Raw genomic sequence first — 72,089 nt, forward strand, 5'->3', positions numbered from 1 at the left:
CACTAACATTGATGTATACTGCAGTTGACCGTGCACTCCAACCTAGCTAGCTAGCTAGTATATCAAAGAAAATAACCTAAGCTAACACAACCAACATTCGTCATTCGTTACAACTACCATAGAGAAAGACAAAAAAATTAATAAACTAATTTGCTTTCTTGGAATAAATTTGGAGATTCCTAATTGGGGAAAAAAAAGAGTGAGATAAATAAAAATGGGAGATGGTGATGTGAGAGAGAGATCGTAATGGCATGGTAATGTGCATGTTTATGCACTTTCATCATTTTTATTTTTCTTTTTCGTTCTTGTTTAGAGAAAATATCAACGGGGCGAAAAAGCCCCTTGATGCGAAGTATTGTTTAAGATGTGGGAGATTCACACTCGACGGATAAATTGTTAAATTTAAATGTGAATGGGGTGGTTTAGTCTTAAATCAATTATAAATGAGTCAAATGTTTGCATATGTAAGATATCTGACTCATGTAGCTAATGTGTTAAAGTTTTGGGTTTATATGTGATGTGTCTCTTAATCTTGATCTCGTGATCCTGGAGAATTGGTATGTTATTAATCCCGACTTTTCTCCGATACTTGATCCAAGCACCAATATTACACACCCGCTCTCTCACCAAGTCGAATCATGGCTCTGATACCTAGGAAGTGTTGGGATTAACAACAAATCAATGTTTCATGACCACAAGAAAGAGAGAAACGAGCTGAGCCACATATTTATAAATCTAACAATGTTTCTGTACTCCATCTAGATCACTTTAGGCCTCTTAATTAACAATTTTCTCTATATGAAATTAGACCCTTAAACAAAAATACTTAAGTAAATGGCGTACATATAAAATCACCTACTACTCTAGTTTAAATTACAAGAGAATTTTTTTTTAGATTCATTTAATAAATGGTGTATTTGGTCTATATTAGAAACTAGATACATTATTTGTTGAATGAACTTAAAAAATGAATTTTCTCTTATAATGAAGATCGGAGGGAGTAAGCTGTCATGGAACATAGTTGATAAAGATTTCTCTCTGTAGCTTGGAGACATAGACAAATTTGAATATATACGTAAGACTTGATACTGACGAGGACAAGGAGTGATCGTCAATACATAAAAAACGTACAAAGAGCAGCTACTAAAAGCTTATAAACAAAGAGACACATGAATGAACTAAATTCACACAAAAATACAAGAGACCCTAAGACTATACAGGTATGATGAGTCTTCAAAGCTGTATGAGATACTACAATATATCTGTTACGTAATTTATCGTTTTGTTTTCACCCCCAACTCAACTAAAATAGAAGAATACTTTGTGAAAATATAAAAACAGCACTGAAAAAGTCCTACAACAGATTTGGAGATTGGTTTTAACGTTAGTTACATTTATTTCCAAAAATTAAAATGACTTACTATACCTAAAACACATCAACATATAGTAACAAGTCCCATAAATTTATGTTACGTTCACTAAAATAAGCCTCACATAAAAACAAATTGTCAAGAAAACCCGAGTTCAGTTTCTATGCAAAACAAATTATTAACAATTTATTTACCTCTCAACAAAATTCCGTGTCACTAAAACTCCTTTTTTCTAAAAACTGAAAGATTAACACCATCAAACATTACTCCCACTTCCTTCTCAAAAAAGTACTCTCTATGTTATTTAATATTTGTCAAATTTATCAAAAATATATTATACTTTAAATTATATAAAATTATATATTATACAAGATTATATTGGTTACACCATCCGACCATCGGTGTAACTTATAACTGTAAAATGTTATGGTCAAATACATCTAAAGGTCCTTTAAGTTTTTCGTTTTTTCCAAAGTGGTCCTTTAAGTTTCAAAAGTCTCAAAGTGGTCGTTTTAATTTTTGAATCGTTTTAGAATCATACTTTCCCTCTGAAAGCTAGGCAACAATGGTCTACGAATAAACTCTTCTCCATTACCTTCTTCACTTTGTTCAGTTGGTTGAACTTTGATCTGCACTGTGCTACGAGGATTTGATTTAATCAACTCATGACCATAATCATAAAGCCTTCTAAATTGCTCATTAAATGACAAAAAGTATGATTCTGAAACGATTCAAAAACTAAAAGGACCACTTTGGGACTTTTGAAACTTAAAGGACCGTTTTGAGAAAAACAAAAAACTTAAAGAACCTTTAAATGCATTTGACTAAATGTTATACATCGTAAGCAAACCACACATCACTTTTCATATGATTCTTTGAATAAGTACACACTCATATATATTAATAAAAGTCATATAATTTTTATTAATTTAATGTGACTAACTAATAGTGCAAAATAAATTACACTGTAAGTACATAGAAATTGAACTCATTATATAATTATTTTGGCTTTTATTAAGAAAATACGTTTTATAATTTATTTCATTTAAAAATTTATCATAAATTTGTTCCATCCTGATTTAATAACTTTTTCTATTCGTCCCTAATTAGGGGCGGAGGGTAGCTATGCATTGGGGTGACTTGGCTACCCCATTTTTAATTTTTTTATAAGTTTGTATACTTTTTACGTTTAGTTACTCGAATAATACAGATTTAGCTATCCAAAGGGTTTATTCGTGAAAATTATTAGTATAAATATGAAGGACAAGAAATTCTCACTTGTTAGAAAAATTTACTTTTCTATTTTGACACTTTTGGTCTATATAATAACTACATAAAAAGCTTTGTCGACGACGAAAATTATCAAAATAATTAAGATTTATAAAAATATATTTAGTTTCTTTTATGTATTTAGCCCCTCGTAAATTTTCGGCTAGCTTCGCTACTGTCCCTAATGTAGACCAACTCTAAAACTATTATTTTTAATTTATATTAAGTATAATAAAATTACGTCGATAATTAATAGAGATAATTTAGTAAAGTTTTTTTTACATCTAATGATGATTTGTTGTCAAGTTAGTTAATAAGTATGATAAGTCAAGTGTTTATATATTCATTATCAATTCTTTCATTTTTATTTTTATAATAATATACTAAATTTTAGGTAAATTGAGCCAACATGATTCTCAAGTCTTAACAAAAGATTAATCACAAAGCTCTCATATTGACAAGAGGAGTTAGACACATGATTTTTTTTGTGGTTGGTGTTTAAATTCAAAATTTTACATATTTTAAGTATTGTTCATAACAACTGAATTAAACTCACAATAATAAACAAATAATTTATCAAGCGAGTCAACTCTTTCATTAATTAATACTATATTTTAGTTAGTGTGAAATATTTAAATGTAACCGTTAAGGGTAAGGAGTAAACCTCTCCTGAAGGTAGTTTTCGCACTGTCAAACACCTGGCAACAGTCATGTTCACTGTCACATATAGAACCCACAGAACCTTGACGGTTGGCCCTGAACTGTGAGCCACGTGGCCTGATTCCAAGATACATTGTAATGAAAATTCCAAAAATAATATTGGATCTCAGAATTTGGATGAGAAACAGCTCCCTCACACACACCAACCTTACTGTCCAGTGTCCACTGTGGCACAAAACATTGCACCACTCTGCAGTGTCAAAACTAATCTTCCTTATCACCTTTATTTTATTAATCAATTATCAAGCAACAATATAATAACACTTTTCTCTTCTAGTCAAATAATTAACTATACCACAGACCAAAATGTGCCACTGTTTTTTATATATATAATTTAAGCATTGAGACTTTATAATGAAAAATATATGATAACTTGAGAAGTATTATAGCTGACACAAACCGACAAATCACTATGGCGGTTGTGGGAGATTCTAATAAGTTGGTTTGATTCCTTTGAAAAAAAATAATCAGTTGGTTTGATGAAACTAATAATCATATTATCCTAAGCCTAAGCAACATTTTTTATATTATTGAAAGAAGAGAGAGAATTGTATGAACGTAAAATAAGGACTAATATTTGATTTAGGATATGAGACAGTTCAGAATTAGCTAAACAGTTGAGATTCTAAGGAGCCGACCAATTTCGGTTTGAGGAATTACAGCCCACAAATACAGAATGTAAATACATTATGATTTATGCATGATTCTTAATTTAATGTCCTATGAAAATTATATAAATATTATATTATAAAAATATACTTTAATTATATCTTTCATTTTCTGAAAGAATGAAATTTAAATAAGTAAGGAATAGGTAGTTAGTTAAGCTTCCGTAAAAAAAGTAGTTAATCTATTCATGAACTAATTTGAACCCGCACTACAAAAAAAATTCGAGTGGCTAAAATCATTAGAACATGTTGTGTAGTAAATATGAGGAAAGAAGTCTTACATCGTTTAATAAGATGAAAGTTGAGCACTTTATAAATGAAATGATCTACAAATTCATTACTTTAAGGTTTTTGATACAAATGTGGTATATGTCTTATTTTTGTGGTTGGTTCTTGCCAAACATGGATATAGAAAATAAAAATTCTAAAGTCCCATATTAGATGTCCTATATTGGATAGTAGAATATACCTGGTGATTGAAATTTGAAAAACACTAAGTCTCTCTTTCTGTTCGATAAATTTTTGAGCCACTTCCTTTTTCTTTTTGTCCATTCTGTAATTTTGTCCCTTTTGATGAAATATTGTCTCTTTATGAAAACTAGATCTCTTTGAAGAAAATACCATTTTAGAGCGGCTACGGTACAATTGTCCCTTCGATTTAAGTGTGATCTTGGTAGCATATTAGAGTAGTCCTAATACCTTATTAAATTGGACGTTGTACCATACTAGTGTAGTTTTTAAGATGTTTCCTTCAGTCATATGTACCAAAAAAGTTATTGGGTATGATTATGTTGTTCCTGACTACAACATGGATAAAAAAGGCTACAAAAATACTCAATAAGAATGAACACGATGATATTCTCGATGAAATTTTCATAAATTCAAAGCTGACTGACAAATATTTAAAGAATCAGAACCACAATATGAATAAGAATTCCAACTGCAACAAGAATGGGAACTCTTAAAAGGCCCATAATGACATCATTAAACACAATCAATTAAGAAATGACAATATATAGTTCACAATTTATCTTGCTACAATTGTGAGAAATCAGGTCATATAGCACATAAATTTAGAAACAAGTAAAATGTTGCTCCACTAGCTAACTTGGTTGAAGAGAAATTCTTGTTATGATTACATAGATCAATCTTGTTGGTGGATCAACAATGGTGTCTCGGGTCGTATATTCTATGATCATGCCATGTTGAAAATATACACCTCTGCTAAAGTTGTCGGCATAGGAGATGTGAAGTTGTACTTCACATCCAGAAAAAAATTGTTTCTCGAGGACGTGATGCATGCTCCAAAGATAAGAAGAAAAAAATATGGTTCACATTCCTATTGAATATTACTAGATTCACTCAAACTTTAGGGGGGAGATTTGTATACCATTACTAAAAATTATATTTTTGTTGGGAAATGATAAGCCATTGATGCAAATAAAATTTCTCAGTTCGATTACATGTTGGGTAATTTTATTATTTGGCATGCTAGACTTTATCACGTGAACAAAATATGATTTCCACATTTTTAATAAGTTTTATAACAAGTATGAAATTATTCATGAAACAACTGCCCTATTCTCTTAAAATGAACAATAAAGTTAGAAGAAAGAATAATATCTTTACCAAGTTAGTTGTTGCAATCATGCTTAATTCCAACGCTGCATATCATTGATGGTGAAAAATTTTATTCATTGTTTTCTTTGTGCTAAATAGAGTTTTCAAGTCTTGGAACAAAATTTCTCCTTATTGAATTTTGAAGAAATTAAAATACAACCCATTTTGTGTTATTTAAACCAGCTTGCATATCTTATGATCTAAATCAAAGTGCAAGACTATCCGAATATATAAACACCATTGGCAACCTCAGGTTTGCCACTAATGACACTATAATTAAGAAACAAACAATATTGACCGAGTCTATTATAGTGAATGAGATGATAACACTAATAACGGTTACTAAATTGGCGCAGATGCTTGATAGTAGAGATTCTCTTCAGGAAAAAAAAAAAAAAATCAATACAAAGATATATTTATTTTAGTAGTTATTAAATTTAATTGAGCTTTTTTAATCGAGATAAAAAATGTGCATAATTGCAAATACATACATACATATCTTTATTTATTAATTTTGTTACGTTGCAACAATTTAACCTAATTTTTCCCGTTCTTTTGCTTTATTAGGTTTGCAATTATTTAACCTAACCAATTCCATCTAAAAAAAATGCATCGCACCAATTTCATTTATATCCTCTTGCCTTTTTTTTTTTTTGAAGAAAATATTTTCTACACTTATCCTTATCCTTATTTATTAATTTTGTTACGTCTAAAAAAATGCATCGCACCAATTTTATTCCTATCCTCTTGCGTTTTTTTTGAAGAAAATATTTTCTACATTTATCCTTATTTATTAATTTTGTTACGTCTGCAGCAATTTAACCTATTTTTTCCCGCTCATTTGCTTTATTAGGTTTGCAATTATTTAACCTAACAAATTTTATCTAAAAAAATGCATCGCACCAATTTCATTCCTATTCTCTGTCTTTTTTTTTTTTGAAGAAAATATTTTCTACACCTATTTGATGTTGTACGTTTGTTCTAGAGACTATGAGCATATCAATGATCACATTTGATGCCTTCTATTTTACTTTTTTTCGGCTACCCTAATTTCCATGTAAACTTGGTTATAAATACCGGAATTATTGATAGGATTACCGAATTTTCTTTTATAATATTGTCAGATTTCATACATTTTATGAAGTGTTTTATTTTATCTACTATAGATTATCACGTGTTATTTTTTCACCGTTACCTATTATATATATATATATATATATATATATATATATATATATATATATATATATATATATAAACTCGGTTACGAGTGATTTTTTTTCTTCTTCCAGATACACAATGACAATAATCACTAGAAACTCATAATAAATGAAAGAATTGGAGTTCACAACGTCCAACCAAATCTTTTTTGACATTTTTGTCAATTTTTTGTTTTTTTCTATAAATTCGTTCAAATAAATGGGTTAAGTCCAACGTTTCTATTTTTTTCATAAGTCCAACTCAAACTAATTAACTCGACCTAATTACTCTATATAAAGATGGAGTAATTTGTTTTTCTTTTACAGTGAGAAGTAATTTGAATTAAAAAGGATAAAATTACATTTTTAATCCATTAACTTAATTTAAAGTAACAATTTAGTCTTTTATCTTCTTTTTTTTTAATTTCAATTTTCTCGTTTTAGTCCATTTTCATATGGATTTTCAAGTTTCAAATTGAAGGCCATAAGAAAATAAAATCATGAATTTGAAGCTTGAAAATTCATATGCAAATTGACCAAAAGGTCAAAATTAAAATTTTAAAAAAAAATAAAAGACCAAATTGTTACCGAAAATTAAGTTAATGGACTTAAAAATACAATACACTAATAATATCTTTGTGACGCAGAACAGAAGCAAGGATTAACAAACACTAAACCTAAAAGATAAACAGACAAGTTGCAAACGACAAACCTGTCAAATAAGGGTTTCAGGATTCCACCAGAATTAAGAAAAGTTCTCGATAATTTTATTGAATGAAAACGGCCTCTTAGACTACCAAAGTTCTGTTTAAATACTAAGGGAAATAAAAAACCCTAATAGGCCGAAAAATAACAAACTTAAACAAAACAGAAAAATAAATAATTTACTGAAATAATAAAAATGCGGTTTTAAGTCTTCATATGACTTCGAATGGATAAATTCACCCCTAGATTATGGCGAAGTGATGGGTTATGCTCGTGAGCTCTTCAACTTTTCGAAAAGGTATAATTCGAATCAACCCAACAACGGATGTCAAATCTACACTATTCCAAATGAACATTTCTTGTACGTCACTTCATCTTCGATACGTGTCACCGGTTTGACTACATCACTTTTGTGAACCGATAATATTGTTAACTTGCTTACCCATGCGGAATCCAATCAAATTGTCATCTTGCACAATATTATTAATTTGTATTCTTGTCTCACTAGCTCTATATCTCTTAATAATAAAATGGTCTTATGATTGGTATTAAAAAATATATTGTAGGGACTAATTTCAATTCTTACGTGCTCAACGCTATCAAATGTTTATTGTATATATTTTAAATTAACATCTTGTGTGATATAAATTTTAGTTTTTGTCAAATGTTGAAGCTTCAAAGAAACACCAATTGCATGGCTATTGTAAAGACATAAAGAACATGTGCGTGTGTGTGAACACTACATTTAAATCATTACTAATACTTTATTTTAAATATGTGTTGTCATAATCAAAATTCATAAAACTAATATTTTTTGTGGTCAAGAGGATTAACAAAAACAATTTGGCCAAGAAAAAGACCTGGATTGAAGTGATATTTTGGAAAGGGTAAATTAAAAAAAGAGTCTCAATAAAAGACAAATCAGATCAGATTTTGGATTGTGTCCTTCAAGGAAGACCACCCACCAGAGGGATTTTGATACTCCTGAGATTTTAAGGAAAAATCTTGAGGATCCTTAATAATATCTCCAAAATTTGCATCACATCTTTTGTTATTAGATAGATTTAGGATTCTTGTTTTGCTATTTACATAACATATCTAAGTCAAGTACTACAACTTCTTTTTTGACGGAAAGTCAAGTACTACTACTTGGTTTCCCCTTTTTCTGCATTTAATTTTCAGATTTCCCTTGAGAGCCTAAACAATATCTCTGTGTTGAATGTTCATTCAGCCTTCTTGTACTATTCATATACTATCCACGGTAAGACAATACCACGTGTATCTGCTTTTACAATCAATATATAGCTAAGGCTAATTGTTATAACTATTTTCTTTTTCTTCACAAAACTTTTATTCGTCGGTAAACAAAGTTGTAAAGACCAGCGAAACTCACACACATCGTAAAGTCTTGGGTCTGAACTCAAGTGAAGACGTTTAACTTAACAATTTCGGCATCGACAGTTGAGCTAAGTTTTACGGACCATAAAACTTGTTTTTAGATGATACCAAACTTACAAATATTTTGTAGGCAAACTTTATGGTACACCCAAAAATTTAAGTGTACTGGTACACCAAATCTTTAAATTAATAATTAAATGAGTTTTTTTTTGAAGAAAAATAATTATTTTTTATCATTGACAATTATAATAATTAAATCTTATTTACCAAAAGCTTCTACGAAATAAAATTTACTTTTTTTGAATTTTTATTACTCATAATAAAGAATAATGATTATTTTTCACGAGAAAATGTTAAAAATTTAATATGATGCTTTTTCTAAAACATAAATATTAATAAATAGCTTTTTATTTTTCAAAATGATCGTTAATTTATAAATTTATGAAGCAAGAGTACCAATACACCTTAATTTATGAGGTGTAACGTAGAAGTTCCCTATGTTGTATATGTATCGATAAATTACATAGTTAGTTTTGTTTTTAACAAAAAAAATCATATAATTAGTTAAATCACTTTTTTTATACCAAGACCCAATATTTCTTCCGAAATTTTATCTTCAAAAAGACCAATTTTGTACCAAGAAAAAGGTAACATATATTTCATTGTGATGAACCTCTCTCATCTCACTCAAAAATCTTACTTGTGAGATCCATTGTTTGCTAGTACCATATTATGCCGCGCTTCATCAACTCCAACCATTGTTTTTGGTCCATCTCGGACCACTACTCTCTCTTATACATGTTTTTTTACTCTACATAGTAAAATAATTATTGGTCATTAAGAGAAGGGTTGAAATAGATTATACTCATCACTCATATTTAACATGTGACAAATTCTTTACCTAATTATTTAAACCTTGTGTCTCTAAATCTAAATAAAACAGGAAAAACTAATTTATCAACTCCTACTTTGTCTCTTCTAAAATAATTTCAATCCCACTTCACAGGTAAACAAAGAACAACCGCCAAATAATTCACTTAACTACCAGTTGATTGATTGAAACATTAAATATTAAATATAACCTCCAAAATGAAGGAAATAAATAAAATAAAATAATGCAAGCAGCATAGTCAGCATAATGAATGAAATTAAAATGCATGCATCTGGACGCCGTCCACCCTTATAAATACTAGACACTCCCACCTTCTTTTCTCATCCCACCTCACTCTACACTTGCCAATTCAAGACACAACAACACCAAGAGTGTTGAATTACAAAAGAGAGAGGGACAAAAACCAAAACCAAAACCAAATTCAAAACAAAAAATCACTTTTGCAATTAAACCCAAAAAAAACCAAACAATGCCTTCTTCATCTCCAACCTTGGTCTCAAAATGTACCATAACCCCAGACCAAAAATCCAACATAGCAAACCTTAAACTCTCTGTTTCAGACCTACCTATGTTGTCTTGTCACTACATCCAAAAAGGTTGTCTCTTCACAAAACCTTCAAACATTCCTTTCCATATTTTAATCCCTCTCCTAAAAAACTCTCTCTCCCGCACTCTCTCCCTCTTTCCACCTCTCGCCGGTCGTTTAACCACCGACTCTGAGGGCTATGTTTACCTGACTTGCAACGACGCCGGCGTCGATTTCATCACTGCAACTTCCACCTCACTTTACATCACTGACCTCTTATCAACAACCGATGTTCATGAATCATTCAAAGAGTTTTTCACTTTTGACCGGAAAGTCAGTTACACCGGTCATTTCTCTCCGATCATGGCCGTTCAAGTAACTGAACTCGCTGACGGAATTTTTATCGGCATCGCCGTTAACCACGCCGTCACTGACGGTACTTCCTTCTGGAATTTCTTCAATACATTCGCTCAAATCTGCAGAGGAGCAAACAAATGTATACGAAATTCACCAAGCTTCCGGAGAAATTCTGTTTTAATCTCCGACGCTGTTCTCCGGTTACCGGCAGAAGGTCCTGCTGTGACATTCAACGCTAATGCCCCGATTCGAGAAAGAATTTTCAGCTTCAGTCGCGAAGCAATTCAGAAACTGAAAGCAAGAGCTAACAACAAACCGTGTCCGGCAAAGTACAACACTATTGAATTGATGCAGAAACACATGAACGATCACTACAACAACAACAACAAAGAAAATGGGAAAGTGACGACGTTAATTGAGAACTGGTTTAAGAATAATGCTAAACCAGTTAACGGGACAGAAGTTGCTGAAACAGATACAGAAACGGTTGAGATTTCATCGTTTCAATCTCTATCCGCGTTGTTATGGCGTGCAATCACGCGCGCTAGGAAATTTCATCCATCCAAAACGACGACGTTTAGAATGGCGGTTAATTGTAGACACCGTATAGAACCGAAGCTAGAAGCGTTTTATTTTGGAAACGCGATTCAGAGTGTTCCAACTTATGCTTCTGCGGGAGATGTAATGTCTAGGGATATACGGTGGTGTGCGATGCAGCTGAATAAAAACGTGAAGGCACATGATAATGGTATGGTGAGGAGGTTTGTAGAGGATTGGGAGAATAATCCTAGGTGTTTTCCTTTGGGGAATAGTGATGGTGGTTCTATAACTATGGGTAGTTCTCCTAGGTTTCCGATGTATGACAATGATTTTGGTTGGGGGAAACCCTTGGTGGTTAGGAGTGGGAAAGCGAATAAATTTGACGGTAAGATTTCGGCGTTTCCAGGGAGAGATGGAAGTGGGACGGTTGATTTGGAGGTTGTATTGGCGCCAGAAACTATGGCGGCTCTTGAATTAGATACCGAGTTTATGACTTATGCGACGAGGCAGTTATAACACGTGTTGTGTTTTGGTGGGTACAACTTAACTACTGATGGTGTCATTGTGGTCTTGGTTGGTTCTAATGTGTGTTGAGTTCTTGAGACTGTGGGGTCTATTGTGACATATTGTTAATTAATTTTAGTGTTTTGATGTGCTTTTGATTTTAATTGAGTTGTTGTAAGTTGTTGTTGTTAATGTATCAACTTGACAGTTAATATCCTCTTTTCTTTTGTTTCAACTTGCAGTATCACATTCACAATCTTTGTTTCAACTTGTGCATTTTGAAATGGCTTTTTTTCTTTTTAGTTTTCTTCATTTCGATGGAAATGGATCTTTCTTATTGGGAATTCTCATAATTTTACTTTTACACTGTCTATAAAGAAAATAAAAGATTTTAAACGGACTTTTCATTATTCTAATTATAATTTTAAACCGTTTTTTTCTATAACATAACAGTTGTTGGAGTCATCGAAAAAGATAAACAAATTGAATATGCTACTAAAAGTGAGGTTTATTTTAGGAGGACTTGCAAATATGCTACCAAAAGTGAGGTTTTTATTTCGGAGGACTTGCAAAGATTGCTTCCCTTCAAGGTTCTAATTGTAACACGAAGGTATTACTTGCCTCGCTACTTATGTAAAGAGAAATGATATTTGTACAACTATTTTTTGATAACCTTTCGAAACAACCCTCTCCCTCTTATACTCACATGTTTTTATATTCTATCTCTTTCTTTTTCACTCACTATTGTTTTTGTTCAATAAAAATAAAGAAAAAATGGGTGTCACAAAGGTTGTATAAAATTGGTTGTACAAATATCACTCCTCTTATGTAAATTCTGAGAGTGAAATGAAAAACATTTGGTGTCATTTTAATATGGGTTTACTTAATAAAATTATGGCTAAAATATGGTTTTAGTCCCTGCAAAATTTTTTGCAGGGACCAAAAACTACAAAATTGGTTCAGTTATAATGTGCCACGTATGCAAATCATCACAAAAGTGGGGTCAGGGACTATTTTCAAAAACAAAAAATTTTGCAGGGACCAAAAATAATTTTTTTTTACCAGGGACTAAAACCAAAACGAGACATTTTTGCAGGGACTAAAACCATATTATAGCCTAAAATTATTTGTTAAAGAATACATTAGTATATTTCTAAGAGATGCAACATCAAATAGAGTAAATATTAACATAAATAAATTATAAATTTACCAAAAAAAATACATAATTAAATTATAATTTAGTGATATAAATTAAAGGCTTAATAGCAGTTTTAGCCTTTAACTTTTCCAAAATTGCGATTTTGACCCCCTAAGAAAAAAACTACAAAATCGCCCCCTAAGTTTTGCACATGTGGCGGTTTTGGCCTTCAATGTCAATTTTGACTCGGTCTACGCTGACATGACACCCTAAGTGAGGTGCCACATGTTATTATTATTTATTTTTTTGCCTTTGGGGGCCAAAACTGCTACAGCTGCAAAACTTAGGGGGTGATTTTGTAGTTTTTTTCTTAGGGGACCAAAATCGCAACTTCGTGAAAGTTAGGGGGGCGAAAACTGCTATTAAGCCTAACTTATAAACGAGTAGGCATGGCAATAAGGAGGGGTGAGGACGAGTTTTACATTCTCCATCTCTGACTATCATATACTTACATGTTACCTTACTTATACCTAACAAGGATGATAGATTAAATCACATCCCCGTCCCCGATGATTTGGGTATCACCGTCTTATCTCTGTCATCGCAGTTAATCAATTTTTTTTAATAGAAAAAGAAGTTTTTTTTAGCCTCAGTAACAATGTTTTAATACATTATCCAGCAATATGTTCTTTTTACCATTTCCTTAACCGAGTGATTTGGTTATTCATTTAAGGCTAAAATATGGTTTTAGTCCCTGCAAATATGCCTTGTTTTGGTTTTAGGTCCCTGCAAAATATTTTGCAGGGACCAAAAACTACAAAATTGGTTCAGTTATAATGTGCCACGTATGCAAATCATCACAAAAGTGGGGTCAGAGACTATTTTCAAAAACAAAAATTTTTGCAAGGACCAAAAACAAATTTTTTTTTTGCAGGGACTAAAACCAAAACGAGGCATATTTGCAGGGACTAAAACCATATTTTAGCCTTCATTTAAATATCCATAGCAAATTTTATAACATGGCAAAATATCAATCGGTGATAAAGTAATTGTCTACATTCAAGATGTGTTTGGGTATGGGTTTGAGGTGCGCACATATATCCCCACTACCTGTCTTGTCCCCGTGTTTTGAAATCATAGAAAACCGAAATTCATATTCAAACCCAATCAAAACAGGGAAAACCTTCCTAATTGAGGTTGGTGTGGGTGGATAACTCTTAGAAGTCGTGGTTGGGCCTAACACAACCCCACAAATTCGGTTTGTGAGATGGGGATTGCCCCAACTTATAAACACATTGTCAGGTCATCTCTTATCCAACGTGAGACTCATTAACACACCACATCACGCCTAGGACTGGACATCTGGAGCGTGGATATAATGGTGGGTGGCTCAATAACATAAACATGATAGCATGTAGTCTAACAGATCTTGGAGGAGACTCTGATATCATCTTAGAAATCGTGGTTGACTCTAACACATCTCTAAAAAAATGCTTTGTGAAATGAGGATTGCTTCCACTTGTGAACACATTATGAGGCTATCTTTTATCCAACGTGAGACTCATTAATAATAACTCTGCTGTCATACCTATAATCGAGTGAGATGTATTTTTTTTATGGGATCCAAGTGATACGTGTTGGGTCATTAGGAGGAGTTAGGGGGACAGTCCACATCGATGCTAGAACAACCACACTAGTGTGAGAGACATCACACTCTTACCAAAAACATCAAGGCAATAGATTTATGGGTCATCCTACTTATAAGGTGTTCAACCTTTACTCTTTTATCTGATGTGAGATACATAACTCATACTTGTACACAACAACAATACATATACGAGATACCCATTTAAGTTTTCAAATTAGGCTTCATTGTGGATTTACCCTTGCATATATGTCCTTCCTAGTCTTTTGACATTAACGCATGAGTCGAAAAAAAAGATGTTATTATCCTTTCAAAGACTCGTGTTGAATTGTGTACTTTTCCATACACTTTGTATTTTGAATCTATTCACCTTTTCCACTTGATAATTTTGCATTCAATGTCGTACCAGAACTTTATGGATGATTTATAACAACCAAATTCAGATGTACAAAATTTCGGAACAGAGAACTAGTTGTTCCACTTGCCTCATATAAGCATAGATAAATGTCACGTTTCAATTACAGATTGGATATCGTTGACTTTAACTTTGTCTTTTGTAGCCCCCCATTCACCACAAATTTTTTGGGGAAGAAAAGTCCTCATCTTTTTTTTTTTTTTTAAATGATCACTTTTGATAAAAAATCCGAATCAATAGTATATATATAAAGTAAAAAAAATATTTCACGTGTCACTTTCACATTAATTCGCAATATTTTTATTATTGTTTTATTTTTTAAAATCAGTATTTGAATTGGTATAAATATCTTAACAAATTTTTGATTTTTTTTTTTTTGTCAAGTAGCCGCTAATTCACCTTAAAGGTGAATAAGTGGGGTGTCCGGGGTTCGAACCTCGGTCCATGGATAGATTATGTGTCATCCTCTACCAAGTGAACTAAGCTCACGGAGACAACTTTTGATCTTATCTGTTAAATATTTTACTTAATTTTTTCATTGAATTCCTAATATTTTATGTAACAGAAATATCTCAACAAATTACATACGATACCTTTCGACTATAAATCATCAATCAATCAATCAATAGTATATATATAAAGTAAGGTTTTTTATGCCACGTGTCACTTCCACGTTTATTCCAATATTTTTCTAATTTTTCTAATTTTTCAAAACCAATATTTAATTTGACATAAATATCTCAACAAACTTTTGATCTTATCTATTAAATATTTTACTTGACTTTTTTATTGAATTCCTAATATTTTATGTAACAGAAATATCTCAACAAATTACATACGATACCCTTCAACTATAAATCATCAATCAATCAATCAATATCATATATATAAAGTAAGGTTTTTTATGTCACGAGTCACTTTCACGTTTATTCACAGTATTTTTATTATTTTTATTATTTTTTAAAACTAATATTTAATTTGACATAAATATCTCAACAAACTTTTGATCTTATCTATTTAATATTTTACCTGACTTTTTTATTGAATTCCTAATATTTTATGTAACAGAATTATCTTAACAGAAATAACACAAATTCCTAAAAGTTAATTTTATTCTATATGTGTTAGTATTTTTACTAAATCCAATTAATTTTATTTGTACGTGTATATATAAATTTACGAAATATATTTTTGGTCCCTATAAATATACTAACTTTTTGTTTTAGTCCCTCTAAAATTTTCCTTCAACTTTTAGTCCTCCAAAAATTTTCCATCTTCACTTTTGATCTCTCTTTTAAAGTAAACTCATATGTAGAATTCACATTTTTGAATAAAAGTTTGCAGAAAAATTCATAATATAATAAGAATCTCTTCTAAAAAAATTTAGAATTTTTTAACAAAACATGAATTTAATATGAAATTTTATATTTTTGATGGTTAAAACTTCATATTAAATTTATGTTTTCTTAAAAAATTCTAATTTTTTTTTAGAAATATTTTACAATATTCTACACATTTCTGCACAATTTTATTAATAAAATACTAAAATTAATTTAAAAATAGGGACTAAAAGTAGTAATTAAAAATTTTATAGGGACTAAAAGTTGAAGGAAAATTTTAGAGGGACTAAAACGAAAAGTTGGTATATTTATAGGGACCAAAAACATATTTAACCCTTTATAATATGATATAATTTATTATATTTCTGTGTATTTATTAAGATTTTCATCATATATCAATCCGTGATAAATTTTATTTGCGGATATCATACATATAATTTTTTTATCTTCTTGAATATGTCTAACTCGAGCAACGCCGGATAAATACACTAGTTAGTTATAAAAACAAAATAAAAACATGATAAAGAGAAAAAAACATATAAAACTATTTCAAAATGATAAACTTTTTTGGACTAAAAGAAAACAACTTTAGTTGAGAAGTTTGTAGTTACCCCCAAAACAAGAAGGTACTAACCTATGAGTACATTCCTTGACTACATTGTACCACAAAATGACATAACTTTCCTTTTACTATTGGTTTAACTAGGGTATACTCACTCCTATCACGTTAAAACAAATAAAAATAAGATAATAGTCATTTTAATCCTTGAATATGGAGTGAGTAGTCACAACAATCTTTTAGTGTATCAAAATTTTAAAATTGTCATGTAAGAGGGTTAAGCCACTGAGAATGATAATCGAAAGCAAGAGTAGCATTTTTCGCTTTCAAATACCATAATGTTTGAAGCTTAATTTTTTTCAAGTAAATGATTCAAAGAGTGCTCCTCGTGCTTGAAAATTTGACCATTTCTTTCGTTCGAGATCACCCAAACACATAAGAGCCATACAAGATGCATTGATGATCGGTGATTCCTTGTGAATCCTCCTAAATTACCAAATTGAAGCAAATGATCTGAAATGTGAACCGGATCCACCGTGACGAAGCCTAAACATTGCGAAACCGAAGACCAAATTGTTCCAAAAAAAGGACATAACAAAAATAAATGGTCAACATCCTCATTTGCAAAAAACAAAATGACTTATTTCATTTTAATCCCTATATTTTTAAAGGTTAAACATTTTCATATGCAACGTGTCTAACATCATCCAATGTCTTTTTTTGTTGTCAAGTAGTGGCTAGAATTCACACACGTGGAGAATTTAGGGTTTAAACTTCAACCTTTGCAAATAATATCATTGATACCTAACTACTAACCGAGCTACACTTACATAACCTATTATGTCTTATTTATGTATGTGACATTAGTTGTTAGCAAAACATGTTTAATTGTTGTTTTGAAATCCCCAAACTGTTGACCAATATGGTTCATGAGTGGATCAATCATGATTACCTTTAGGCTTTAACATAAAACTACAAAAAAAACAAAAAAAAAAACATCTTGAAGCCAATCAAATCCTTGATTTCTTTATCACTCTCATGCTTAATCCGTCACCAAGCCAACTTTATGTGGCATGCCAATTACCATCTTGATTAGGTTCAATTAACTCCTTGTGTGGATTTAAAATTACAATAGAGTTTAATTGCTTTAATACATCCCCCACATGTATAGATCCCTAGGCCATTGTAAGAATGTCCATGCCGACATACATAATTGCATTCACTATCAGTAACAATAAGTGAATAAAACGTTAAATGTTAATTTGGTGGAGGTATCCCATGAAATGTGCTAGCTATTCATGCAATGAACCAAGTGGGTTCATAGAATAGAGGTAATAATATGGGTTAATGGTCCACGCAGTGCACCATCTTTGATTGGCATCTGCGCAATATTCAGCTAATGCAACTCTCCATTTTGAATCACAAATTTAAACCCCAAACGTATCTGCAATTTGCAAACAATAATAATTCTGGTCAATACCAAGGCTAAGCTTCACCAACTTTAATCCAATAAGTCGCTCAATAACTTTATAACTTTATCTTTTAGGCCAAATACCTCTCCGGATTCTTTAAATTTCACGTTTGTTTCAGATATGTCCTTTAAATTTCTAAGATTTCAAATAAATCCTTTAAGTTTCGTATTTGTTTTGGATAGATCCTTTAAATTTTTAAGGTTTCAGATAAGTCATTTCTTTCAACCTCCGTTAAGCCAAAATTGATTTGATATAAAGACCTATCTAAAACAAACTCAAAACTTAAAAACCATAGAGGCTATGTTTTAATAAAGAAAAGTTATGGACGGTGAGAATACAAACAATTCTACTTATCGGCTAGTGAAGGTATTTGCTAGCTTTTTTTTTTGGAATTGACGCCTAATTATACTATCGATGAATCACAATCATTTATATAGGTGACTTTCAAATTAATTCTAATTCACCACAACAACAAAAAAATCTGATTAAAGTCAAACAATTTTCATAATCGGACAATTATGATTTGCTGACAAGGTAAAGGAACATAGAAAAAGATATTTGATGTAAATAAAGGTTATTAGTGAAGAATGTATTAAAAAAATAAACGTTATCTTTTATTATAAAAAAAAAATATATTAAAAAACAATTGTACTTTTAAAAATAACATTATCTTTCATTAAAAAAAAATTTGGGACGGTGAGAATGTCTAATATAAAGTTAAAATACAATGTGAGTATGAGAAAGAAAGTTGTCATAAAAGTTGTTATAAAATAATTATACAAATATTATTTCTATTAAATTAATGCATGCAATTATACTCCCTCCGTTTTTAATTATAAGAAAATTTTGATTTTTAAGTTCATTCAATTAATGATGTATGTGACCTATAATATAGACCACATACATTATTAATTGAATGATCATAAAAGTCAAAATTTGCTTATAGTTAAAAACCGAGTACTTATTACCGAGGTATATGCTATAAAACAAAATTGAATCAACACCTTAACTAATATGGATGAAAAAAAAGGAAGATAAAAAATTTATTTCAAGTAGTATTATTTAAATTATTATCTCAGAACAAAATTTGAATAATAATATACTGTCTTGAAATTTTGTATCCTAGTTCCATATTCATTTTATAATTGAAAAAAATATTTATATTTCTTCCTTTTATTTTGAAGCAATTTATGTTCCTTCCGAACTCCATCATAATGAATTTTCCTCATTTAAATATGAGAAAGGATTTTAAAGGATAAAGCACGGCAAAAAGTCGAATGAAAGAACTGATACTAAAAACCCAAAAACACTTGTATGTGATGATAAGATATTTTTTTCTGTTTAACCAGTAATTTTAGGTTGAAATTCAACTCTAAAAATGCAACAATGTTAAAATTAGTTTTGCTCAAAAAAAACCCTAAATCACAATCATTTATATGTTTGACTTTTAAAATAATTATGATTGAAGTGAAACATTTTATGATCATACACTTATGATTTGTCGACAATGTAAAAAATCTGTACATTGTTAGTGTATATAAATTGAATATAGCTAAGAGAAACGCCCAAACTTGATATCTACAAGGATGTGGACATGTATAATTGGGAATATGTTTCTTTGAATTCAATTCCTTCCATAAATAATACATTTCAGTGAAATAGTCTAACACATATTTGGAACCTTGCTTGAAATTATTGTTACAAACCGGTTTCTTGTATTTTAATATTTTCCTATTATTAGTGGGTATTGCACCACTTTCTGTGTTTTTTCCTTTCGAGGCTTCACCTTCACAACCTCGAATCTTGTGACAAGCCAAAAATTTGTCAATTTTATTTTCACAACTAGCAACAATTCATCAAGTGGAATATCAGATTTAATCAAAATGAAGAAGCATCATTTCTTGAAGCATTCAATCGCTCTTATAACCATTCTGTTAACAGTTTGTTGCATTTTCATCATAGCTATAACATTTTTCAATCTTCCAGAGCCTCAAAACAAGACTAATAGGAAAATGGGGTTTGACTCAATTACCAGATCCAGAAAAATTTCCATTCAAGATTTTAACTTAGGCAAGTTTGGTGAAATGATGGTTGAAATGTTACCACAAGATCTTGCTTTCACAGTTTTTGTTCCTTCTGAAGAAGCTTTTAAACGTGATCTACGTTTGAGTGTGAATGATAGTTTGAAACAAGACAAGTTTAATGATACATATGCAATTGTGAGTCGTGTGTTGGGTTTTTCTGTTGTACCTCGTACACTATGTTCTGTTGATTTAAGGTTTGGTGAGGTTGTGTCTTATGATTCTTTGTCTGGTTTTCCTTTGTTTGTTTCTAAAGATGTTGATGGAATGATTGTTGTTAATAGGATTAAGTCTAAAATAGTTGATGTTAGAAAAAATGAGATTGTTGTTCATGTTTTGGATGGGGTTATCATGGATGCTGATTTTGAACAATCGGTTTTATCTGAGGAAACCCAAGAGGATTGATTTTATTCAGATTTTGTTCTTTGATTTTGGTTTCATATACTTTGTATTTTTTTTTTTGAGGCTGGGTTCGAACCCCGCACCTTACATATTTTATGGATTATTACATATTTTATGGATTATCCTTACCAATTGAGCTAAGCTCACAAGGACATATACTTTGTATACCACTGAGTTTAGGATTAAAATTTCAGACTTGTACATATTATCACCTTTTCCTTTATTTAGATAGTTAAATAACGTTTTAATTTTGTCCTTGCTGAAGATGTTGAAATACTGTTATTGTTACCTGTTCAAGTTCAATCCAAGCAGAGCTGTTATTGTTAACTTAAGATTTTTTTTTTTTTTTGAAAGAAGATATACTTAAGAAAATTGATGCTTTTCAGCTCAAGTTACATTTATATGGTTGGTTAATATATAGATAAATGATATTTTGATTACCATTTTGGACTACCTAATGAACAACTGTTTTTTGAAGTGGATTATTTAAACAACAATTTGTGTGAAAACTTTTAGGACAACCATAAATACTAAGAAAAGTAGATATTGACACAAATCAAAACAATAAAAAGAGAAAGTAAAAACATTACAAGAAAGAAAATTGTCACAAATAATTGTAGAGATATTATTCCTAGTAAAGAAATTACATGAGGTTACATCAAGTATGGGCTTTTTTTTTTAATGATTTTTTGCTCTCGTGTGTTTTCGTGTCAATGCTCACATTTTTTTTTGAAGTAGTGTTCACATTGTTTTGTATATATTTGTTTGTTCCATTTTTGAATAACATCAAATAACATACCTCTAATATACTTGTTCCATTTCATATCAAGTGATATGGATTAAAACCATGTTCTCGGTTATCAATCAAGAGCTGAAGAATTAAACACCGCAATAAGCAGGTTACGATGACAATACAGCCATAATGAAGCCGTCTATTTTTTTTTTTTATAAATGAAAATTCCTATTGATGTGAATCACTAACTTACATATGATACTTATAGCTAATAAAGTGCAAAAGTTGTTTTTTAAAAACAAATCAACAATCATTGTGATCATTGGCATTGGGATCCCTTAATCTAAATTGTCACTTGCAAAAAGCTAAATTCCAAAAAGCAGTTAAACCTACATTACATGAACTCTCATGTCTGGTAGGCCAATATTACTTGAAGTGGGTGTATAATCACCAGAATAAATATTATCTGTGTAAAACCTCCCAAACTCCAAAATCGGTTTTATACCAGAATAATTTCAATTACTTTACTACTCAAACATTAAATTTGTGTGGAATTGTGGACGAAGTTATGTTTAGAGCTATTGATTCAGCAGATGCAAGGGACCAACAAAACCAATGGGAACAAAAGATGAACTCAGATGTCCTGATTAATTTGTTGCAATAGTAAAAATAGGTATTTCTGTTAAACGGTTGTGAGCGAAGCTGCCAGGTAATCAAAAACAAAACAAAAAAGGACTAAAGGAGCAATAAAATTGAAACATATAATACAGAACCACGAGCAGAAGCAATATTACATGGATTTGTCGAGTTAAAAGATCCTTGTGCCATATTACATGTATTTCATTAACCCGTGCAGAAAAACTTAAGAGTGACCAGAAGGTTGTCAGTTGGCTCCGTCCATGTATTGATCATTTAAACAACGGTGCCCTTCGAACTCCAAGTATCACAACCCTCCCAAATCTCAACTTCCTGCTGTACTTGGTACAGGCACTGATTTTGAGTCTTCTTCCCTTTCATGTTCTTTGTTGAGCATCTGAAATGATAATTCAGATGTTAAGAAACATAAAATCACATTAATCATTTCAAATGTTTCACTTGACAAGCTTTTCTTATGTATAACAAAAGGCCTGGATACTAAACTTTGATTCAATAGAAAGCAATTTCAAACAATTCAATCCAAACAACTTAACTAAGGCTCAAGAAACAAAGCATGGTAAAGCCCTAAGGAGGACTAAATTGATTTTTGCTCTGATGTTTCTAAAATAGTTACGTTAACAATATAATAACCCATAAATATAAAACCAAATCAGCAGACAACAATAACAAATACTAACAGCATGATTCGGTAGTGTAATCTCACCTTGTTGTTAATCAAGTTGTGGAGTGCAATTACACTTCTGATGAGAGACGATAGGTATATTACCAGCATCTGATCATTAGTTTTCACTGCACAATGACGACAAGAATCAATCAATAATCCATAACGGAAACTGCATAACACTATAACATTCATAACATTAATTCAAATTCTTAACCTGCAAAAGCTTTGATCAAATCAGTGACATTAAGATTAGGCAGCAGGTTGAATACGTCCTAGCAAAATAAAACAGGACATGGTAAAACACAATATTGGAGTAAAATGATAGAACCCAAATCAAGATAACATAGAGAAATTGTATTACTTGAAAACAAGGAAAATGTATTAGAAGAGAATCTCTCCAATAACCCCAGAACAAAGCTCCTCAGAAATTTGGCATTCCCTCTGCCCAAGCTTAAGCCGAAACTAACAAACAGACAAACCATCTCATTTCCCTTCTCACACACCTCATTACCCTCTTGACTCCACGTGTTCCCTCTTTCTCCCCCTCTAACCAACTTGCTAGCTCACTTCTCACTATCCACAGGGATTTTTACCATATACACACCAAAAAAAACTAAGGGTGTATTTGGATTGAGGGTTTAGGAGAATAAGGGACGGGAGGGATTTCAAAAGCATTTTATAGTGTCCATAATTTAAAAAAGAAAAGTAAATTCTCCCCCCCCCCTCCCCTTCTAAACCCTACAACCAAACACACCCTAAAGAAAGCAAAAATCTGATCATTTCAGGTAACTCTTCATTTGTCTGTAAAGTCAAGTTACTGATTTAAAATCCAGTTTTAAATTAAACTATGTGAAGTTGATAAGCAAAAGATATATCAACCTAAATTCCTGGACCATTTGGTAACCGCCAGAGCATCAACAGTTTCATAGATTATGGAAACCAACCTGCAAATGATACAGGATCTCATGGTTTAAGGGAAGCTTTCCATCAATGACAAGGTCAAGGTAACTTCTTATCTCTTTGAGTCTTGCATCCAAACCCTTCAAGGCTGTGAGTTTTGCACTTACCTATATGACAAATGAGATTGTCAGCCTTTATCCTTGTGTCAAAAAAGAATCATCTAACATACTAATTGAAAAATACACCATTAGAGGCAGGACAACAAAACCAACTAGAAAAGAATCAATGTATAGCAAAAGTGAGCAAAAGGCACCTCTGTTGCAAGGGTGCTAATGGTTGTATCCTTCACATCTCTAAGCAAGTGTTCCACTCCTGCACAAGGGAAAGAAGAATATAAATTTATAGGATAAATTGCTTAGACTATGAGAATGATTAAGTGTTATTAATAACGGATCCCAGAAAATAGCTGATCGCCAAAAATCATCAATGAGAAATAGCAGATAGTGTAGTGGGGAAATAGTGGAGGCAAAGTGACTAACATAAAACTCAAAATCTCAATAGTTCAAACAACTAATAAAGCACAATGCATAGTTGCTTACAGTGATGCAGAAAAACCAGAAACAGAAATTATAAGTAACTTAAAACTCAAAATCTAAATAGTTCAAAATAAAATATCCTAATTATTCTCCTCTTCCCCAACGTAATCATTATCCTCATTTTTAAAATATCCTCCAACTTCAATGAATCCTCAGAATCAATGTCGTGTAAGAGATGAAGTATTAAGTGACGAGAGAATATGGAGATTGGAGAGCCCAAGGCAGTTTAGTGATGAGAGTTTACCTAGGTCGTAGGTTTTAGGAGTTATATAAGACCCCATCTCATCACCGACTCAGCATTATTTTATTTTTAATGTTATCATTAGAGACAAAAGCATAGAAAACAGAAACTTCCGCTATGTAAGCAATAACTGCTATCGTCAATATGCCCACCGCTATTGCAGTGGTAGTGGAAATGCAATAGCGTATCGACTTTCGTCGCGGTTGCTCTAAATCCTGGTATGTAATAGCGTAGCGGCACTATGCCGGTTATTGAACAACACTGTCATATGGACAGGATTTAAAGAGATTCAGTATTAATTAAAATAATAATAATAATCAAAATGAATTGATAATGTAATGACCACACCAAAAATATGGAGTGTATGAGAGGAGCTCCAGAAAGAATGGTGAGGTGGCAGAGAGAAACAAAATGAATTAGTGGTGTGTGCCATACATATAAGAAAGGAGTGGGGGAGGGGGAGGGGGTGGCCAGGAAGGGAACACAATTGTCTGTTAAGCTAGGGAAGCATATTCTCTGTGTTTTGCACTGTAGATAGTTTGGGATTTACTCATACTACTACTTTTCTTTGATTCATCAATAATCATCACCAGTTTCATAACAGTTGCTCTTAAATTACTTTATTTGTCTAATTTGATTTCTGGGTTGCATCATGAACAAAATAAAGGCAAAAAAAGATGTAGCAGCTCTGTATTTCATTCCATGACATACCTATTTCCTCAACTTCATGAGCAGCAATTTCTGATTGGACATGCACAAAGACCTTTTGACTCTTCTGGGTGGCATTCTGCATTCAAAACATACCATTAAGTTCCTACATCTAACAATTAAGTTTCAACTTTCAAGCAAATTATAATTCCTTCCATCACATAAAGCAGAATGTTTATCACGACACACAATAAAAATAAAATTAGAAGTACATATTTTCAAAGAAAGATAAAAGGTACTTTAGTCCCACCTCTTTAACCTCCTCAACAGCATAGTAAGCTTTTGTAGGAATTCCCAACTCTTTAGGTTCAACATCAATTATAACCAAAACAGGATTTGGAACATAGCTGCAACAATCCATAATTTGAGACGAACATCAATAATCGATAAGAGGTGTATACAACGAACTTCTATAAATTTCTCATTCTATCATGATTACAACCAATTATTAACCCTTATGTTACGAGAAAATGTCATGTGCATGTTATTAATTTCTAACTTGAATATGACTATGCCACATTGGAGGCACTTTGGATTGGCAGAATTACAGTGAGCAATGGCACTGACTGTGTCAATCGCGGAAAGTGGAAAATAGTGGATCGCTAAAATTCCGTTACACAATAGGGCTACAAACTGCTATTGACAACATTTCATACTAAATAGCGTGTTGCGGAACAATAGCAGTTTGTCTAAATTCAGCTATGCTAGAGGTATAACGCCGCTATTCCTGCTATTTAACAACACTGACTGCATTTTTTGCAAAAGCTATAGTTTAGAGCCTCTTTAAAATTACTACGCCACAGTAATTTTTCCAAAACCAACCACCCATCCAAGCTACACTCGGTATAATTATACTACTCCTAGAGTCATAAAAAGGAAAATATACCGAAGCATCTAATTGCACTAATAAACAAAACATTAAAAAACAACTATGATGTGGATTTAAGGTTAAGAAACATACTCATTGAATAAAGCATGAATATCAAGATCATTTTCTCGCAGTTTCGGTCCAGTACTATACCACCCCACAACATGCTCCTTAGCTACAAAAAAACAAACCAACAACAATCATTCACCATCTCTAATTACATCAAATTTCCAATCATAACAAATATTCAAACGTTTTAACCAACAATAATCTTTCATACCATTGATTCTCTTGAACATAGAGAACATTGATTCATGATAATTATGATCAAGAAACCAAATGCTAGGATCCTTATCATCTTCCTCAAACGGCACTGTCAAAAAACACATAACCAAAAAGCTATTAACACACTTCTGATTAAAGGTGCATGCGATACTGACACATGTAATTACATTGAATTATGAAAATTGAAATTGAAAATTGTACCAGCGTAGCTGTTGGTGATATCGACGGTGCCTTTGAAAGAGGAACCAAGAAGCACACCGACAACACGTTTGCGAGTGTCTTTAGCAACTCTGTTGTAGTTATCAACTATGCTGAGTAAAACTAAAGGATGAACTACAACTTTTTCAATTGCTCTCCATGAAATTTGTTGCGTTTTTATCACATCCATTGTTGTTGTTGTTGAGAATTTTCAGTGGTTTAAACCCTAAGTTTTGTTCTGTGTGCGAATCGGTGAATGAATATGGAAGAAAATTCCTCTTTCTTTGTTCTTCGTGATTCCGATCTCACCACCTAAACCCTTTCAACTGAAACAACTTCTCTTTTGGTTTTGGGCTGTATTGTGTGGGGTTTGTAGCCCAATTTATTGGCCCAAATTATATTGGCCCCCATGAATAGAAAATAAAACCGTTATTTTTATCAACTTATGAGTTTCTTGCGAGTTCTACTTGTATTTTAAAATTCAAAATGTTTAAACGTGTTTTTTAGGGTTTTTATGAGATGTCTATGACGTTCCATTTCTATAATTCAACTTGCATAGCGGAAGAAACTCATAGGTGAAAAAAGAAGCACTCCGAAAATAGATTCAAGTAAAATCATAGCAATAATTCTTGAACACATATAAAAATCATCATTCACAGCAATGCAAAGTATACACTCTTTGCTCTTTTACTGATTTGATCGTTAAAGTGTTTGTTGCACCACCCATAAGGGCCACAACATCCATCTTGAAAGAACGATTTTCAAGCTCGGCCAATTATTCTTGATCACTTCACGTCATAACTAAAAATAACTAAAAATGACAGTTATTTTAGAACAATTTTTTTTTTTTTTCAAATGTGATGAGGGAGCACTTTTGTAATAATATATGTTCAAGAGATTACATTTTCTTTTCTCTTGCAAATGATTTGATAGCTTCCTTACACGTGAACCTGAGTAAAACTACTGCTCTTCATAATTAATCCAAAGTAGTACTACTTCTTTCACCAAAACAAAATTTGTTTTTTTTTCCTTAACTTCTTTTGTGATGCGGTTCAAGATATTCAAAGATTTGCATCTCTAGTATGCATTCCAAGGTGAGACATATATCTCATGAGAGGAAGGGAACTAGAATCCCAAGTCATCTTTAAATTCAATATCCAAGTACAATCCAACATAGTATACTCAATGACATACTACCAAGTTGAAGAGGCATATGCAATAGAATATCTAGAGCTAAAATTAATCACTAGGTAAATATTAATTTTGAAGCTACATCCATGATACAGTCCTAAACATTTTTCATATTATGCTAAAAGGTTGAGTCTCTCTATTACACAAAGCTCAACCGCAGAGACCACTCAAGTATGACACAATGATCACTCTATAGCTTTCAAAGGGACAACTCGAAGGGAATATAGTCTGTAAACAAACACTTAAGTTGCTCATCATGCTTGGATTTTGGACAACACTCTTGGTTGTTTATCATCTTGACACCATAACTTCAATTTCGGATCATTTTCTGTACTTGCACACAAACTCTTAAGTTGTGTATAGACTTCTGAGGTCCAAGGAATATGTTTATTTACTTATTTGAAATACTAGAATCCCTTGCAACTCACTGCTCATACCAACTACATGTTGTTTGTTATGCATTCTGAATAGAGGTTATTACAGCAGATATTTGTCTAAAGAAGAACATAGCATAAATCAGCCAAAAACATTGTGCAGGAAAGACTATGGAAGATGAAGAATACATTTCGTTGGAGAATCCAATTTATAAATTATAGTGTCATGCATAGCATACTTCAAAGAGATTTAAGCATTTGTCTGTTCAAAGATACTTTGATATGATAAGCACTGTATAATTACAACTAATTTGATCTCAAAGAAACAACTTGTTCATAGTCATTTACCCTTGCTGAGGGAAGAGATTCGTTAGTTTAGTTAACCAAGTTTATTATATCTTTTATGTCCCACATCGCTAGAAGTATACATGTGGGAGTGTTGAAGGGATTATAAATAAAGAGGTATTTGCCACGTTGTAACATACTTACCTGGATGGGGTCAATGGATGATCATTAAGGTTCATGGCCTAGATTGGTGACCTCCATTGCACTTTGGAGGGGTGCTAGTCTAAGGTGTTCTCAAGTAGAACAGCCTACATCATAATTTGTTGCTGTGGGGGCCTGCGTTCGCGCGGCCCCCTTCCAATTATAGTTCAATTTTTTGAATAGACAACGGTTCCAACACTTTGTTCGAAGTGAGTAATGTTGGAATGCCATGTGGTTTTGTGGTGCACCGTTAAACTAGGTCGGTTCTTGGTCTATAACACATAATCCCCATATATGCATTTTGCACGTACCATCATGCATTTGGCACAAGTGCGCCCTTCAGTAGCCAACTCTAGTCCACGATGCTCATTAAAGAGGTGAGATTGCAACGTTAATTAATGGTCAAATGATTTGAGTCATCATCGGTTTTGTAACCGATCTTGGCTCCTTGCCTGTTTAAAAACCTCGTCTCCCTCACTTCTACCCACAACAAAACTTCTTTTCCTATTTCTGTCTGACGCATTTTTGAGCCAACGTCTCCCTCTTTCATTATGTCTCATTGGAAAAATTGATTCGATAATATTGTTCCTTCGGTTGCCCTTCGAAAGTTATGATCTTATACCATATCTAGTGGTATAATTAACCATATTGAGGGTGTATTTTTAGAACAGATCATACACTTCGGTAGAACTCTAATACAATTATAATTGAGTTGTTATATCATGTGGACATCATGGTTGATATTGTGCTTGCACAATTTTACGACTCATCTCGGTACATAAAGTGAGAAAGTCAGTAATATTATAAGGGTTAATGTATGTTCACTCCTCTATAATATGTGAGTTCCAATTTACTCCCTTTTAAAAAAAATAGATTCCAACCTTGTAAGAAGAAGATTACACCGAAAAGAGTTAAAAAATGGAAAAGAATTAAAATTGTCATGCCAACTCATCATTTTTATACAGTAATAAGTGACTCAGCGTGTCATATCAGATTAAGTGTATAGTCATATGTCTAAAATCAAATAATCTTCATATTACAAGGTTGAAATAAAAAAAAAAAATTACATAGGATAAACTGAAACTTGTCTATATATTAACCCATATTATAACTATTCATGGTTTAAAATGCATGTGAACGTAATAACAACTATTGATTTGTTTGTCAACCGTTAATATTATTCATTTTATTCTATAAAATGAACTACTCACTTTAGACGCATTTTCTCGTAAATTGACATTTAATTTGAGATAACTTAGGTAATTTCTTGTTTCTTAAGTTTTAACTCTAATTTTCAAGGAAAATATGAATCTAGTAATTGAGAGTTGAGACAATGACCTATTACCAATAAACAAGTAAATTCTCGTAATAGATTGTTGCAGCTACGATTCGAACTCAAATATTTGCTATAAGTTCATCTTGGATTGAGGTTTATTATTTATTTGAGTCAATTTTTTTTACAATAATTATTGAGTCTAATTATTTACTTTTCGATGGAGTAATTTTGAATTAATATGTTAGTGAGATTATTTCACATTTTCTTTTTTTTTTCTTGCACATGACTTGCTAGCTAGCTTCCTTTCACGTGAACCTGAGTTAAACTACTGATCTCTATAATAATTAACCCAAAGCACCACTTTCTACCAAACAAAATTAGGATCCAATTGTGAATTACGATGAATGACATTCCCAACCTTGGATAGATGCCTACGGTTTTTTGAATTACTATATACCATTGCTTTTTTTTTAGGGAAGTATATTACTATTGTTATTGTGTGTATGTGGTTCAAGATATTCAAAGATTTGCAAACCCAAGGTATGACTAATTTGTAATCTCTAGTATGCACTCCAAGGTGAGACATATATCTCATTAGAGGAATGGAATTAGAATCCCAAGTCATCTCTATATTCAATATCCAAGTTGAAGATGCATGCAATAGGCAAAATTATAACATTTCAGTTAGAACTAAAATTAATCACTTGTTAATTAAATATTAATTTTGAAGCTACATCCATGATACAGTCCTAAACATTTTTCATATTATGCTAAAAATCTAAGATCAAAGTAACAACAATTAATTTTTGAAAAGATTGAGTCTCTATTACACAAAACTCAACCGTAAGTCCAATGGTGGGTGTTCCATTTGTTCTCCCATTGTACATGTGTATGCAAACATTGTATTTTCCCTGCATTCATTTGCATGCATACTCCACTTTTCTGATTCTGATTCACCAAATGAGTTCAATGGAAAAAGCTCAAGAGTCTCAATCACTCTATCAGGCTCTGAGTACATCTCAGCAAACCCTGCAATATACGAGGAAAAGAAGTGTCAAATACATGTTACATCATCGTCAGGGTCGGTCCAATGTATTAAGTGGCCTAAAGCAAAAACTTTAATAAGACCTTCTAACGAGATGAATCTTTATCTCTTAGATCTTGTGATTAACATAGTATCAGAGCCAAGTTTCAAGGAAATTCAAACAAAAGTAAATGAATAAATGGGATGCGTCGGTAAATCGAGTAAGTGATTTTTGACTTACTTTGTGTTGAAGCATTCATAGAGTTGTCTCTATGAACTATGACATCCTTGTCATCATCAAAAGAAACCTTACGACGTTTTTGTCTTTCTCTAGCTTTGTGATTTTGAAACCAATAGAACACATTCTTGCTCTCTATCTTACCATAAAAACTGAGTTGATTGGATATTTTCTGAATTTGATCAGTGCTTGGAGTTCTGAGCCCTGCTCTGAAAAGTTCAGTCAGAAGTTTAACTTGTTCTGTTGTTGGATTCCAACGACCACACTTTGTGCCAGTGCTGCTGCTTCCACTTTTACCATGGAAATTACTACTTCCAGATGATTTCATGCAAAAGCCTGACATGCTCTCTTCCATATTTCAATTCTAGATGTTTTTACTCTGAACTCAATACTTTAGTTCTGAGTTTATCTGAACAATATCCCAATCCGTGTGCATATATATAATAGATTAATACACTAACAATCAAAAGGGTTTGCACAATGGAAGCATGCTTGTTTTGAAAATAGAAAAAAAAAAATAGTTTAAGGGCTATTCCACTAAATTAGAGAGAGTGAGTTTAGATTACTTAATGTGTTGGGTTAACTAATGTCTCTTGGACACTTGTTAAAGACAAGAAAACAAGTAAATTGACATTTGTTAAAGGCAGGAAAAAAATGAAAAGAGCTTTTTTTGTTTGTTTTACATTTTAAAAAATGGAGAATGTTAACCGATGCTTCGGGTATTGGTTAAGCACCAAATAAAATAAGTTTTTATTAAAAAGTAATGTAATTATTACTAAATAAAAGTGACAGTTTATATTTTCAAGACATAAAATTCTATTTATAGATTCTTTAACCAGTGCTCCGGGGGCACCAGTTAACAAGACCCTTTAAAAATTAACGACACAAGTATTAAGACAATTTTACTATATATTTATTTTGAAAACTCCATATCCGGCTCAATGAACGACTTATCCGATTGGAGCAATCTCTTCGTGCTCTTGCAGGGCCACAAGAACAAGCTTTGTAGGGAAACAGTCCACCAAAATTGACACCATATGAAATAAAATCAAAGATTTTGAGAGGAGCACACTTCAAAGTTTCAATCCAACGACACTAGACCGATCCAAGTGGGTTACAAGTGTTACATGGACATATTTATTAGCATTTTCCTAACTAAATTGATGATTTTTTGAACGTATGCCTTTTTTTTCCTTTTGGTCTCAAATATGATTGTCTCGTGTGCAAGAATGGTGAATCCTTGTGATTAGTTTTATGGTTACCATAATGACTATCAATTAACTCATTCTCTAAATTTGATTTTGGTGCAATTCACTCAAAAGATAATTCAACAATAAATATGAGGTTACAAATTATGTTGGGAAGCAAAAGTTAAAATCTTGAAATCAAGTTAAAATTCATACAAAAGAATTTTTATTCATCAACCCTTAAATATGTCAAAATCATATTTTTCCCTTAAAAAATTTCTACTCGAAGAAATCATTTTTATTAAATATCTTCTAACTAGAGTTCAATTTTAATTCACCGCGTTATATGAGACTAATCTCTTCAAGTTAAACTTAATTCTTCTTTAAAAAAAAAAAGTTAAACTTAATTCTTATTGGTCAAACATATCAAAATCAATTTATACTTAAACTTTGGCACACAAAAGAAGTAAAATCAAACATGTAGTGAACATATAATATACGTTCTGTCTGCTTTGAATTTAGGGAATGTGAGGCACTATAATATGTGGATTTGATCGGTTTCATTTAGACTGATGCTAATAAACAAGTAGAAAGATATTGGTATTTGTAAAAGGAGACATTGTTCAACGTTTTGGTCTTGGAACAGTGACCATATAAGTTTCACTAATTGAAATTAAACAGTATTTAGTGATTCTTTATTTATGTTATGTTTTTTTATTTCCTCGAGTTCATATTCTAAGACACAACACAATGTGTTTTTCAGTAAAGTGTGCACTTACTTCCATGATTGTACTATTCTACATATGTGGTGTAATTTTCATTGTCTTATCTTTTATACTTAGTGCTTCGACACCATACTTATAAGATTGATCCCATTCAATCAAGACGTGTGAGTTAAGACAAATTTTGCTTTTAAAATTAAGTGGTTGGTCCGCTAAAGTTCATATACAAATGGTTCAAAGTTGTTATATATTGTAATGTAATATAAACTTCTTTAAAGTGAAGAAAAATAAGATAATTTTATTATAATGTAGTTGTAATTATCCATTAAACTATTTTTGATTAAAAGTATGAAGAACTTAGTAATTTAATATGTAAATATACTATGATAAGGCTTGGTTGTTGTTGTATATTATGATAATATGAAAGAAAAAAGACTTAATTATTAATTAGGACTATTTATCAAGTAATATGCACTATATTAGATGAAAAAACAAATCATGTATTGAATTTTGAGGAGTGGCAATGGCAGTCATGCAAGTCAAAGTAATATACTTTATGAACTTTGTTGGACGGCTGTGATAACAAAGATATTGAATTACAGTGATCTCAATAAAGTCTGACAGAGATATTGAATTAGGTTGACTTAATGTTACATGGTAATATACTTTTTAATTAAGGCGTGGGAGTATAATTTAGGTCTAACAATTTATTTTTGAGAGATTTAGAATCTGGTCGCCAAAAATTGGATGATAGGAATTTAAGTCCCCAAATTAATAGATTTAGAATTGGGTCCGTAAAAAACAGATAATGGATAAACTAACTGATAACATGCGAAGTAAGATATCATACAAAACTAATATATGAATCAAAATTTTGAAGGTTTGATAAATTTTGTGAATGAACTAATTGATAAATATACATAATTAAAAGCATATTTTTATTTAATATTTAAAATTTTCAATTAAAGATAACTATGATAAAGATAAGACAATGTAGATTACACAAAACTATTTAAAGTATACCTACTGAGAAAAATTATTATCAAAATTATTCGAGAAAATCTGAATTTGATTCCTAAATTACAGGATCATTTCCTCTTGAAAATTGAAGGGTAAAGGATCTTTATTAAACAACTCTACTTTAATATATATATATATATATATATATATATATATTAGCAGGCTTTGTCAAATGAAAACCTTAAGAAGGAGATGTTGTAACTGCCACAATGCGAAGCAAATTGCCTTTACTTAATAGTATACTTCATCTATCCCAAAACTTTGACCGGCAGGCAATGTTCACATTATATACCATATGATATGATTATGATGTAGCCCTTAATTTACTTAATTAGTAATGAAATTAAGTAATAATTTTAATCAGATTTTTAATTATATAATTAATTAATTGATGTTGGTTCAAAAATGAGTGATGAAACTGATGTTTTATTTTAAAATTGGCTAAATTAGACCAACGATTCTTTAACTTTTAGTTTGAGGTTTGTATTATCCTTCAAAAAAAATTTTGAGGTTTGTAATATATATAGGTATTTTAAGTTATTTTGGTCACACATAAATCATTTAAGTTTGTAAACATTTTTAATTTACTGTTTATGTTAATCAAACGTTATAAAAACGATGATGTGGCAATTAAGTTTGTAAACGATGGACATTAGGATGTAAATTCTCATCAAAGGAAGAATTCAGGGAAGTTATCAATTTTTCTGTGTATAATGGCTTCGATTTGAATAAAGGATGACAATGAGAGGGTCAGAGTTGGTTGCAAGGAAACGTTGCCCAAGTTCAACTAACATTCTCGATCTATCCATATCACATGTAGGGATGGCAAAAAAATCCGCACCCGTAGATATCCGCGGATAAAATCCGCCACGGACACGGAGCGGATACCTTAATGGATATCCATGGATAAAATAAACGGATTTTTTAACTACCCGCTAATTAATGGATACGGATGCGGATTTAGTGGTATCCACACCCGCTATTAAACCGAGTAAATTACATAAATAACCTCAATATCATTCAACTTTAGGTATTGTGAGTGTTATCAGTTATTATGCTCCTTTAAAATGAAATGAAAGTTGTTGAGATTGTTGAAGCAAAAGCTTTATTTATGTTGAATATAATGAGCTTTACTTATGATTTTGTTAAATCAAATAACTTTATTTTTATTAAATGTAAGGGACTTTATTTATGTTTTTGTTGAGTCAATGATCTTTGTTGTTATTGTAATTTATGAATATTATGTTTTGCTAAAAAGAAAAGAAAATACATGTGAATAACCTTTGTTTCTAAATTTTAGTTAAAAAAAATTAAAACAAATTTTTTATTTTATTTTTATAAATGTTATCCATGGATATTTGTATAAACCTGCGGATACCTAAAAATCCATGGATTATCCGCTAAATGGATATTCGCACGGATATAGATAGGATACAGATTTCATATTTATCTAACGGAGCGGACACGAATATCACACTATCCGCATCCATGGATATCCATTTACATCTCTAATCACATGTATCTCTCTTTTTGTATTTCAAGATTAGCGCTAAGAGAATATTAGCAATCAATTATTCTAATTATATTTGAAAGATCAACATGCATGACGTATATATCATAATAAGTTATCAAGTTTATGATCCATTCTTGATAGATTGAGATGCATGCTTTTCGTGTTGATTTTAATTTCCACAATTTTTTTAATGATAAATGTTACTCCCTCCGTCCCAAATTGTATGTCATTTTAGAAAAAATATTTGTCCCAAATTGTATGTCGCTTTACAATATCAATGAAAAATTAATGTTACTTTTCCTATTATATCCTTAACTATTTATTACTCTCTTCTTTCAATTCATTCATTTATCTTTTCCATATCATTTATTGAGGACAATTTTGTAAAACAACTCATAATATCTCTTTCCCACACAATATTAATTACATTTCTTAATATGTGTGAAATGCCCAAAACGTCATACAATTTGGGACGGAGGGAGTAGTATATTAATTTGCTCTAAAATAAATGTTAGTATATTAATGATTATGTTAGTTTTTCTTCTACCAGAACTTGAATCATGAAACTCAAAATCCTTAACTAATTAGTTCAAAATCAATTAAACTACCCAACCCTAATTTCCACAATTAAGTTACTCCCAAGATCTGATAATCACAAAAAGACAGACGACATTCTTTTGTGCATTATCTACAATTCCCAAAGATGTTCAACTATTTACTAATGCTATTTTGTCTCTTGAAACTTCGCATGGCACTAGGATTTGTTTTGTCTTGCCTGCTCTAACTCCTATGTCTTTTGGACAGAAGCCGTTGAGTTTACATGTTAAAAAATAAATAATAATTCTATCAAAATAATAATATTTATTAATTTTCTTGGTATGTATAAAAACCTCTAAAGGGACAACTAAAAATAAGTAATTTATAGGTCAAATATCACTTTTAGTCATTTTAATTTGATAGAATTCTCAAGTTAGTCTTTAAGTTTCGAAAGTTTTAAATAGGTCATTTTAGTTTGACAGAACTCCCAAGTTAGTCCTTTAAGTTTCAAAAAGATCATTTTAGTTGATAAACTATTTCACTGTTACCCCTGTTGTCAGTTAATAATTAACTGATGTTGATGTAGTCGTTAAGTTGTTGACTTGGATCAAAATGTTGCCTTTCAAAAGCTCTAGGGTGTCCAAACGCTACGTTTAATGGTCACAAATGATCATTTAAAGTTCTATAAAGACAACTATTTACAACAACAAATATGTTTCAAGCACTATTAAACGACATTTATAGTGGTAGAATGATCATTTGCGACGATTAAACGTAACATTTTGACACCCTGAAGCTTTTAAAAGGCAGCATTTTGATCAAAGTCAACAAATTAACCGCTAAATCAGCATCAGTTAATTATTAACTGACAACAAGGGTAACGGTGAAATAGTTTATCAACTAAAAAGACCAATTGAAACTTAAAAGACAAATTTGAGAATTTTGTCAAACTAAAAGGACCTAATTGAAACTTTCAAAACTTAAAGAAGTAACTTGAAAATTCTGTCAAATTAAAAGGACCAAACGTGATATTTAGCGTAATTTATATCATCGAACTTCAAATTTTTATAGCTTAATTATTCATCATTTCATTTTAAATATTTCTCTATGTGCAATAGACTCTTAAGAATATTATTGATAACACAATAATTAATATTGGATTGAACCTAAAAATGACAATTAAATAACAACTAAATATTTCTACAAAAGACTGACGGGAGTATAAGTCTACATAGTTACCTGTGGAGGATGAGTAATCTATAGTAGAGTTAATTTAAATAATAGCCAATAATGTGGCTGTTAAAAGCAAACAACTATCTTGAGCAAAGAAAGAAAGAAAAAAAAAGAAAAAAAACAACGATATTTGTTTGTTTAAGTAGTGCTAACAAAATTCCAAGAAAAAATAGTGCCAACAAGATTCAATCTAATATTTTTTGTTCAATACTCCCTCGTTTATTAGATAAAATTTGTGTGAATTTCGTTACTTTCTGTAAGACTCGTTTCTAAAATGACAGAGAACTATTTTTTTTACCTTTTTCTCTTGTTTTTGGTTTTGTTGGATTGGTTTAGTTATTGAAGCATTTCCAACAGCCTAACATAGAAATAACAGAAATAAGGTATAGTGTGAATGATTTGAAGAACAAAAGTAAGGGTTTTGACAAAAACACCTAGCCTTAGGCTAGCTTTCTGTATCTTTTTGTAACTGTCCAAGTACCTAAGAAGTGCCAACTGTTTTGTTTCATGAAAAGAAGAAATTAAAACTAAGAAACTAAAAAAGGTGTTTTGGTGTGCATTGTTATAGGATAGGATAGTGATTAATAAGTCCAATGCTAGAAATAGAATGGAAAAAACCACCCCTTCTCCTTGTCTTCCGTGTCTTTTACTACTTTCTTGTCTCCACCACTTTTGTCTCTGCTTTTTTAAGAATACTACCTACTATGCGGAAGTTTAATTATTAAAAATATATTGGCATGCACTTGGCTTAATGGTATTTGGTATCACATTACATATTGCATGCACCATTATATATATGTTCCTTAAATAAAGAGAAATGAAAATGTGTTTATGTTAGCTAGTGTTAGATACAACAAACACAATACGATCCTTATATTATGGATGTGCTTTTTGAGTTATGATAAAAAGACAGAATAACAGACAGTGATTGTTTGATTTATATATGCATGCAGAATGCATTGCCATTAGCAACAGTCAAACATTCCGTCCACTTTTACGCTGTGATTGTTGTCCTTGGCTAGTGGGAATCTAGCTAACTATAGAAGTACTCTCCATTACTCTTTTTTCCATTTGTTCCTACATGAGATAATCATGTTTCTTTTTGTGGTTTATCTCTTCAAATCGATGAAAATGAGAATAATTTAAATGAAGAGGATTTTAACTCGTTCAATAAACTATTGGACATTAAATGTACGCACTTTGGAGTCGAAGTTTGAGTATTAGTTTAATAGAAAAGTGTCATGGACACTCACCGGCTTATTTAGTGAAACATATATAGGTCTTATACTTTGAAAATGGATTCTACATAAAGTTGTAAGACTCGTTGAGTTTTCCACAATAAAAGAACGAGTGTTAGGGAGAATGTTAAAAAGATAGTGTTGATAATATTCCTCTAATTGAGTATGTTATGTGAAACTAACATCTTCTACTCAGGGCCGGTCTTGTGGGGTGCAAACAGCTCTACTGAGCTGGACCTCCAAATTTTAGGGGCCCATTTTTTTTTTTTTTAATATACTGCATTTAATAACTGATATTATAAACAGTGTGCTAGAAATAATTAACATTCTGCTGTGACTTAGCGGATATGTGCGTGTTGGAAGCGCTTAGGCTGTGGGTTCAACCTCTAAAACCCATTTTTTCACTAATTAATTTTTCTTTTCCTTTTTCATTCTTTAGTTAACCTAAATTAATTTTTCTTTTCCTTTTTCATTCTTTAATTAACCAAGACTCATGTTTTTCTTTTCCTTTTTTTCTTCTTTAATTATTTTTTTAATATGAGAATGCTTTTTGTTTTGGACATAATTTATTATAGATTTGAGGCTCGTTTATCCTCTCTCCAATTCAGCCAAATTATCCTTAACATATTAGCTATATCTTTACAAATAAAACTATATTTTTTTTTTCTTTGAAAGAACAAACATTATAATTATTCTTTCCAAAAAAATATTATAAACCTTTTATTTTTCCCTTTGTACAAATTAAGGATAATAACAGCCTAGAAAATTGATAAAGATATTCGCTTGAAGTTGTATTTTTATATTATTGATTAGAATATTGATATTTTTTGTGTTAGTTACAATAGTGACTTTTTTTATTTTTATGGATCTTATTTTCAATTTAAATCGATAATTGCTCTTTTAAAAAAATTATGTTTTATTTCATTTTATTAGGGGCCTATTTTTACATCAGAGTCGAGCCTCCAATTACATAAGGACGACACTGCTTCCACTAAATTCAACACCAATTAAAGACTAGTTGTCGGAACGTATTTATCGATATTGTTTTACTGATGTGTTGGACTCACCCCTCGATCTAGGTTCAAACGTTTATGTTCTTGTGAAACTAGTTGAGTTGGTGTTCATGTGCTCTTCGATTCTCTAATGTTTCAAGTTTGTTGCGATCTAGAGGTCTCAAGGCATCATATTTGCCTCCTCTCCGGCCCGAGATTCCTATCTGTCTCAAATCCATGTGGTATGTGGATGTACTCGGACTGTTATGCTCGAAAGAGCTATTATGCCTATTGGTTTGTTCAGGAGGTTGTTGGTACGCGGATCTTTATTTCGTGTTGCTGGTTGATCAATTCGCCACTTTTTGAACCCTTATAGAATCTTACATATGCTCACTCTTCAATTTTTTTGTAAGGGTTTTGCGCTTGTAAGTGGGTTTGCTAGGTTGCACTTGTTATGAGTGTTTGTTTTTGTTAGAACTGATTATAGTTGATCCATCTGATTTGTATAATCACGTTATATTCTCGTTTAGGTTGTAACTGGGTCAGGTCCAATGCTCTCATTCTCTGTATCTCTTTCTTTTTATTTAATATGTTTCTCTTTTGACTAATAAAAATGTGAACATTTGTGTGTATTTAAGTGGTCTAGAAACTACCATTTCACCTCTTAACGTGGATAAGCTGGAAATATCGAATTTAAAATCCGACTCATTCATATTATAATGTATTGTTTCTGGAACTGAGTCAAACTCACGTGACGAATTTCTATATCTTTTTATTTGCAACTTAAAACGAAAACATACTAAAAAAAAAATCAAATCATAATTGCAAGACAAACAAACATTAAATTTCTAAAGTTAAGTTCATATAGTTTCGTGGGTTTATTACAAAACATAAAAGAATAATTAAGTGTCGTCGCTTGACCACCCTTCATTCAATTAGGTATGGCAACAAAACTCATACTCGTGGTTACCCGCCCAAATCAAACCCAATTTGACGGATTTTTTCCGTTTTGGCTGGATTTGGGTATTCTCTGTTTTTAAAACACGGGTATGGGACGGGTAACGGGTATATAGGTACCCACCCCAAACTCATACTCAAACCCGTCCCGAATGTAGAAAATTACTTTATGTTAATATGCTATGTTATTTTGTTTGATAATTGCTGTGTTATAAAAACTACCATTGATATTTAAAGAATAAACTAAATCAATTGGTCTAAAAAATGTTAAAGTGAACATATTGCTGGATAATGCATTACAACATTTCTCTAGGGGTTGCAAAAAAACTTCTATTTTTTATTATAAAAAATATTCAATGCGGGGACGGGGATACCCAAACCCGTCGGGGATGGGGATGTGGTTCAATTTCTTATCTCCGTTGAATATGGGTAGGGTAACAGGTAAGTATATGAAAATCGAGGATGGGGATGAGAAATGTAAAACCCGTCCCATTGTCATGCCTACATTCAATATATTTGCAAAGTAAACAAGAAAACAAAACATAGTTAGATATCTTTGCATATAATTCCCACAAAACATTCAATATCTTTACAAAGTAAACAAAACATTACACCCACGTTTCAATTTTTAAGTGTCGTCGTTTGGCCATCTACACTATTAACATAATCTACTTCATCGTATTTTAGTATTAATATATAAAGATAAATATTTTTTTATTAAATATATAAAGATAAATATTAACATATAAATATCAACTCTATAATATTTCCCTTCAAAAGATGTTTAATTCGTCGTATTGAATATTTTTAATATATCAATTTTTATAATTTACGGTGATAGATATTTAAAAATATGAATATCAACTCTATAATTTTCAGTGATAGATATTAAAAGATATTAATTGTTAAAATTTTCACTGATGTGTGTGATGTGGTCAACAATAATAATAAAAAAAAAAAGGAGCTCATGGAGTAAGTTTTAAAAATAAAGAGATTATTCATGTATACAGAAATACAAATAGAATGCCTTTTTACAAATCATATAAAAGACTTGAACTATATTTCCAAATTCACGAAGAGTCACTTAATCATAACTTGTTCAGAAATTTGTTCTATAAATTAGTATATAAAGACTCAAATGCTCATAAAATTGTTCTGTGTGGGACTTCTAACTTTATAAAATATGAAAATACTAACAAATGCCCTCGAAGCGTTCTTTAAGAAGATTAAATCATAAGGTTTTATGAAAACTTGTATATTATATGTATTGGAAATTGAAGTAGTTGACATTTTTAAATTATAATTTCTTAACTTGAAATCCTTAAAAAATGTCTCAGTGGCACTCGCTAGCAAAATCTTGTATATAAGGACGGAGGGAGTCTCTACTTGTGATATTATAGCACCTATTTAACTCTTATCTTGGAACCTAATTCTTCGTTTGATACTCAATATCAAAAGGTGCTTATGGAGTACTATAAAATAAAATAAAAACTGGACGGATGAAATGCGAATTGGGTTTTCGGCAAAACAAAAATGCAAATTGGGTATTCATGTTCGGGAAATTTTACCTTGTACCCCCTACACTTTTACCTTCACCCTTACAAACCATCAAAAATTCCAATTTTACCCCTTTATCATTTGACTTCACCCCCACAATCGAAAATTGTTTGGTTAGAGATGCAGTAGTGTTGATCTTCTGGTGTTCTTGTGCCTAGTTTCATAGAGGAGTATTATATTCATACGAAAAATGGCGTGCACTCCCGCACGTTCACACAAACAGGGTCTAAGGATTAAGACCCCAATACTAAAAAAGGAACGAATCTTTCAATTGCAGTCGACCACAAGATAAAGGCCTAAATGGATGAATGAAGAAGAGGGCGGGCAGCACTATAAAGAAAGAACATCATATTTTCATAACAATAATAACATAGATTTTGTCCCATAAAGCAACAAGGACTTCAGAAGAGGTCAGACTCCAGTATCCCCTCTAAGCTCCCCTAAAGACTCCTCCTTCCTAATAGATCCTTGTTCATGTGTTGCATACTAAACAAAAGCACATGGACTGAGAATAAATTCATGGCGTTGCATAGCAAAAGATTGCGGACAAAAGGATTTCTCTAACCACGTTTTTCAAATATTACATTAGTGAAGTATGAACCACTAATAAAGAGACCTAGGCAATAAAATGAAATTACCTACGCAATAAAAAAATTTGCATTATGCCAGTATTACAAAATACTGATATTCCATGTTTTGAGAAATATCAAAATGGCGAAATCCGTAAGCAAAATTGCATTTATTTATGACAGTCACAGAATCTGAGCAGCGGTGTTCAATTTTTCAGCCAGGCCGAGCTGTGTCCTTGTGATGCTAGATAAATATACCATGAGCAAGTGATCCTGAAAACCATGAAACACTCTTGTCAGGCCAAAAACCCTGAGAAAATGTGTTCTTCAACACAGAACATAACCAGCTGTTCTTACGGCCAAAAGAACTATTATCATAATTGTTGAACAGAGTTATAGCCCCTACAATTTATTAAATTTATTCAATGATCATAGTAGTCCACTACAACATATAACCCCAAAATTAAAATTACCTGCAAGCTGTCATTCACAAGCTTATCAAATGCCAAGGAGGGTATTTTGGGAAGGGAACCTACAACATCTGATATACATTTCCCAATTTTGTTGTCTGGGTCAACACGCCCTTCCACAACATCATCGACGTATTTGTAGGTGTCATCAACCAAGGCCAACAGATGTGTCATTGATGCTTCCATCCCTTCTAAATCAGATGGGATTTTGTCAACAGAAGTTGACTTCAGATTATCAACTGTAAAGCCAGAAGTTAACACACAATCAATCTTTTAATCATTCATGTCAAAAAACATTCTTGTTCCATTATAATTTATAAGCCATCTCAAAGCTACAAATTATACTGATACAACACTAATGGTAGCTTTCTTCCATGATAAAGTGATACATAAATAAATAAATAATAAACAGCTTGACTATAGATATATTTATACGCATTCTATTGTACATGAACTAGACCACTCTCACCTAATAGAGACATTCCCCTGTAGACCCAAGACACTTCTATAAATGCAGAACATTATCAACACAGAAGAGAATACAGAGAGGAAAGGCAGCTATGAAATCATCTTTAAAATAAAACAAGGAAAAAATAAAAAACAAGAGAACATGAATACTCCAATCCCTCAAAACCCCTTTAAAAGAGACCGCGTGTCTTACTCTTAAAACATCTGGAGGCCAAACACCTAATTTTATTCTAAGGCAATTTTTACCTGAAGAAATATCATAAAACATCCTAAATATATGAGACTTATACTCCAGCCAAATGCACCAAATTGTAGCAAACATAGCATATTGTCGTAAAAATGTGGGGACCTTCAAAAGGCAAATAAACGAATCATCAAAAACGAATCCAAGAACTTGAGACAAACCCAAATATGTTACTCAGATTCATGACGATCTCAGCCATCAAAGTTTTACTTTTCATGTAAAAAAAAATGAAAATTATAACAGAATATGACAAGCCTGATGGCAATTACACTTTATGCAGTCAAAATATTCAAGCTGCAGGTGATCCAAGTCCCATTTCACAAGGAAAGGAAAATATCATACCAGTTTTCCCAAATACAAATGAGACACGGATCACTTTTTGGTCATGATCAAGGTACAAACTTTTGATAAAAAAGATAAAAACAATGACACTCGGCTATATTGTGAATGACATTGCCTCCTGTATCATTCTTTCTCTAAATGTCAAAAATTCAATTTTTCACACAAATTTGAATATTCATTTTTAGCAGCAATTTCCATAAAAAAAACCACCAAGTGAAGAAATACAAAAAGATGATGATGCAAAAGAGAGCCTAGATTTAGACCTTTAAGCAAAGTATATGGATATCAAGATTATATATGCAAGAGCTAAAACCAAGTCACTATGCCCTAATACTTCAATCAGGAAAGATTTTCTTTCAAACCTAACCTAATACAATATCACACATTGACTTATTAAAGGAAAATTTGAGGAAGAACACTCTACAGATGCATCCATGAATTGATGAAAGCAAGAAGATCTTTGTTTTGCAAGTTTATAGAAGAAAAAGAATAGAGCTTTGATAAAAACATAAAACAGATGAATAATGAAGATGAAATCCAATCAATACATACATCCAATGCGCTCAGCTTCAACCATACGAAGATCCAATGGAATTTCTTGAAACTGTGCAGCAATTTGCTGATCTCCAAGTGATAAATTGTTTGAAACATATGCTTTTATGGCGCCCTCTCCATCTGCAAATCCTGTGTCAACAGTCAAATGTATTGGGTTGGATACTTCTCGAGAATAAAATTCATGGATTAATGCACTGCCACCAGTTACTCCAAGACCAGTTGAATACCTGCACGTAGTAACCAAACTCATTCTCTCAGAACTTCTAAATTACAACTTAGTTACTAAAGATGTTTTATAAAACAAGCTTCAAAGAACTAGAGTTACCATCCAACTATAACTTCCTTGGGATTGACTTTTTGGTGGGATAGTAACATATTATGGTGGTACTCAATATCCAAAGCAACCTATTTTAATAAAAGTAAATGAAAATTAGAACATAACTTTGTTCACCATTTGTATTTAAAGACAACAGAAACATGTCGTCATTAAGTCATTCAATGGATTTTTAGAAGAAACAAATGAACTTGAAAAAGTAAGGCTGTAAAACTCACAAATATAGAGTCGGCAACAAGTACCAACCATCAAATATACAGTTTTTTTTTTTCTTTCTTTCTCTCTTCTAGATATCAACAATGTATGTATATCAATCCACATGCTACGCCAAATATATGTATATCAATCTACATGCTACACCAAATTTTTTATTTAAAAGTCAAGAGTGTCTAAACTCTAAACTTAAACTATGTGCATATTTGAATTGGTGGCGAGTATAGAAAAATCATGAGAGCTTCAAACAGTAGCTTTTACCCAAAAAAAAATAGTAATCTGCCATAATTCCCCCAAACTTAACATATGACAATTTTCAATTTAAATTAGAGTTCAAAACTCGAATTTTGTGCATATTTGAATTAGCAGCGAGTTTGTCAAAATAATAATAGCACCACAATTTTTTTTAAGCTCCAGAGTGTGGCTTTTGCCAAAAACGCATTAATCTAACGTAATTTTACAAAACTTAACATTTTCCTTAAGAAATATATACAGTTCCGCCATCTGTTGGATTAATCACAGATTGTGGAAAACAGCAGTTTGTTCAAATTCTGCTAGCTATATCGCGTTATAGCCACCCATTTGACAACATTTTGTACCAATATCGCGGAGCAATTACAATTGTTCAAATTCCGCTATGTTATGCTTATAGCGATATTGCACCGAATTAGCCGCTGTTCAACAACATTGCTACTTTATAACTATAATTGGAAATGTTAATTTCTCTAGCTTAAGGTTCAAAAATAAAATGTTCTTCTACAATGAAACATTGAAAAATTCTACAAAACAAATGTAATTTCAGAAAGGAATGCATGTGGTGAGAATAAAGGACCTGATCAACGGACTCATTGTGCGGAACGGCGTATGAATTACGGATATCGACGGTTCCGTCGGGGAGAACGGAGCCGAGGAGCGTCCCGATGACACGCTCCGCTTGGTCAGGACGACGGACATAGCAATCACAGATGTTGAAGATAACGAGAGGATGAACCTTCCCGGATAAGGTTTGGGAAGAAGAGAATTGCAACACTGTGCGCTTACTCGCCGCCATGATCGGTGCTTCGATTCAGAGGAGTGTGAGGAAGAAAGCGCGAGAATCGGTGGTGGCAAAGAAAGAATGCTAGGGTTTTGTGTAAGTCTAACATGACTGAAATTACTTTTTACACCCCTTATTGACTTAATCACATAATTCATTAATTGGTTAAGTGATTCTACTAGTATAAGTTTGGCAAGTGCCTAAATTATGATTATTTTAAGAAAAGAAAACTTACGAAAATAAATGAATAAGAGGATGATTAGTTATTTTATCCTCTATCCTTAAAAAAAAATTATTTTATCCTCTATATATCTTCATGTATTGTGATTAATGCAGAAATGTAGTTTGGCCTTTTAATGAAAAATGGACATGCATTATTCGTAATTTGGTATACTCTCCCAAGTCCCAGCAATAAGGACTTAACTAAGCACATTTGTGTGAGGGTGTGGATTTATAACGATTTGTCATGTCGTCTATTTACCAAAAACTAAGCATATTTGTTCTCCGATCATCTCGAGTAGATTAAGTATGTCGTTGACTTTTGCAAACTTGTTCAACTTGAAAATCTTAGTATATGTGAAAAATAAATGCTAAATGCATACTTTAGAGTTGATATTTTTACATGCAAATGTTTTTAGGGTTAGAGAGAGAGGTTGCGCTTTTGTGTACCCACATTCTCCTATGCTCCGACACCACTATGGCGATTTGCATCTCCTCCACTTGTTTGGAGCTATCACAAAGCAGCTTATAGTAAAATGACAACTAAAAATTTTAGGGTCTTGCTATCACAAGTAAAGGAATCCAAAATTATAGGCTTTATATGTGTCTTTTGGAGGCACAAGCATTTGTCAAAAGTTTATGATGTAATTGAAAAAAAAATAAAATTATGTTGTATATATTTTGGAAATATTTGGCTGGTACTGGTTAGTGATAGCACCTATTTGGCTCTTCTCTTGGAAGCTCATTCTTTGTTTGATACTCAATCTCAAGGTGTTTCATAAATCTTGTGGTGCAAATCTAGTATTAGTGGGTTATAATTAGATATAGTGAGACCTACTATAAAGTAAAATGAAAATTGGAAGGATGGAATGCAGATTGGATATGTGTATGTTTGAATGAAGAAAAAAAGTAATGAATACTAAGAGGACATATTTAAGTACTCAATCGAAAATTGCTAGGTTGGAGATGCATTTGTGTTGATCTTACTGGTGTTCTTGTGCTCAGTTTCATAGAGGGGTGCAACTAGTTTTTAAAGAAAAAGTTTGTCCAGATCTTCTTTAGACTATTGTCCCCAGCTTCATGCACCCTCTGATTTCTATAACCACATTTTTCAAAGATATGACATATTACATTAGTGAAGTATGAACTACTACAAAGAGACCTCATACCAAAAAAGAAAGAAAAGCAATTACCTAGGCAATAATAAGTGCATCATGTCTTTATTACAAAAGTTACAAAATATTCCATGTTTTGAGAAATATCACAAAATGGTGAAATCCCTTGTCAAAATTTCATTAATTCATGCCAAATCACATAATCTAAGCAGCGGTGTTCAATTTCTCAGCCAGGCTGAGCTATGTCCTAGAGATGCTAGATAAATATTGATGGGAAATTAACACATAAAAATAGTAACACACACAACCGAAATAAAATTCCCCAAACTTGCAAGAATCTAAAAGGAGCAACAACAAATTAATGACAACAGGGAAAGCAAATAAAAGACACAAGCGAACACCAATATTTTAACGTGGAAAACCCTCAATGTAAGGGTAAAAACCACGGGTCGTCCTGACCAATGAAATAGCTCCACTATAATCAAATATGGGTACAAGAGTCTCAAAAGCTTATGCACAAACAGTGCCAACAACTGGTCAAACCAACAAAGCTTACAAATGAGAACAAGAAAGATGAAAATACCCTAAAAATTTTGATTCAGTGCGAGACAGATATCTCTCTGTTCATACCTCCTTTTGACAATCTGAACAATGAAAAGGAAGACCTATTGTTGCAAACTTGCTCTCCAAGAACCAGCCCGATCCAACCATTAACGAATCCGCAATCATTGCGTTTTACTAAGAAAGACATGAGAAATTCTGGGTTGACTTTTACTCTTCTTTTCTCTTTTTTGGTGGCTACTTTTCTCACATAAAAACTTTGTTCTCAACCCTAATATGACATCTCTCCACTTATATAAGTGAGACATAATAGGCTAACATGTTTAGGCTTTTCTCCATGCAGCAAGTAGCCCAAAACCCAACAAATATGCCATGAGCAAATGATCCTGAAAACAATGAAACACTCTTGTCAGGCCAAAAACTCTTGAGAAAATGCGTTCTTAAACACAGAACATAGCAAGCTGTTCTTACGGCCAAGATAACTATTTTCATAATTGTTGAACAGAATAAAAGCCCCTACAATCTATTAAACTTATTCAATGATCATAGTAGTCTACTACAACAAAACCCCAAAACATCATCAATGTATTTGTAGTTGTCATCAATCAAGGTCAATATATGTGCCATTGATGCTTCCATCGCTTCTAAATCAGATGGGATTTTGTCAACAGTGGTCAAATTCAGATTATCAACTATAAATGCAAGAAGTAAATACACAATTAGGATTTCAATCATTCAAGTCAAAGAACATTCTTGTTCCATTATAGGAAACTCAAAGCAACAAACAAATTATATAGTGATACAACACTGATGGTACTTGGAGGCTTTCTTCCATGAAAAAATGATACATAAATATAAATCAGTTAGTAAACAATATCGATATGATATTTAGATGCAATCTGTTCGGCATGAACTAAGCCACTCTCTCAACTAAGAGGCATTGTTCTGTAGACCCAAAGACACTTCTATAAAGGAAGAAAATTATTAACTCAGAGAACACAAAATGCAGTTATGAAATCATCCTTAAAATAGAGAAATGATATTTGTAACATCATTTTGGAACAACTTTTAGATAATTCTCTCTCATACACTCGTTGTGTTCTTACCCTCTTCCTCTCTATTGTTTTTATCCCAAAAATTGTAACAAAATGGTTGCACGAGTATCTCAAAACCTCTTTTAAAGAGACCAGATGTCATACTCTTAAACCATTTAGGGGAAAAACACCTAATTTCTAAAGCAACATTTATCTGAAGAAATATCCTAAAATATGTGGGAGCTATATTCCATCCAAATGTACCATATTGCAGCAAACTCGGCTTCTTGACATAAGAAATTGGATACCTTCCAAAGGCAATTAAACAAGTCATAAAAAATGGTCCAAAGACCTGGGACAAACCCAAACATGTTACTCGGGATCATCTTGATGATCTCAGCCATCAAAGTTAAGACTGCAGATGATCTAAGTCTTATCACTCACAAGAAAATAAACCTCCAGGTTTTCAGGGAATCATCATTTGGTACGGGATAAGGCAATATCATGCAGGTTTTCCCAAATACCCGGACACAGTTTTGGTTATGGTCAAGGAGCAAACATTCTATGTGGTTAAGAAAAAAGATAGAACAATTATACTTAGCAGCCATTTCCATTAAAAAAACTACTTAGGGAAAGAAAGAGTTGTTTAGGATGAAAGTGAGAGTTCAGATCTAGAATATATTATGCCGAAATTGTTATGGTTTAATCCTAACTTTCAACATGTTGCCTAGTGTAAATGTTCAATCTGATCAGACATGGAATTTCATTTCCTGAATACATTTACAAGTTCCAAATTGAGTGAGGGTTGTAACTGGATCAATATCAGAACGTTCAAATCAAGTTGGATATTTATTTCCTATTCAAGAGCAAGTAGTTGGATCTTTATCCCCATCTCTTAGCCTTGGTCTATTTGAAATTGTTGTCATGGGTAGAAATGATGATGGTTATCAAGTTGATTTTGATACACAAAGTTGGGTCGAGGATACGGTAATTGGATATAAAGTGAAGCCGGACTAATAATACCAATATTAAAGAAACATTATTAGCAAACATGGAGATATTGCTAATAATTGTGTGACAGAGCAGTGAAAGATAAGAATATATGGTTGGAGATAATTTGTAGAGTTATGTTGTACTTTGTAACGAACGACTTAAGAAATTTCAAGAAAAGTGACTTGAGAAACAAGATTTCTCTTGTTAACGGAATTCAAAATATGAACGTCAACATTGAATGACTCGGCCTAGTGTTAAATCTATTACTTGAAGCAAGAGTTACTTACTATGGATAATTTTGATGAGATAAGGAAGGACAATGGCAATGGTAGCAAACAAATTGAAAGTTTTAAAAGTAAATTGAGAAAATGTGAAGAAAAGGTAAAGGGATTGTCCGATCAAATGAAAAAAGTATGTGATGAAGAGACAACAAAAAATGAGTGTATATAGACTCATTCTTTGCTGTGACAAAACTGCCTTTGTAAATTCATCACATACTTTTTTCATTTGATCGGACAGTACCTTTACCTTTTTTTTCACATTCTTTCAATTTACTTCAACATTCTTTCAGTTTACTTCCACAGTAACACCTGCTTCAAACAACTAATCTAGTCTAGTGTTGAGTCATTCCACAATTACGTTCATATTTTGAATCCGTTAACACGAGATATCTTGCTTCTCATGTCTCTCTTTTTTTTTTAATTTTCAAAGTCATTCTTTACAAAATAAAACACAACTATACAAATTACCTCCAACTATATATTCCTGACTTTCACTAACTCTGACAACAATTCTCAGCAATATATCTATGTTCGCCGATGTTTTTTCTTAATATCGGTGAGTTTCAGCTCCACTTGATATCTAATCAACGTGTCCTCGATAATAAAATTCATGGATTAATGCACTGCCACCACCCACCAGTTGAATACCTGCATGAAGTAACCAAACTTATCCACAAGACAATAACTTTATGTTCAAAATAAATATTTTATAAATAATAAGTTTCAAAAACCGGGCTTACCATCAAACTATAACTTCCTTGGAATTCACTTTTCGGTGGGATAGTAATATGTTATGGTGGTACTCGATATCCAAAGCAACCTATAAGAAAAAAAATAATGAAAATTAGAACAGAAATGTTGATTTCTCTAGCTTTAGTGGTGCTCCATAGATGTTGTAGCTGTAGTGGTCATGGAATGGGTTAGGCGGAGGAAGAGTAACAAATCTGAAATAGACGGTGATGATGCGCTACTGTTACCTTTGGGATGTATGAAATAATATACTCCCTCCTGTACTTATTATAAGAAAAAGTTGATTTTTAGGTTCATAGAATAATTAATGTATCTTATTGTAAATATAGTCTAGATACATCCCTTACACAATGAACTAAAAAAGTCAATTGTTTCTTATAATAAAGATCGGATGAAGTAATATATTATGTGGGTCCCATTTATACCACCAATATGGATGGCATCGATATAGAGCACCCAAATCCATGCCACCCAAATAGGTGGTATAAATGGGTCCCACATATTATATTATATTACTTTACACTTCCCAGTTATTTAAACAACTCAACTAAAAAAAAACCACTCAACTACTCAATTACATTTTCTAAATATCCATACCACTCCCCTAAAACTCTAAAATGGCTCCCACTTATCTTACAACTACAATATACTTTAAATTATATTTTACATTAATATATAAAATGTGTAATGAAAATATATAAAATGTATCACACAATATACTCAAAATGAATCAAAATATCTAAATAATAAATAAAATTAAATGAAAATTATACGACAATATATTAAATAATGTACTACTTGACACAAAGAGGATTACCACCATTTTGTATATAATTGGACCAAAATCCTTGATTGTTGGGTTCATTTTCAAAAGAAATGTGTAGTTTTCTTTTTTTTACCATGGAATAGGATAAATAATCAAATATATATGTTAAAAAAATTAGCCGTTGCATGAGTGAAAAAAATATATATTGCCGTTGCATGAGTTAAATATGTATGAAGAGAAATGTATAGTTTGTTGGCTTGAATAAATGTATATTACCGTTGGGCTTCTCTTCAATAATATAAATATTAATTAAAAGAAAAAAAACTCAAAAGTAATACAAAATGTGCACAAAATCAGACAATTGCAGGAAAAGGAAGGCAGTAATGCATTACTTCCATGGATAGTTTAACCACTCAATTTCAATGCCAATTATTCATGATCTTATGACACAAAAGCATTGGGTAATGTGATACCACCCATATGTGCAGGCGATGTGCATGCTCTTAGTACTATAGTGCTACTAACTTCCTAGAAGAAAGAAGCTAGAAGCCTAGAACATTAAAGAGAGAGAGAGAGAGAGAGTGAGAAATCGGAAGTGGATTTGAGTTGATGAGACAATACAGAACACACTGATTGATGACTTATTTTTACTAGAGATGCTTGTAGAAAGTGAAAGGAATGATTGTTATAGAAAAGAAAGTGAGTGGAAAGTGTGATGATTTTTTAGTTGTTTGGTATGAATGATAATAGAAGGAAAGAAAAATTTATATTTATTAAAATGACTAAAATATCCCTATAAGAAGGTGATATATAACTAATTTAAAGTTCTCTAAAAAAACTAATTTAAAGTTCTACTTTTTTTTAAGGAATTTAAATTTATAATTTAATTAATAATCAAAAACTACATAATAATTTTTTTTTTTTTTATTACGAAAGGACACGAGCATAAAAAATCACTTTCATTACTTTATATTAATGTCACTTTGAGCATTTGGCCATTTGGATTTGTGGGTTTTACTGTAATTTTGATGAAAACAGTACATTCTCCATGCTTTCCGTCTTCAATAGAGCAGAAACATTTTCTGTGTGTGACCCAGCCATCATTACTATTCCTCCCTCTTTTTAATGTGATTCCAAACGAAGGAATGATTGTTGAATGAATGAAAGAGAGTAGAAAGTGAGATGATTATTTAACCGTTTGGTATCAAAGAAAATGGAAAGAAAAGGAAAGGGAAAAATTGATACTCCATTCATCTCTAAACATAAGTGTCCATTGCAAATTTCACATAAAAAAACAAAATTGAGCACCATAAGATAACTTAATGCTAAACTTACATCTTCTATTTTGACTGATTTCCACCGGTGGAAATTGAGCACAAAAGTGGGACAAAAAATATTTGAAAAATGATTATGATTTATTTTTAATGTTGTTTTATTTTAAAATATTATAACACGACACACAACGGTTCCTTTTGTTAAAAAAAAACGGTTCCTTCTTCCCTTTTCCTCAAACAAACCACACCGTTCTCACTCTCTCGCACGCAGCTCTCACTCACCGGCACCACATCTCTCTCTCTCGTCTCAGTCACATTCAGGTTAGTTAACAGAGCATGAATTGATTATTGATTGAATTGATTAAGCTCTTTTGATTGTTAAGTTAAGTGATTATATAAATAAGTTCTTTTGACAGTTGTTTTTTTTTGTCTTCTCTTTTCAATTCAAACTATTTTTGATTAAGCTGTTGTGATGATGATAATTGTTTTTACTTCTTTTGATGATGATGATTGTTTTAACTTCTTTTGATTAAGTTGTGATGATGATAATTGCTTTAAGTTCTTTTGATTAAGCTGTTGTGATACTACATAGATGAGTAATAATAATAATAATAATTTCTGGGTCTATTGTTTCCCCAGGGGAAGGAGGGTTCATGGCGCCTTTTTGGGGACCCTCGTTCCGGCGGGGGAACTTATTTTCAAATTTTTAATTTATTACTATTTTTCATTGTTTTAGAAAATAATTTTCACAAATTAAATTTTTTATTGTGTTCAGGTTGGCTGAAACTCTATTTATGACTAAGTGTTATATAAAATCAAATTTTTAATTATTTTTAAAAAAATAACTAAGTGTTTAGTTAATAATTGATAACTTGATTGTGGTTTCAGCTTTGTGTCATCCTATGGTCTCTTGCTTTCTTGTTACTGTAGTGTTTAGTTATTGTTGCTTGTTTTGTGGTCTAGTGCTTTTAGGTTTTGGGGTGTGATTTATCCAGCTACTTCAAACTGACAAACTCTTTTGTGGTGTTTTACTTTCTTGTTACCGTAGTCTTTAGTTATTGTTGCCTGTTTTGTGGTTTGGTGTTCAGGTTTTGGGTTATATTTAGTAGTACACTACAGTAGTACACTATTGGTATGTTATATTTCATCCCTTTTATTCTACTCATGTTTTGCTGGTTTTTTCTGTTTTGCTGCATTTTTCTTATTTGACTTATGCTAGCCAAAAAAAATTTGTAATTAAAATTGTGCCCAGGCTCCAATATAATCCTGGCTCCGCCACTGGCGCCAAGTGTGGTTGCATAAGGTTTATTAGTATTTAACTTTTGTTTTTCTTGGTTAGCTAGAGATGATAACATCTTCCGACTTGCATTTAAATAATATCAAGAAATGGACAATAGATGATAGTGTTAAACAAAAAGTCGAAGAAATGGGTTTTGGATTCTTGGTGAAGCTTCACGAAAAGTTGCTGACTCTAACAGGGGATTTGTCGTTACCCTTGCATATTATAAATGCTCTCGTGAACAATTATAATGTTGAAACTGAGTGTTTTGTATTTGAAAATGGTGCGAATGTGGTTCATTTGGATTTTGGACTGCAGGACATCCTTTACATCACCGGACTTCCCATCAATGGGATGGCGGTGTCGGGAAATGTACGTAATAATAGTGTCGAAGTCGTGGAAACAAATTTAGGTTTAGAAAGAAATGTTGCGGAGGATTTCTTTAAAGGTGACAGTAAAATAAGGTTGAAAGGTGGAGTTGATCCAAAAAAATTGTTAGCTCACTTTGAAATCCCTAGTATTGGATCTACTGCGGATGCAGGGATTAGGGCAAAAGCTTTTGTATTTTACTGTTTCGCAAATGTTTTGTTCCCTTCCCGGTCAAGGATCTGTCACCCATACTATCTACCTCTTTTGGGTGAGACGGTAAAAAACTATGCTTGGGGAACAACAGTGTTGGCCCACATAAAGAATGATTTGGCTTATATAGTTAAAGATGGAGGAAAATCAAATATGTGTTGTTTTAGCTTAGCTTTGACCGTATTCGCGTTGGAGCGTTTCCCTTGCCTAAAGCAGGAAAAGATTCCAAACTTGCCAACTGATTTCCTTTATCTCTCGGGTGGATAGACGTGATCGCCAAACAATTCAATACATCGATTAAGAGAGCATTTATAATATGCAAGGGTAACGACAAATCCCCTGTTAGAGTCAGCAACTTTTCGCGAAGCTTCACCAAGAATCCAAAACCCATTTCTTCGACTTTTTGTTTAACACTATCATCTATTGTCCATTTCTTGATATTATTTAAATGCAAGTCGGAAGATGTTATCATCTCTAGCTAACCAAGAAAAACAAAAGTTAAATACTAATAAACCTTATGCAACCACACTTGGCGCCAGTGGCGGAGCCAGGATTATATTGGAGCCTGGGCACAATTTTAATTACAATTTTTTTTTGGCTAGCATAAGTCAAATAAGAAAAATGCAGCAAAACAGAAAAAACCAGCAAAACATGAGTAGAATAAAAGGGATGAAATATAACATACCAATAGTGTACTACTAAATATAACCCAAAACCTAAGCACCAAACCACAAAACAGGCAACAATAACTAAAGACTACGGTAACAAGAAAGTAAAACACCACAAAAGAGTTTGTCAGTTTGAAGTAGCTGGATAAATCACACCCCAAAACCTAAAAGCACTAGACCACAAAACAAGCAACAATAACTAAACACTACAGTAACAAGAAAGCAAGAGACCATAGGATGACACAAAGTTGAAACCACAATCAAGTTATCAATTATTAACTAAACACTTAGTTATTTTTTAAAAAATAATTAAAAATTTGATTTTATATAACACTTAGTCATAAATAGAGTTTCAGCCAACCTGAACACAATAAAAAAATTTGATTTGTGAAAATTATTTTCTAAAACAATGAAAAATAGTAATAAATTAAAAATTTGAAAATAAGTTCCCCTGCCGGAACGAGGGTCCCAAAAAAGGTGCCATGAACCCTCCTTCCCCTGGGGAAACAATAGACCCAGAAATTATTATTATTATTATTATCATCTATGTAGTATCACAACAGCTTAATCAAAAGAACTTAAAGCAATCATCATCATCACAACTTAATCAAAAGAAGTTAAAACAATTATCATCATCACAACAGCTTAATCAAAAATAGTTTGAATTGAAAAGAGAAGACAAAAAAAAAAACAACTGTCAAAAGAACTTATTTATATAATCACTTAACTTAACAATCAAAAGAGCTTAATCAATTCAATCAATAATCAATTCATGCTCTGTTAACTAACTTGAATGTGACTGAGACGAGAGAGAGAGATGTGGTGCCGGTGAGTGAGAGCTGCGTGCGAGAGAGCGAGAGAGCGAGAACGGTGTGGTTTGTTTGAGGAAAAGGGAAGAAGGAACCGTTTTTTTTAGCAAAAGGAACCGTTGTGTGTCGTGTTATAATATTTTAAAATATTGATGGCTGTTAGATCGCATGGACAGAACTCCTAATTCCTAATTAATGGCTGGCAGGTAACGGGAAATGAATGGAATGGCATTGGCTTATGGGGCACTCCCTCTGGATGGATTAAGATAACAGGCCTCGTCCCAAAGCAAAGGAAGAAAGAGGCTTGCTCACATAAAATATCCCAGCTGGCAAGGGAAAGATCAGCCCCATAGCGTATTCAGGTATATCCGCAAAAGTGGAAATTGAGCAATGGACACTTATGTTTAGAGATGAATGGAGTATCAATTTTTCCCTTTCCTTTTCTTTCCATTTTCTTTGATACCAAACGGTTAAATAATCATCTCACTTTCTACTCTCTTTCATTCATTCAACAATCATTCCTTCGTTTGGAATCACATTAAAAAGAGGGAGGAATAGTAATGATGGCTGGGTCACACACAGAAAATGTTTCTGCTCTATTGAAGACGGAAAGCATGGAGAATGTACTGTTTTCATCAAAATTACAATAAAACCCACAAATCCAAATGGCCAAATGCTCAAAGTGACATTAATATAAAGTAATGAAAGTGATTTTTTATGCTCGTGTCCTTTCGTAATAAAAAAAAAAATATTATTATGTAGTTTTTGATTATTAATTAAATTATAAATTTAAATTCCTTAAAAAAAAGTAGAACTTTAAATTAGTTTTTTTAGAGAACTTTAAATTAGTTATATATCATCTTCTTATAGGGATATTTTAGTCATTTTAATAAATATAAATTTTTCTTTCCTTCTATTATCATTCATACCAAACAACTAAAAAATCATCACACTTTCCACTCACTTTCGTTTCTATAACAATCATTCCTTTCACTTTCTACAAGCATCTCTAGTAAAAATAAGTCATCAATCAGTGTGTTCTGTATTGTCTCATCAACTCAAATCCACTTCCGATTTCTCACTCTCTCTCTCTCTCTCTTTAATGTTCTAGGCTTCTAGCTTCTTTCTTCTAGGAAGTTAGTAGCACTATAGTACTAAGAGCATGCACATCACCTGCACATATGGGTGGTATCACATTACCCAATGCTTTTGTGTCATAAGATCATGAATAATTGGCATTGAAATTGAGTGGTTAAACTATCCATGGTAGTAATGCATTACTGCCTTCCTTTTCCTACAATTGTCTGATTTTGTGCACATTTTGTATTACTTTTGAGTTTTTTTTCTTTTAATTAATATTTATATTATTGAAGAGAAGCCCAACAGTAATATACATTTATTCAAGCCAACAAACTATACATTTCTCTTCATACATATTTAACTCATGCAACGGCAATATATATTTTTTTCACTCATGCAACGGCTAATTTTTTTAACATATATATTTGATTATTTATCCTATTCCATGGTAAAAAAAAAGAAAACTACACATTTCTTTTGAAAATGAACCCAACAATCAAGGATTTTGGTCCAATTATATACAAAATGGTGGTAATCCTCTTTGTGTCAAGTAGTACATTATTTAATATATTGTCGTATAATTTTCATTTAATTTTATTTATTATTTAGATATTTTGATTCATTTTGAGTATATTGTGTGATACATTTTATATATTTTCATTACACATTTTATATATTAATGTAAAATATAATTTAAAGTATATTGTAGTTGTAAGATAAGTGGGAGCCATTTTAGAGTTTTAGGGGAGTGGTATGGATATTTAGAAAATGTAATTGAGTAGTTGAGTGGTTTTTTTTTAGTTGAGTAGTTGAGTGGTTTAAATAACTGGGAAGTGTAAAGTAATATAATATAATATGTGGGACCCATTTATACCACCTATTTGGGTGGCATGAATGTGGATGCTCTATATCGATGCCATCCATATTGGTGGTATAAATGGGACCCACATAATATATTACTTCATCCGATCTTTATTATAAGAAACAATTGACTTTTTTAGTTCATTGTGTAAGGGATGTATCTAGACTATATTTACAATAAGATACATTAATTATTCTATGAACCTAAAAATCAACTTTTTCTTATAATAAGTACAGGAGGGAGTATATTATTTCATACATCCCAAAGGTAACAGTAGCGCATCATCACCGTCTATTTCAGATTTGTTACTCTTCCTCCGCCTAACCCATTCCATGACCACTACAGCTACAACATCTATGGAGCACCACTAAAGCTAGAGAAATCAACATTTCTGTTCTAATTTTCATTATTTTTTTTCTTATAGGTTGCTTTGGATATCGAGTACCACCATAACATATTACTATCCCACCGAAAAGTGAATTCCAAGGAAGTTATAGTTTGATGGTAAGCCCGGTTTTTGAAACTTATTATTTATAAAATATTTATTTTGAACATAAAGTTATTGTCTTGTGGATAAGTTTGGTTACTTCATGCAGGTATTCAACTGGTGGGTGGTGGCAGTGCATTAATCCATGAATTTTATTATCGAGGACACGTTGATTAGATATCAAGTGGAGCTGAAACTCACCGATATTAAGAAAAAACATCGGCGAACATAGATATATTGCTGAGAATTGTTGTCAGAGTTAGTGAAAGTCAGGAATATATAGTTGGAGGTAATTTGTATAGTTGTGTTTTATTTTGTAAAGAATGACTTTGAAAATTAAAAAAAAAAGAGAGACATGAGAAGCAAGATATCTCGTGTTAACGGATTCAAAATATGAACGTAATTGTGGAATGACTCCACACTAGACTAGATTAGTTGTTTGAAGCAGGTGTTACTGTGGAAGTAAACTGAAAGAATGTTGAAGTAAATTGAAAGAATGTGAAAAAAAAGGTAAAGGTACTGTCCGATCAAATGAAAAAAGTATGTGATGAATTTACAAAGGCAGTTTTGTCACAGCAAAGAATGAGTCTATATACACTCATTTTTTGTTGTCTCTTCATCACATACTTTTTTCATTTGATCGGACAATCCCTTTACCTTTTCTTCACATTTTCTCAATTTACTTTTAAAACTTTCAATTTGTTTGCTACCATTGCCATTGTCCTTCCTTATCTCATCAAAATTATCCATAGTAAGTAACTCTTGCTTCAAGTAATAGATTTAACACTAGGCCGAGTCATTCAATGTTGACGTTCATATTTTGAATTCCGTTAACAAGAGAAATCTTGTTTCTCAAGTCACTTTTCTTGAAATTTCTTAAGTCGTTCGTTACAAAGTACAACATAACTCTACAAATTATCTCCAACCATATATTCTTATCTTTCACTGCTCTGTCACACAATTATTAGCAATATCTCCATGTTTGCTAATAATGTTTCTTTAATATTGGTATTATTAGTCCGGCTTCACTTTATATCCAATTACCGTATCCTCGACCCAACTTTGTGTATCAAAATCAACTTGATAACCATCATCATTTCTACCCATGACAACAATTTCAAATAGACCAAGGCTAAGAGATGGGGATAAAGATCCAACTACTTGCTCTTGAATAGGAAATAAATATCCAACTTGATTTGAACGTTCTGATATTGATCCAGTTACAACCCTCACTCAATTTGGAACTTGTAAATGTATTCAGGAAATGAAATTCCATGTCTGATCAGATTGAACATTTACACTAGGCAACATGTTGAAAGTTAGGATTAAACCATAACAATTTCGGCATAATATATTCTAGATCTGAACTCTCACTTTCATCCTAAACAACTCTTTCTTTCCCTAAGTAGTTTTTTTAATGGAAATGGCTGCTAAGTATAATTGTTCTATCTTTTTTCTTAACCACATAGAATGTTTGCTCCTTGACCATAACCAAAACTGTGTCCGGGTATTTGGGAAAACCTGCATGATATTGCCTTATCCCGTACCAAATGATGATTCCCTGAAAACCTGGAGGTTTATTTTCTTGTGAGTGATAAGACTTAGATCATCTGCAGTCTTAACTTTGATGGCTGAGATCATCAAGATGATCCCGAGTAACATGTTTGGGTTTGTCCCAGGTCTTTGGACCATTTTTTATGACTTGTTTAATTGCCTTTGGAAGGTATCCAATTTCTTATGTCAAGAAGCCGAGTTTGCTGCAATATGGTACATTTGGATGGAATATAGCTCCCACATATTTTAGGATATTTCTTCAGATAAATGTTGCTTTAGAAATTAGGTGTTTTTCCCCTAAATGGTTTAAGAGTATGACATCTGGTCTCTTTAAAAGAGGTTTTGAGATACTCGTGCAACCATTTTGTTACAATTTTTGGGATAAAAACAATAGAGAGGAAGAGGGTAAGAACACAACGAGTGTATGAGAGAGAATTATCTAAAAGTTGTTCCAAAATGATGTTACAAATATCATTTCTCTATTTTAAGGATGATTTCATAACTGCATTTTGTGTTCTCTGAGTTAATAATTTTCTTCCTTTATAGAAGTGTCTTTGGGTCTACAGAACAATGCCTCTTAGTTGAGAGAGTGGCTTAGTTCATGCCGAACAGATTGCATCTAAATATCATATCGATATTGTTTACTAACTGATTTATATTTATGTATCATTTTTTCATGGAAGAAAGCCTCCAAGTACCATCAGTGTTGTATCACTATATAATTTGTTTGTTGCTTTGAGTTTCCTATAATGGAACAAGAATGTTCTTTGACTTGAATGATTGAAATCCTAATTGTGTATTTACTTCTTGCATTTATAGTTGATAATCTGAATTTGACCACTGTTGACAAAATCTCATCTGATTTAGAAGCGATGGAAGCATCAATGGCACATATATTGGTTCACAACTTGCTTGAATCAATTAACACAAATAAACATTTTAGAAACCTATCGAACATTGGTGAATGAATGCCTTATTAATTAAAGAAAAGTTTTTTTTTTTTTTTGTGACAATTAAAGAAAAGATTAAAACACAATGAATGTATCAATAATTTTAAATAAAAATAAATAAATAATTTTGAATATTAGATAAATCAAATGCAATCAATTTTCACTCATTATCATGAATTAAACATTACTCTTACGATTACCATGTTGGAACAAAATGTGTTTCACAATGAACCTTATTAAGTTTTGATGATAACAAGGTATTAAAAATTGTCAATTGGTTATTACTAATAATTGTTCAAGTGTACAGGACCAAAGGCTACTCAAGTTATTTCAATAGGTCTTGGAAGAACAATGGAAAGAAAAAGAAATTCTGAGCATCTGAAGAAAACTGCTCCTGAAGCTAAACTGCTCCTGAAGAGATGACGTCATCAGAAGCAGAAAGTCATCAGAAGCAAAAGTTTTCATCAGAAGCAATATTTTCACCAGAAGCTACATTTGATCCTTTAATCATACTGAAGATTCAAAGTTGCTGATTCTCAATTCAGTCTTATCAAAGAAGAACGAAGAACTGAAAGGGAGGTATCAACGGATATATGGAAAGCACTGAGCACTTGTCTCTCATTAATAGAGTTGACAAAGTACAAGTGTACAACCACTACCTCCACTACTCTGTTTTCTGTCTACGCTACAAGACAAAACAACAGCCATGCCTGCAGAATTTGTACAACTCAAGATGGGAATGAATTTGAAGTTTATCCTTCAAAGGACTACACCCAAATCAGGCAAAGGATCACTGGTGGATAATCAAAGGATTTCAAACGACTCTTTAGACGTGCTGATTATCTCAACGTCTCTTTCACGCCTCTATATAAAGGAGTGAAGACTTGAAGATAAAAAAGAGATATACATAAGTTCAAAAGCGCCAAAACTCTGTCAATTTGATACTACAAAGCACACTGAATTTCTGCACTGATTTGATACATCTTAGAAATTCAAAGTCTAGAGTCTTTTCTGTATTGTATTGTGAACACCACTGATTGTATATCAAGTGTTCAATTCAAACTCAATTCTCTGTATTTTTGTTTGATTAGAAGTCTCTTGCCTGCGTGCTTGAGCATTAGAAGTCTCTTGCTTAGTGCTTGAGCATTGGAAGACTCTTGCGTGTGTGCTTGAGCATTGTTTTGTGAAGTCTCATACTTTGAAAGTATTGAGCAGTTGTAATCTTGTGATTATAGTGAAATCTCCTTGGAAGTGCAAGGGGGACTGGACTACTTCCGTGTTGTGGAAGGAACCAGGATAACTGCTTGTGTCTTTGTCTTTCTTTTCTCTGCTCTGTTCTTTTCCGCTGCAATCTGACTCTGATCACTTCATCAGGAGCAATCAAACTGCTTCTGAAGTTTTATCAGAAGAAGAATTTTTAGACAGAAAAAGAAAACACAATTCAACCCCCCCTTCTTGTGTTTTTCTAACCTTCAATTGGTATCAGAGCCTGCTCTGTTATCACAGCACTTAACCGTGTTACAGTTCAAGATCTATTAGAAAAACATGTCTGGAGATGAGGAATCAACTACTACAAAATACACAAGTGTCAAGCATGACTATGATACTGCTGACAAGAAAACAGACTCTGGAAAAGCTCCAAAGTTTAATGGAGATCCAGAAGAGTTTTCATGGTGGAAAACTAATATGTACAGCTTTATCATGGGATTGGATGAAGAGCTATGGGATATACTGGAAGATGGAGTTGATGATCTGGATTTGGATGAAGAAGGAGCTGCTATAGACAGAAGAATACATACTCCTGCTCAGAAGAAGCTTTATAAGAAACACCACAAGATAAGAGGAATCATTGTGGCTTCTATACCTCGCACCGAATACATGAAAATGAGTGACAAATCTACTGCGAAGGCCATGTTTGCTTCTCTATGTGCAAACTTTGAAGGCAGCAAGAAAGTAAAAGAGGCTAAAGCTTTGATGTTAGTTCATCAGTATGAACTTTTCAGAATGAAGGATGATGAGAGTATAGAAGAAATGTACTCAAGATTTCAAACTTTAGTTTCTGGATTGCAGATACTGAAGAAAAGCTATGTTGCTTCTGATCATGTTAGTAAGATTTTGAGAAGCTTACCTTCAAGATGGAGACCCAAAGTAACTGCTATTGAGGAAGCTAAGGATCTAAATACTTTAAGTGTTGAAGATCTTGTTAGCTCACTCAAAGTGCATGAAATGAGTTTAAATGAGCATGAAACCTCTAAGAAGAGTAAATCCATTGCTTTACCATCTAAAGGAAAGACCTCAAAGTCTTCCAAAGCCTACAAAGCCAGTGAATCTGAAGAAGAATCACCTGATGGAGATTCTGATGAAGATCAATCTGTAAAGATGGCTATGCTGTCCAACAAGCTTGAGTATCTGGCAAGGAAGCAGAAGAAATTTTTGAGCAAGAGAGGTAGCTACAAGAACTTCAAGAAAGAAGATCAGAAGGGATGCTTCAATTGTAAGAAGCCTGGTCATTTCATTGCTGATTGCCCTGATCTTCAGAAGGAGAAGTTTAAAGGCAAATCCAAGAAATCAAGCTTCAACTCCAGTAAATTCAGAAAGCAAATCAAAAAGAGCTTGATGGCGACCTGGGAAGATTTGGATAGTGAATCTGGTTCTGATAAAGAAGAAGCTGATGATGATGCTAAGGCAGCCGTTGGGTTAGTGGCAACAGTATCATCAGAAGCAGTATCAGAAGCTGAATCAGATTCAGAAGATGAAAATGAGGTATATTCCAAAATCCCTAGACAAGAACTTGTTGATTCTCTAAAAGAACTTTTATCACTGTTTGAACACAGAACCAATGAGTTGACAGATTTAAAAGAAAAATATGTTGATTTGATGAAACAACAAAAATCAACTCTATTGGAACTGAAAGCTTCTGAAGAAGAACTCAAAGGGTTTAACCTCATATCAACAACATATGAAGATAGACTCAAGAGTCTTTGTCAGAAGCTACAAGAAAAATGTGATAAAGGTTCAGGCAATAAACATGAGATTGCCTTGGATGATTTTATTATGGCTGGAATAGACAGAAGCAAAGTTGCTTCTATGATCTACAGCACATACAAGAACAAAGGCAAAGGGATTGGATATTCTGAGGAGAAATCCAAAGAATACAGTCTCAAGAGCTACTGTGATTGTATCAAGGATGGATTGAAATCCACCTTTGTGCCTGAAGGTACAAATGCTATAACTGCTGTTCAGTCAAAACCTGAAGCTTCAGGTTCACAGGCTAAGATCACATCAAAGCCAGAGAATCTTAAGATCAAGGTAGTGACAAAATCTGATCCTAAGAGTCAAAAGATTAAAATTCTGAAAAGATCAGAACCTGTTCATCAGAATCTGATTAAACCAGAATCTAAAATTCCAAAACAAAAGGATCAGAAGAACAAAGCAGCTACTGCTTCTGAGAAAACAATACCAAAAGGTGTCAAACCTAAAGTATTGAATGATCAGAAGCCACTCAGCATTCACCCTAAGGTACAAGGGAGGAAAAGTAAAACCTCCAAAACTAACCCAAAAGGACCCATGAAGATATGGGTACCTAAATCTGAATTGGCCAAAAATGCAGGTGTGCTTAAGGGCAAGAGAGAAACAAAGGTCATGGTACCTAGACAGCGGATGTTCAAGGCACATGACTGGAGAGAAAGCTTTGTTCCTTACCCTTACAATGAAAGATGGAGGAGAAGTGAAGTTTGGTGGCAACCAAACTGGAAAGATCATTGGTACAGGTACTATTGGTAATTCCTCCATCTCAATTAATAATGTGTGGCTAGTAGATGGTCTGAAGCATAACCTATTGAGCATTAGTCAATTTTGTGACAATGGGTATGATGTAACGTTCAGTAAGACCAACTGCACACTAGTCAACAAGGATGACAAATCCATTACATTCAAGGGAAAGAGAGTTGAGAATGTCTATAAAATAAATTTCTCTGATCTGGCTGATCAGAAGGTAGTTTGCCTTCTGTCAATGAATGATAAAAAATGGGTATGGCATAAAAGGTTGGGACATGCTAATTGGAGATTAATTTCTAAAATTAGCAAGTTACAACTGGTCAAAGGATTGCCTAACATTGATTATCATTCAGATGCACTTTGTGGTGCATGTCAGAAAGGGAAAATTGTGAAAAGTTCTTTCAAATCTAAGGACATTATATCAACCTCCAGACCCTTAGAATTACTCCATATTGATCTTTTTGGTCCAGTTAACACTGCATCTTTATATGGAAGTAAATACGGATTAGTCATTGTTGATGATTACAGCAGATGGACTTGGGTAAAATTCATTAAAAGTAAAGACTATGCATGTGAAGTGTTTAGCAGCTTCTGCACTCAAATACAATCTGAAAAAGAATTGAAAATTTTGAAAGTCAGAAGTGATCATGGTGGAGAATTTGAAAATGAGCCATTTGAACTTTTTTGTGAAAAACATGGGATTCTCCATGAGTTTTCTTCTCCTAGAACTCCACAACAAAATGGGGTTGTAGAAAGAAAGAACAGAACCTTACAAGAAATGGCCAGAACCATGATCCATGAAAACAATTTAGCTAAACATTTTTGGGCAGAAGCAGTCAATACTTCATGTTATATTCAAAATAGGATCTATATCAGACCTATGTTGGAGAAAACAGCATATGAACTCTTTAAAGGAAGAAGACCCAATATCTCTTACTTTCATCAGTTTGGATGTACTTGTTACATCTTAAACACTAAAGACTATCTGAAGAAATTTGATGCCAAGGCTCAAAGAGGAATCTTTTTAGGTTACTCTGAAAGGTCAAAGGCATACAGAGTGTATAATTCAGAAACACAATGTGTTGAAGAATCTATGCATGTAAAATTTGATGATAGAGAGCCTGGAAGTAAAACTTCAGAGCAAAGTGAAAGTAATGCAGGTACAACTGATTCTGAAGATGCATCAGAATCTGATCAACCTTCTGATTCTGAAAAGTATACAGAAGTTGAATCTAGTCCAGAAGCTGAAATCACTCCAGAAGCTGAGTCTAATTCAGAAGCAGAACCTAGCCCAATAGCACAGAATGAAATTGCTTCTGAGGACTTTCAAGATAACACTCAGCAGGTTATTCAACCTAAATTCAAGCACAAATCTTCACATCCTGAGGAGTTAATCATTGGAAGCAAAGATAGTCCTAGAAGAACAAGATCACATTTTAGACAAGAAGAGTCTTTAATAGGACTGCTTTCAATAATTGAGCCTAAAACCGTTGAAGAAGCTCTCTCAGATGATGGATGGATATTAGCTATGCAAGAAGAGCTAAATCAATTCCAAAGGAATGATGTGTGGGATCTGGTACCCAAACCTTCTCAGAAGAACATTATTGGAACAAAATGGGTATTCAGAAACAAGCTGAATGAACAAGGAGAAGTAACCAGAAACAAAGCCAGACTTGTTGCTCAAGGCTACAGTCAACAAGAAGGCATTGATTACACTGAAACATTTGCTCCAGTTGCAAGATTGGAAGCAATCAGGTTACTTCTATCCTACGCAATTAATCATGGCATAATATTATATCAAATGGATGTCAAAAGTGCCTTTCTTAATGGAGTCATTGAAGAAGAAGTGTATGTTAAACAACCTCCTGGGTTTGAGGATCTTAAGCATCCTGACCATGTTTATAAACTTAAGAAATCACTATATGGCTTGAAACAAGCTCCCAGAGCTTGGTATGATAGACTAAGTAATTTCTTAATTAAAAATGATTTTGAAAGAGGGCAAGTTGACACAACACTCTTCAGAAAGACTCTTAAGAAAGATATTTTGATTGTGCAAATATATGTTGATGATATAATATTTGGTTCTACTAATGCATCTCTTTGCAAAGAATTTTCTAAGTTAATGCAGGATGAATTTGAAATGAGTATGATGGGAGAATTGAAATTCTTTCTGGGAATTCAAATCAACCAAAGTAAAGAAGGAGTATATGTTCATCAAACAAAATATACAAAGGAGCTTCTGAAGAAGTTCAAGCTAGAAGATTGTAAAGTGATGAACACTCCAATGCATCCAACCTGCACCTTAAGCAAAGAAGATACTGGAACAGTAGTAGACCAGAAGCTTTACAGAGGTATGATTGGTTCTCTGTTATACCTCACTGCATCTAGACCTGATATTTTATTCAGTGTATGCTTGTGTGCAAGATTTCAATCAGATCCTAGAGAATCTCATTTAACTGCAGTTAAGAGAATCTTCAGGTATCTGAAAGGAACAACTAATCTTGGACTCCTTTATAGGAAATCCCTAGATTATAAGTTGATTGGATTCTGTGATGCTGATTATGCTGGTGATAGGATTGAAAGAAAATCAACCAGTGGAAATTGCCAATTCCTGGGAGAGAATCTGATATCCTGGGCAAGCAAAAGACAAGCAACTATTGCTATGTCTACAGCAGAAGCAGAGTACATTTCAGCTGCAAGTTGTTGCACACAACTGCTTTGGATGAAACATCAGTTGGAAGACTATCAGATCAATGCTAACAGTATTCCCATTTATTGTGATAATACTGCTGCTATTTTTTGTCAAAGAATCCAATTCTACATTCAAGAGCCAAGCATATTGAAATCAAACACCATTTTATCAGAGACTATGTTCAAAAAGGAATTTTAGATATACAATTCATTGATACTGAACATCAATGGGCTGATATATTTACAAAACCTTTGTCTGTTGAAAGATTTGATTTTATTAAGAAAAATTTGAACATGCATTTTGTGTCTGATTGAAAAATTGCTTGCCTCTAAATAAGAAGTTTGGTTCTGAAGTTTATTCAGGAGCATTTTGGTTCATCAGAAGCTCTTAACTGAGGTTCTGAGGAAAATGTGCTTCTGAAGATGACGTCAGCACTAAAACTTCAGAAGTGTTATTCTTTGCTTCTGAATAGCTTGGTTAGTGGGAACGGTGGAAGTTACTTTATGTAACAGCTGTCTCATTACCCAAAAGGTAGTTTTCTGAAGAGTCTCTGACGTGGTTTATTTGTATTGGAGTATAACAAAAAGGGCAATGATGTTTTTATTCGCTTTTTGACGTACTTACACGCGCCCCCAATTTGTCATTAATGCTGTGTTTGTTTGTCCCCTCTGAATTACAAACGTTTTAATAAAAACACTAAGTCATTTCACACACTTCTCACTTCACAACAAACACTTTCTATTTTTCTTCTCAACCCTCTGCGAACGTAAGCGCATTCTCTCATCCTCTCAAAAACTCTTTAGAACCCTAAAACCACTTCATATCAATGGCTTCTTCAAGTTCTGCAACTGGTTCATCATCAAACAAACAACAAGGAGAAGCTCCTGCATATGAGATAAAGGGAAGAACCATGTCAATCGAAGAATGGGAATTAATTATTCAAGCGGAAAATCCAGTGGATTTCGCTTCTCTAACTCACCATGGATGCGACTTGGTAAAATTTTACAAGAAGCAAAAATTGATGGGTTATTTCAGTCTTCTCAATGGTCCCATTTATGAAGTGCTGGTAAGACAATTCTGGGTTAGAGCTTCAGTGTATGACAAAGTTGCTGCAAAACAGGAAGAAGCTCAGATGATCCTGGTTAATCCTACCATGGAGGGAAAGACCAGAGAAGAGATGGGTCTACTTCCCTTCACAGGGACTGAGATTAGATCATCTGTCATGGGCATTCCAGTCACCATCAATGAGCACGTGATTGCTCAAGCCATGAGAAGGGATGCTTCTGGAACGTATGATGGAGAAGAAATTCCCAATCCAAGAACAAGCCCCTGGAAAGAAATTGTTAACAACACCATTTACGGATCAAAGGGTGCTAAGTCTTATAGCACCTTAAGCATGGAAAAGAAAATGCTGCTGAAGATCCAGAATGAAAACATTTTTCCCAAAGGTGGAGGAAATGATCAACCCTCTCTTGGTCATAAGGTCTTTCTGCATCACACCATCACTCAAGAAACAACAATGAATGTTCCCAAGTACATGTTTAAGTACATGATCAAGGAACTCAAGAAGAGCCAGATGGAGAACAGAAAGTTCGTTCCTTATGGAAGGCTGCTCTCCATAATTTTCCAGGAAGGAGGAATCTTAAGTGTCCTAAAGGATGTGGGCATTTATGACAATCAGAAGCTGGGAGCAGTCACAGGAAAGATAATAAATGGGGCAACCTTGGTCAAAATGAAGCTGGTCTCAACTTGCCAGAAACTAGATTCAGATATGCATGAATCTGATGTCATATCTGATCTAGTCTCTAATGAGATACACATATGCAAGAAGGATCCTCTGGATGTTCAAAGGGCATACATTTTGGACTTCTACACAACCTACAACAAGAAAATCAGCTTAAAGGATGTCCCTGATGAAATGTATGGTGGTGCTCTGCCTGTGGCCAAAAGCAGAAAGTCCAAGAAGAAGCAGATCACCAAGGAAGAGTATCTAGCTGATGATGCTACTGAGAAGGGTGCTCAGAAGCATCAGAAAGCTATGAAAGAAAAAACTGCTATGTCCACCATTCAGGAAGAAGTGGAGGATTTGGATGATGTCCCTCTTATCAAGAAAAGGACAAGGAGCACTCAAGAAACAGCAGAACAGCCTGCTTCTGAACAAGCTGCTTCTGAAAAGCCTCCAAGTCCCAAAAGGAAAAGAGAAGCTGCTCTTCAGACCATCAAAAGGAAGAGGTCTAATTTAACAAGAAATCTGAAGACAGCTGAAGGAAGAAGGGAACAAATGATGGAAGAACTGGAAGAGAACTGGGATGAAGACTCAAGCCCTAAGAAAGCAAAAAGGACTGCAACTTCTGAGCCCATAGTCATGCCCAGCTTCGAAATGACTGAAGAAATGAAGCAGTATACTAGGGAGGTTGCTGCATCCAAGATAGCCGAGAAGAAAAGGATGAAGATGTTGTTTGAGAAAGAAAGGGATGAACGTCTCAAGGCTGCAGGGTATGTGCCTACTCCTGACATTGCTGCTTTATCATCAGAGTTAGAAACTGTTAAGTATGGAGCAACTCTGCTTTCTCAAGCCTTGAAGAATAAGCAAGCTTCAGGAGCAACTTCATCAGAACCAACTTCAGAAGCTCCAGAAGCAGTTCATCCAGAAGCTCAGTCTTCAGGTAATCCATCTAATGCTCCAACTAATACTCAGATTCCATCTCTACCCTCTTCACCCTCTTCATCATCAACAGAATCAGATGACAAACCCCTTAGCCAACACATAGACAAGCTTCTAAAAACCAAACCTACCAAACTAACAGATTTAGGAACACTTGACTGGGAGCAAACTCAAATAGAATTTTCTAAGAATAGAATTAAACTTTGTGAGAAATTCAATTTGCCTCCTACTCATCCTCTCTATCCAGATAATCCTGAACCTGTTAGTGTACAACAACCTCAACCAAACCCAGAACCTACAACAAACTCACCACATAACTCAACCACACAAAAAGCCTCTGAAGTAGCTTCAGATGCAACTACTTCAGAAACCCCCCAACACCAAGAATCCTCAACCCTTCACAACTTAGAAAAACATCTAGGTGGTGAAATGCAACCAACACCCACTAAAGCCTCTAAGACAGTTCCTGAAAAGACTGTTTTGGAAACCCAAACAGAAACCCAAACCATCCCTGAGCAAACTGTTCAGGAGCAAACTGCCTCTGAACAAGTTGCTTCTGACCAAACAGCTCCTGACCATCAAACAATACCCTCTGACCATCAAACAACAGACCAACAACAACCAAACTCACCCACAATAATAGACTTAACCTCTGACCAACCAACCACATCAAATACAACTCAAACTGAACCTTCACCCATCCCTGACCATATCCTAGAGTCTGAGTATATAGAGGAACAGCTGATCAGACTTAGTGATGAGATTCAGGCACTGATTCTTCGCAGAACAGTTCCTGCACCTCCTATTCACTATTATGATCAGTGGATGGATCTTCAGAAGAGCTTTGATGAGTTGCTGGATCAACTCAGAACCAAATGTGTGTCATCTCACTCTGCAATGCTGAAGAAGCTTTTGGATGATATGCATGAAGCAGCTAAGGACAAAGAGCTGAATTATGTACCTCTTCTGGACATCACTCCTTTCTATCCTGAAGAAGAGTATATCACAAGAGCTGCAAGGATTCATGCTGGGCATGTAAGAAGAATGAGGGAAAAGGATGAGCTACTTAAGAAGAAAGATGAACAGATCAAGTATCTCTTAGAACAGCTGTATAAGCAAGCCCAACCTTAGTTGCACACCCAACTCTAGCTTGTTTTTACTTTTGTTCTGTGTAGTCTTATCTTTGTACCTTAACCTTCATTTATAAATATTATGTTCTATTTTTTAACTCTAATGATATTTATTGAT

The 72,089-nt window shown here is 32.8% G+C and overlaps 5 protein-coding genes and 1 non-coding gene across 6 annotated transcripts; 3 read left to right on the top strand and 3 right to left on the bottom strand.

The window, feature by feature from the left end:
• Positions 1-10,144: 10,144 nt before the first annotated feature.
• Positions 10,145-12,003, top strand: LOC11411313 (uncharacterized acetyltransferase At3g50280). The gene has a single exon (XM_003616530.4). The coding sequence runs from the start codon at positions 10,311-10,313 to the stop codon at positions 11,778-11,780; it is 1,470 nt and encodes a 489-aa protein (XP_003616578.1). The 5' UTR covers positions 10,145-10,310; the 3' UTR covers positions 11,781-12,003.
• Positions 12,004-20,010: 8,007 nt separating this feature from the next.
• LOC11405172 (uncharacterized) lies at positions 20,011-20,832 on the top strand. The gene has a single exon (XM_003616531.4). It carries the CDS (start codon positions 20,221-20,223, stop codon positions 20,821-20,823), a length of 603 nt encoding a protein of 200 aa, XP_003616579.1. The 5' UTR covers positions 20,011-20,220; the 3' UTR covers positions 20,824-20,832.
• A 1,391-nt stretch (positions 20,833-22,223) lies between these two features.
• Positions 22,224-27,032, bottom strand: LOC11411314 (26S proteasome non-ATPase regulatory subunit 7 homolog A). Its single transcript, XM_003616532.4, has 10 exons — positions 26,674-27,032; positions 26,468-26,560; positions 26,281-26,362; positions 25,570-25,666; positions 25,323-25,398; positions 24,088-24,146; positions 23,819-23,941; positions 23,089-23,146; positions 22,914-22,999; positions 22,224-22,586 (listed from the first exon to the last, which is right to left on the bottom strand). The coding sequence occupies exons 1-10, from the start codon at positions 26,858-26,860 to the stop codon at positions 22,515-22,517; spliced, it is 933 nt and encodes a 310-aa protein (XP_003616580.1). The 5' UTR covers positions 26,861-27,032; the 3' UTR covers positions 22,224-22,514.
• Positions 27,033-28,716: 1,684 nt separating this feature from the next.
• On the top strand, positions 28,717-28,877 carry LOC112422306 (U1 spliceosomal RNA). The gene has a single exon (XR_003012674.1). It is a non-coding gene; the product is annotated as a U1 spliceosomal RNA (small nuclear RNA).
• A 1,811-nt stretch (positions 28,878-30,688) lies between these two features.
• On the bottom strand, positions 30,689-31,795 carry LOC11405173 (WUSCHEL-related homeobox 7). The gene is made up of 2 exons (XM_003616533.4): positions 31,263-31,795; positions 30,689-31,026 (listed from the first exon to the last, which is right to left on the bottom strand). The coding sequence occupies exons 1-2, from the start codon at positions 31,612-31,614 to the stop codon at positions 30,824-30,826; spliced, it is 555 nt and encodes a 184-aa protein (XP_003616581.1). The 5' UTR covers positions 31,615-31,795; the 3' UTR covers positions 30,689-30,823.
• Positions 31,796-42,566: 10,771 nt separating this feature from the next.
• On the bottom strand, positions 42,567-46,539 carry LOC11408253 (eukaryotic translation initiation factor 3 subunit F). The gene is made up of 5 exons (XM_003616534.4): positions 46,243-46,539; positions 45,189-45,268; positions 44,861-45,090; positions 43,258-43,493; positions 42,567-43,057 (listed from the first exon to the last, which is right to left on the bottom strand). Exons 1-5 carry the CDS (start codon positions 46,459-46,461, stop codon positions 42,968-42,970), a joined length of 855 nt encoding a protein of 284 aa, XP_003616582.1. The 5' UTR covers positions 46,462-46,539; the 3' UTR covers positions 42,567-42,967.
• Between the last annotated feature and the right edge of the window lie 25,550 nt (positions 46,540-72,089).

Source organism: Medicago truncatula, chromosome 5 (assembly GCF_003473485.1).
Source record: "Medicago truncatula cultivar Jemalong A17 chromosome 5, MtrunA17r5.0-ANR, whole genome shotgun sequence".
Classification (NCBI taxonomy): Eukaryota; Viridiplantae; Streptophyta; class Magnoliopsida; order Fabales; family Fabaceae; genus Medicago; species Medicago truncatula.

Bases quoted from the DNA above. Each gene is read 5' to 3' on its own strand.
- LOC11411313 (XM_003616530.4), top strand. From the start codon at position 10,311: ATGCCTTCTTCATCTCCAACCTTGGTCTCAAAATGTACCATAACCCCA.
- LOC11405172 (XM_003616531.4), top strand. From the start codon at position 20,221: ATGAAGAAGCATCATTTCTTGAAGCATTCAATCGCTCTTATAACCATT.
- LOC11411314 (XM_003616532.4), bottom strand. From the start codon at position 26,860: ATGGATGTGATAAAAACGCAACAAATTTCATGGAGAGCAATTGAAAAA. The intron at 26,561-26,673 runs GTACAATTTTCA...GTTTTTTGACAG, and splicing joins TATCACCAACAGCTACGCTG to TGCCGTTTGAGGAAGATGAT. The intron at 26,363-26,467 runs GTATGAAAGATT...GTTTTTTTGTAG, and splicing joins TATGTTCAAGAGAATCAATG to CTAAGGAGCATGTTGTGGGG.
- LOC11405173 (XM_003616533.4), bottom strand. From the start codon at position 31,614: ATGGAAGAGAGCATGTCAGGCTTTTGCATGAAATCATCTGGAAGTAGT. The intron at 31,027-31,262 runs GTAAGTCAAAAA...CGTATATTGCAG, and splicing joins TATGAATGCTTCAACACAAA to GGTTTGCTGAGATGTACTCA.
- LOC11408253 (XM_003616534.4), bottom strand. From the start codon at position 46,461: ATGGCGGCGAGTAAGCGCACAGTGTTGCAATTCTCTTCTTCCCAAACC. The intron at 43,494-44,860 runs GTATGTATTGAT...CTGGCTTTACAG, and splicing joins TGAAGCTGAGCGCATTGGAT to TTGATAATCTGAAGTCAACT. The intron at 43,058-43,257 runs GTAATTTTAATT...CATGGTTTTCAG, and splicing joins TTGTGAATGACAGCTTGCAG to GATCACTTGCTCATGGTATA.